Here is a 71,809-nt window from a genome sequence, read left to right as displayed (position 1 = left end):
GACAATTATTGTAATTGAAATCTAATATATCAATTCAATGAATTATATATTAGAATTGATTTATTGCCTTGTTAGAATAATTGATTACTAATTTTGTGCTAGCAAATCAATTATTGTAATTGAGATATAAAATGTTAATTCAGTGAATTATAAGATTTTATTATTTTATTAGAATAATTGATTACTAATTTTGTTCCAGCAAATCAATTATTATAATTGAGATATAAAATGTCAATTCAATGAATTATAAGATTTATTATCTTATTTGACTAATTGATTACTAATTTTATGCCAGTAAATTAATTATCATAATTGAGATCTAAAATGTCAATTCAATGAATTATAAGATTTATTACCTTATTAGAATAATTGATTACTAATTTTGTGGTTGTAAATCAATTATTATAATTGAGATCTAAAATGTCAATTCAATAAATTATATAATTTATTACCTTATTAGAATAATTGATTGAGATCTAATAAGTCAATTCAATGAATTAATTATTATGTATTAACCAATTTCTAAATTTTTCGTTTGAATAGGATCTGAAAATTACTCTTTGAGGAGTCCAAATGGAAGTATGATAAATCTCTTGGAGGTTAAATAAATTATTACCTTTTTAAAATGATTTACTGAATTATATATTACTAACCAAAAAAAAATAAACACTTCTTTGAATTGTTACCAATATATCACTTAAATAAACAGATAAATGAAATAATTGCAATTAATAGAAAATCATAAATGGAATAATATATATATATTATTCGGGATCAAAATAAATCTATTTTATCATTAAAAAAATCTATTCTAGCACAAAATAAATCTATTCATTTAATAAATTCAAATCATAAACTTGCAAATCCTACAGATCTACTAATATTAAATTTAAAACAAAAGTTAGAAAAAATAGCTTGATTGAAAGTAGGTCGAAGTGCGTAGACGCTGTCCCAAAGAAATGTTTGCCCCCATGTATGAGTCTTCCGGCAATCCTCCTTAGAGATACAACGATCCTAAACTTTTTCGGTACGTATCGGAAGAAGCCAAATCAAATCCGATCGAACTTGCAGATCGAGCGAAGAACGAAATAAAAAAAATAAAATAAATTGAATAGAATTGCAAAAATAAAAATCAGAAGTGGCTAAGAGGAAGAACTTTTTTTCAGAATTTTTTGATATTTTTCTCTAATTTTTCGTCTCCCGAAAGAGATGAAATCAAAGGGTATTTATAGAGATGTTTTAGATGGGCTTTTTGGTCTTTTTGCGTATGCGTTCACGCCTTCCGCGGATGTGCCCGCGGTGATTTTGCGAACGCATTTCACGAAATTCAAACGCGCATGCGGTCGAGTCTCAGGCCACGTGCGCATTTAAATTTTTCCAACAGAAGTTGGTGCCGAGTTTTTAACACGAGATTTTTTTTTCCTCTTTTCTCATGCGAGAGAAATCTATTTTTCATTGATGGAAATTGATGTGGTTCAAATTTGGCCCGAGGGTGAACACGCCGGAGGAGCTATCGGTCGAGATGGAGAAAGGACATCACCTCTCGTGCGCTGGCGTATCTGCATAAAGCCTTATCGGTGATTCTGATGAAGGCCCTCCGATGCTTAAGTTAACATGGAGCTTTTGTTGGCTAAAGGTGCTCAGGCGTTATCTGATGGAGCTATTTATAGTCTCCGCAGAGGTGTTCAAGTGGCGGAGGTATGTCCCTGCGCGCGGTATGGCACTAGTGTGTACCGTGGGGTATGGCCCTTATCAGCAGGCGTGGCTAGGGCAGCAAGGCATAGTCCTTTGTTGACGTGTCTTGGCATGGCCGTCAAGCAAAGTATGGTGCGGTGAGATTGCCGCAGGGCATAGCCGCAGCGCGTATTCGGCGAGATTAGCTCGGCCTTTGGTGGGGATCGAGGTCAGCTCGGCCTTCAATGGGGGCCGAGGTCAGCCTTGCCTGTTTGGCAAGGCACTGAGGTCGGGTTGACATGGGGGCCACGATAAATATTCGGTGAGATTGGCTTGGTGGGTTCTGAGGTCTGCTCAGTAGGGTGCCCCGAGCTCAGGTCAGGGCATCATTATCTGCGGTGGACGGAGCCTTTTCGGCTTTTGGTCGACACTACAAGGCGCCCTGACTTCGGGCCAGGACGCATCATTTTCGTAGACTTTAGAGGAGGTTGCTGCAGGTCGTAGTAACGTAGAGATCTGGCCGAGGTCGGCTTAGTCTTTGGTGAAGTCCAAGATGCTAAGGTACTACTGGCTCTCAGCGAGACCGAAATCTGGTCTAATTGGCGGTGAGGTCTAGTTGGCCAAAATGAGGTGTCCCCTGTTCCCATTTTGCCCCTTATCAGAAATCATGCACTAAAAGAGCAACAAGTTTTTAACATATTTGAGGCAAGGAAGACAAAAGGGTAGTCAACGTTGATGCATACCAACGTAATACCGACGCCTGTTTAGGCCGCGAACAGCGGGATCTCTCTCTCTCTCTCTCTCTCTCTCTCGCTCGCTCGCTCGCTCGCTCGCTCGCTCTCGCTCGCTGGGGGAGCAACGACCGTTTCAATCATCCTTCCTCTGTTTCCGCCACTCCTCTCTCTTCCCCTCCTCAACAGCTTCCGTTCTCCACCTTTTTCTCCATTTTTCCTTTCCTTTTATCTCTTTCTCTATTCCGACCTCCTTTGTCTCTCTTCAAAGTTAGTGTGATTTGAGAGGAAAACGAAGCAGAAAAGAAAAAAGTAGAGGAAATGGAGAAGGAACAATCTCCTCTTCCTCAGAAATCCAACAGCTTCTCCTCCTCCAGCAGGGAAGAGAAGCTCCGAGAATCTGACAGGAGCCTCTCCTTAGGTGCCATCAAGTTTGAAGAAAGGCGCGAGAAGCAGGAGACAGATTACAAGGAGGAGGACCGGATAGAGGAAGAGAAGGAGAATGACGACAAGGAGCAGGAGGAAAGGGAGGAAGCAAGCAAGGAGAATGTCAAAGAAGCAGAACCCAGCTTCATTGCCATCTCTGAGGAGATTGATCATTTCCTCGGCATCCTTGCCAGCCTCCAAGATGTTCAGGATCAAATCTCCGAGCCGCCTGAGCTCCCTGAATCGAACATCGAGAAGTTCGTCGCCATGTTGGAGAAGGAGATTGCCACGTATGAGTCCGGCGAGCAAAAATGGTCTCCTGACCATGACGAGATCTGCCTCCTCGATGCCTTCAATCGACTCCACAAGCTGACGTCGGCGCTCACACCATTCTCCTCGGATGCCAGGTACAACCATGCCATGAATCGCACCGGCAGTGTCCTCCACCACGCCATGACCTTCCTTGAAGACGAATTCTTTTCGCTCCTCGATGAGAATTCCCGAGCAAAGCAGCAGGATCCAGGCAGCACCAGTTCGAAGACCAAGCGGCCGCCATCTTTCAGTCGACAGCAGCAGCAACCACACCAACAACATGAACAAGACCGGTGCGATTTGGCCCCAGCCGAATCCAGCACCAATGAAGATTCCCCAACATATCCACCGGATGTCGTGGAGAGATTACGAGGCATCGCCACGGCGATGATCTCTGCCGGGTATGTGACCGAGTGCTGCGAGGTGTTCAGCGTTGCTCGGCACAACGCCTTCCACGCAGGCCTGTCCAGCCTCGGATGTGAGAAGATCAGCATCGATGATGTGCAAAAAATGGCTTGGGATTCTCTGGAGGGAGAGATCGCGACGTGGATCAGGGCCTTCCGGCATTCGATCACTGTCTCATTCCCCAGCGAGCGCGAGCTCTTCGATATAGTCTTCTCCGGCCACCAAGACATAGCCAACACCCTCTTCAGCCACCTCGCCCTCGGTGCCATCTTTCAGCTCCTCAATTTTGCGGAGGCCGTCGCCATGACGAAGCGCTCCCCTGAGAAGCTCTTCAAGATGCTCGACATATATGAGATCTTGAGGGACTTGATGCCCACCATCGACGCCATTTTCTCTATTGAGGCGAGCGAAGAGGAGCCATCCTCCTCACCAGCGATGGATCTCAAGTCAGAGATCTCCGCCATCCAGTCCCGTCTCGGGGAGGCGGCGGTCGCGATCTTCTGCGACCTCGAGAGCTCGATCAAGACCGACACTGGAAAGACACCGGTGCCCGGCGGTGCCGTCCACCCCCTCACACGCTACGTCATGAATTACCTCAAATATGCATGTGAATACAAGAACACATTGGAGCAAATCTTCCAAGATTACCAGAGATCTGAGAAGCCGTCATCCTTTGACGACGACGGCGGCGATGCGCCATCGGGCAGCACTAGCAACCATGAAAACCAGAAAAACAACAGCAACGCAAATGATCCAAAACCATTTACAGCGCAATTGATGGAGGTGATGGAATTGCTGCACGCGAATTTGGAGTCCAAATCCAAGCTCTACAAGGATCAGGCACTGTGCAACATATTCTTGATGAACAACGGGAGGTACATCATGAAGAAAATCAAGGGGGCAGCGGAGATCAATGAGCTTCTCCGCGATGCATGGTGCCGGAAGAGGTCATCAGATCTGAGGCAGTACCATAAGAACTACCAGCGTGAGACGTGGTCGAAGGTGCTCGCATGTTTCAGGGATGGAGAACTAAACGTGAGGGGGAATGTGTCGAAGCCGGTGCTAAAGGAGCGATTCAAGAGCTTCAACGCCATGTTCGACGAAATCCACAAGACGCAGAGCTCATGGGTGGTGAGCGACGAGCAGTTGCAGTCGGAACTGAGGGTGTCCATATCGGCGGTGGTGGTGCCAGCGTACCGCTCATTTCTGGGGCGGTACTCGCAGTACCTCGACCCGGGGCGGCAGACGGAAAAGTACATCAAGTTTGGGGCCGATGACCTCGAGAATTATATCGATGAGCTCTTCGATGGCAATCCTTCTTCCATGGCGAGGAGGAGGACCTGAGATGGGGTGAGAGTTAGGCCAGGAGGGCTTCGTATCATCTTTATTATCTTCCCCCTCTCTTTTTTGGCTGTTTTTATTTGTGTTAAGAGTTGGAATGAAGAGAGAGTCTTATATTCTGTGAAGAGACAGAGATGCATGTAACATCTAAAGGTTTGTATTCGTTCGTATATGTCTTCAAACATTCAAGAAATGTCAAAAATTTGGCATATCTCCGTGCTATATAATTCATGAAACCATACGTGTTCATGCTGACCGGCCCAGTATTTGCGGAGGCTGAATTCTTGGTAAATGGCGTCCTAAATGCAGCTTGTGTTACTTCTATCCACCTCCAGAATTTCTCCGAGGTGCTTTTATTGAGTGCAGAATGCACTCCTTCGGCCAAAACCAGACCAAACCTTCGAAAACTGCTATCTGGTCGAAAGTATTTGTAGTCCAAAGATTTTATTTTGCTAGGCTTGGAACATTGACATAAAACCAAGCAACCAACTATTTGAGGTGGTACTTAAAATTATGCCATAAGTTTGGTGCTTACATATCGATACCATGTCATCTGATTGGCTTGGGTGATTGGTTCTATACAATAAATACGGTGCTTACATTTGATTCCACGACATCTGCTTGGCTCGGGCTTGACTACTGAGCTAACAAAAACTAAGGGTCACATTTGAACCCCTGGCCTCATCCAATCTAGTGATATCCAGGCCCATCCAAACAACTATATCTGCTGGATTGGTTGGGCGATGCCCTGGCCTGATCCACCCAGTTTATGCCATACATAAACTATCAAATTCTATGCCTAGTCTAATAAGGCCCATTTGAGAGGCCAATGTATAGTAGCCTTACACCGGGATATATAACTATAGCTTGTTAATTTTGTTTGGTAAGAAATGTCTTCCAACTACCATGAGGGATCAAGATAAGCCTCCGGCGATGAGCGTCGGCAATAGAAGCAACCAGAATTGGAAGAAAACATGATCAATTTCCGAAAATAGGAGAAGTAGAGCATCTTCTTTTTGCCGAAAATCCGGCGATCACCGGCCGACATCAAGGCTCCAAAGATTCAGAGAGAGAGAGAGAGAGAGAGTGGCTTGAGGGGACCGGGTCTTTACATGATTTTCGGCTATGATTGGCCACGGCAACAACATTGATACGATTGACGGCTGCAGAAAAAATCGAAGAGAAATCCGGCGACAGTTGGGTTCTCTCATAAAGTGGAAGAGGGATTAAGGAGGAGAGCTCTAAATAGAGCTCGGCCGTGACTGAAGTCTGACTCGGGGTTGGATTCCGTCCGACTAACTTGGGGAGGAAGAAGACTCCCATTAGAAGTCTTCTTTTCTCCGGGCACGAATGCGGCACGTGCCAATTTATTTATTTATTTTTTGGGGCTAAAGTGATTGGGTCGGTCAAGTTAACTGGGCCCAATTTGCTGGGTTTTACACCAACGATACATCACAGCGGTTCTTCTGTCGTTGTCATATGAGTGGTTCACATTTACCTTCGTAAAGCACCAGCAAGAGATTCGAAATGGTCGATCTAAAGAAATTTAAGGTGTCAGTGAGTCATATTTAGGAAACATAACATTTGGAGAGAACTTATATGAAGCCTTAGCCTCTTAGCCATACTCCAACAAATATTGACACATCATTCAGAATATTAAAAAAAAGACGTTATAACTAAGAAAAGGGCGTCATTGCTAACAAATATACCAGGCATCCATTACTACGACAGACACTTTCTATATAATCAAAGCCTTCGTTTGAACCCACCGAGAACAAAGGAGAACAGTACTAAAGAATATGGAAACTAGTGCTTCAAGCTTAAGGGATGCCCACTCCGTCTCAACCCAAGCCGCACTCACAACCTTTTCTAACAATTTATTTACAGATCAAAGCAAAAAGTACGTAGCTTCCACTCCCAAACCAAAGCATATACCAGCATTCTTATCTTCTCTCAGGAAATTTCTTGTTGTGCTTATACTGCATGGGACCCTCTAATGCGTGAACCTTTTTAATTACTTTTTTGCTTTTCATAAACTACGTACAGATGTATGGACCTTAAAGTCCCCACGCAACCACCATGCTGCATCAAGCACGATTACTTTGATACAAACGTGAGGGCATATACAGTTAACTAAGATGCAGTTTATCTGACAAAGCCGGTGTCATCTTCTTTTTGGACAAGAACAATCAATTATGCGGGGTCGTCAGTCGTCACCTTCTGAAGCTAATTTGCGCTGTTGGGGTGCCGTCGTCCTTTGGGAGCTTGACAGCAGAGTAGGCACCGGCCCCAGTAAGGGCCCCAAGGATAGGTGCCGTGAAGTACACCCATATGGCTTTGTAGTTGTTTGCCGCTACCGCCGGGCCCAGTGTCCTCGCCGGGTTCATGGATGCCCCGCTAATCCTCCTGAAATTTTTGTGAACACTCCACCATTTAGCACAGCTGAAAGAGAGAGTTTTGAGAGAGTGTGTGTTGGAAAAGATTGTTTCTAAATCTAGTTTTTTGTCTCTATATATTTTTTTTCAAATTCTATAGCAACAATTTTTATTTCACAAAAAGAAAAGAAAAGGTCTATGGTTGCATGGATTTTTTCTTTCTTTGACAGTACTGCATATTTCACCGGGAAAGATTAACATATAAGCATATATGTGGGTCGAATAAGTTTCCAGGACTTGATTTCTTTTTTATTTAATCATGAAACATGAAGCTGACATGGTCATCATACGAACCCGGCGATGAGGCTGTTCATTATGACAGTCGCTCCTACCGCGATCCCCGCAAGCTCCCCCACCTGAAAGAGGATTGCAAGAATTACACTATCCTTTCATGGGCACAGGGAAGAAGAAGAACTACTCACTGCTCTAGTATCAGTGGCAACTGCTGTGGTAACAAACATGAGATTGAATCCTATAATAAACTCCATTACAAACGCTGCACCCACACTACCACTCGGCATCGTCACGCCTTCTCCCAGAATCGGATAAAATATGGCCTTTAGCGTAAATGCTGCACAGAGAGATGCAGACAATTGTGCCGCAATATACACCAACACCTTCCACATAAATAACCAAATATAAGCTTTGTGGCATCTAGAAGATGGTAAAGTTTCTTGCGACAAGATCCTAGAAGCTCATCAATGGATGGTGGTTAATTACCTGCTCCCAAGAGAAGTGTTTGAAGGTGGCAAAGGCAATGGTGACAGATGGATTGAGATGAGCTCCGGAGATGTGGCCGGTTGAGAGTATGACAATCATGGCGGCGAGGCCGGAAGCGGCCGCTATGCCGAAGAGGGTGACGGCGCCGCCTGATTGGTGTTCGATGATTGCGGCGGCCGTGCTGGCGAACACCAGTATGAAAGTGCCGATGAACTCAGCCCCCACCTGCCCACAGACCACAAAGTTTCTGGTTAATGCTCACTTGTGTTTCATTTCATACTATCACAATATAAAAACTCGATCGGAACCTTCAGCACATAAATCTTTAGAACTGCGAGCTTCTGATGAATGTCCAGATTTTAAATATCTTTTCTGATAGCAATTCAACATCTGTATTATCCAAACCATCATCATGGACATAACTTCTTGGTGTGGTTGCTATCATATCATCTCCATATCCAACGAAAGGAAGCAGCTGTAGATAGGATGAAGGAAGCGTTCTCGGTTCTTCCTTGAAAAAAAAAAATATAGTATGAAAAAAAAATCGTGTGCGCACACTGGGTCAACATCCTCGGCATTAATTTCTTGTTACACGTAATCAATTGACTCGATGCAAGTGATTCACTTGATCACTTGGCTGATGGAGAGAATAGAAAACAACTATTGAGAAGTCTTGATTTGATGAAATTTTAGCAAGAACGCAGATATGACTGAGCCGGCCGGCCAAAAGTTTATAAGTAATCTAGTGGAAACGGAGACGGAAACGTCGTCTGATTTTTTTATTTCCCTCCTTGACTGGTAGTTACAAGGAATGGAATTGGACGCAGTACAGAATAGCAAAAGGGAAACTCGATCGGGAAACTCACTTTTCTTACAAGGGAAAGGGTTGGCAGGGTGCTCGGGCCATCGTCATCGATGGTCCAAGGCTTAACTGGGAAGCAACTGCGGTGGCTGAAGAGCGAAGGCCGCCCATCGGTGGCCCGGCCAGCCTTGTGCCCGCCAAAGAGTGGGGATCCGGGGTTGGCCGGCGCGGAGAGTTCGTCGTCGCCGATGTCCGCCATCGGAGAATACAAGGGGTGGGGGGGAAGGACCGAAGGAGGGTGGAGGCTGTCCCTTGAGGAAGTATGCTTTAACCTTCTCTTTTCTTCTTCTCGGTCCCCACTGCTTCTATGTGGGCTCGGTACCACGTTATTGACATAAAGGAGTTTAGGTTGTGTTGCTCTCGGGCATTGGTTTTAGCTAACATGCTCCACGCCAGACAACATTGGTGTTTTAGGATTTTCTTTTTCTTTTTTTTTCTTGAAACGGATGCACCTAATAAAACTAAAAAATAATAAGTCTTAAAGCACTATAAGCAGTTCTCCTCTCTGCTCTATAGGGTACCGCCATCCAATTTATAGCCCTATTAGCCTCTCTGAACACATATTTAGTCTGAAAGGCTACATTATCCCTCGTCATAGCCCAAATATTTCGAAGCAGAGGTGTCCCAATTAAGCATATTTTTAGAATTTTAAATAACGACCAATATTATAATCACTTTGAAGGCTTTCTGTTATGTTACGTTTATATATTCATGATATATTTTAAAAGAATAATACTTATTTTCTAATTATTATTTTGTTATAACAGCAATTATTTACCACTTTCATTATTTCTAACATAAAGATAACTAATCATATTACTCCGCTGGATGAAAAAAATTATTTTTAACAGACTAATAATTGCACTTTCAAATAACATTGCTATTTCACTGATTATCTGTCATTTTTCATTACTAGTTATAGCACATGTGTGTTCATGCATGTGAAATTAATAAATAATAATGTTTTTTTATATGAAGTAGCATGAAAAGAAAATTTCAATGAAGTGAATGCCATTATGGCATTAATCATAGTTTTTAGAATTTTATAGTACATCAAGTATCACAACTTCATTGCAAACTTCAACTCCAGGGGTTATATATACCACCATAGTAACTAATTAACTAATACAATAAAGTGATGCTATTTTGGTGAAATAAAACATAAATAATTATTTAGAAATCCTACAAAAAAATAAAACTTGAATCTAAGCAAATTGGGACATATGGTAATTCTATGGTTTATCTCCCCCTACCAAAGATGTTGTTTGATTCATATGAAGTTATTATAGTCTTATAATGCTTGATAGTAGCGATTGGTAATAAAAGATCTATATTTTATTGGAAATTAGTTTCATGTTAGAGATCTCACATATCATTTACAGACAAAAATACTTCAATCATCTGAAAAAAAAATGTTTATTCTAGAAACAAAGAAAATATTACACCAGGTTTGTTTCCATTATAAATCAATTGATAACAATGAAAACCATACGGATGCCTATTACAACATGAAATAAACCAAGATATTAAATTATGTTGTTCCACTTTGAAAAGGAGGTCTACTTTTAATAGGTTTGCTACCATTCATATGATTCATATGATCGTGCGACCTAAATACTATGACATGGAGACAATGGATGACTTCAAATTTGATATCCTATAAATTAAGCTGGAAATATATTCTCAATTTCTTCAAGCTATCCTTAACAAGTATCCCTAACTCCACCTTCGTAGAATGCTTCTTGCTAGGATATGCAAATGTTTAGATATTGTGTTTTAGTAGCTTATGCTTGGGGCTTCCAACTCTGAAGCTTAAACATTATACAGTTCATGAGAGAGAATTATTCCAATGAAATATCCTATGCTGTCTTCAACCAAGTTCAAAAATTCATTTGCTGAACAAAACACATCAAAATATTCTATCAGCTAAGAGTCTAATAAGTTATAAAAACCACACTTATATTGTGCTTAAAAGGCAATTCATAAGATTTACATTGAATAATTGCGATTATGTATGTCAACGATATAAATTCAACCTATTCAAACCAAGATTTGCCATTCGGTACTATACTCTATACCGGTGCCACATTAGCATAGTATCGATACGGTACAATACTTAATTTTTTGGATGTATTGAATATTGGTACGCCAGCCGTACTTCCAGATATTGGTACTGAACCGATATGATACGGTATGCCTTGTACCATCCGATTTGAACCGGTACAGCATACCATGATTCAAACAAACTCGAGAGTTTTAATTAATATCAAAAACAAAAATTAAAATTTAGAATTGGATAGAAGTATTATGAGAATAATAGAAAAAATTTGCATGGATGTTCACATATTTAAGTAATTTTTAAACTAAAATTTATGGTTTAAAGTCAAATTAAATCAGGAAAATAGCTATTTTTAACCATAATCAAAAATTATGTTTCTCGAGAGGTCCATTATTTGGAGAGATCAGAACAATCTATATTCATGTTCAAATACGCGATGAATTGATGATTGAGATATAGAAGTTCCCAAACTCTAATATAAGGATAATATTGGAGAGAAAGAGAATCAAAAGTGTTCAGAAAAATAAACATATTATAAAAAAAAACTCATCCCAATATTACCGCACGCTCCCCGCTAGCCACCACCACGGGAAGGCGGGAAGCTGACCATGGTATCAATAACTAGCAGACAAAAGAGTCCAACTTTTTACAAAGACAAGCACTTTCATTTTTGATGGAATAAAGACAAGTACTTACTACCGAGTAAATAAACCAAGCTTCCTCTCCCTCCAACATTTGAATCGACCCGAGCAGCTGCCGACCAAACTTTGTCCCATAATATCTCAACGTGCTTTTCCCTTCCCATATTCAAATTCTAATCCAATGCTTGAACAATTTGAAACCATTAAAAAAAATCATTATAGTTCAACGCCTTAAAACAAAAATTATTCTAATTAGAATCTATTATTCAACTATAAATATCATAATATAATTAAAACTTTTTATATTTGAACTCGGTCTATTTAATAAACGGATTAATTCTCTTACAATCCAAACTCATTTATATCAAATCCAAACTTACTTAAAAACAAGTTGTGAATTGATGGGTCCTATCATAAATTGCTACCCCTATTCTTGAGGGCGGCTCTTTGACAGCTATTAGGTGGCTATCTGCTCACCGTTTACAAAGCTCAATCCCTGTGTCTTGATACAAGATTGGTGGCAAATGGGGGCTACTTTACTTTTTTACGAGGTAACACATGCCTGCAGAGAAACTAATATTATTGTAGATTATATGATGATATATGTGGCTAATAATATCAGAACTACATTTAGAACTTTTATATCTTATGCTCCTCAATTTTTTGAATATTTTATTTTTTGATCTTCATGAATGTTTTATACAATATATATATATATATATATATATATTCGACTTACCCAAAAGAAATCTTATTCAAATTTTTGAATAACAATGTTGATCCATTAATAAAAATTCACCAGTCTCAAAATTTAGGCACTGATCATTTAACGTTCAAGATTATTATACTAACATGCACAATAAAAGTAATAAGAGAAAAAATATGAGAAAAACAATAAAAATAATAATTCATACAAAAGCATTACAAGAGTACTATAATTTCTATAGAAAAATAATCACAGGAGCACCAAAAGTATTCCCCACGATTACCACAAACTATCAGCTAACAACCATAGCCTTCTATAAATGGCAAACAGAACAGTCCAACTCTAGTTTAGGAGAGGTACCTACACCAACCTTGTATTTGTTTTTGACAAAACTTTCCCTCCAGTATTTTGAATCCTTTTTTTGGGGGGGGATAAATTCGAATCCCGTTCTCTCTCGGGCTCAAAACACTTCGCTGCCGTGCCGACCAAACTTTGTCTCGTTACAGGATTCATGACAGTTTCTCCTTCTATATGTGCTCAAAATCTAACCCAAGAAATCTAACTAAATTCTAATATAATCAGATGATCTCCAACGTAAGGCTAGCTAGATCTAGAGGTAAAAACGGAATGGATGCATGCATCCAGTTTGTTCCATGTTTGAGCAGTTGAGTGTTAGGCCAGGGTGGAATGGGTTGGCCACGACAAGAAATAAATGTTAGAATGCGACGACTTATATATGAAAGAAAAAACCAGGCAAAGATGTGAAGTTTTACCATAAATAAAGTGGTTATGTCAAGAGCCATCACCAATTGGCCTGGGTTGTATCTTTCATGTGCGTAAGCGTAAGAATGGTTGATCTTCTTTCACAATATTGACAACTGTAACGCATCATGCATCAAATATAAAGTACTCCGAACCCTATTGATCTATCTGTATAGATCTCGAAGCAATCATTGTATGATCCAATGATGGATATTAAAGAAAGCGAATCTATCGGTTTAACATGATCCATGAATTTCGCGATGATGGAGATTTTATCATAAGGGGAAAGTACTTGTCCTACTTTTTTTTGGCTCATTTGGTTCGCGGGAAAAGAAGGAGGAAAAGTATGGTCAACGGAAAAGTAATGAGATGCCTCTTGTTTGGTTGGAGTTTTCAAAGGAGAGAGATGGGAAAGTTGCATTTCAATGGGAATATGATTCTAATATTTCATGGGAAAGTTTTTTCCACGAAAAACATAGGAAAGTTACTTTCCTATAAGACGAGAATCACTCTATTTTTATTTTTTTTTCCAAAAAGGCCCTTCAGCATTAAAGAAGCATTAAAGAGGCATTAAAGACCTAATTTTTATTAAGGGTATAATAGAAATTATACATAACTTTTCCAGGAAAGTGAATAGTCAACCAAACATAAGCACTTTGGAAATTTGTCACTTTTCCATTGTCAGCCAAACATGTCAAAAGTACTTTCCTATGCATTCTCTTCCTAGCAATCTGCTTCTCAGGAATCATATTCCTATGAGGAAAAATACTTCCCACGAACCAAACGAGCCCTTTGTGTGTTTAAGAAGTGGATAGGAATTAAAAAGTAATTGAATGGATTAGCTTTTTACTCTCTCAAGATATATATCTAATCTATCAAAATGGTCGAACAAAATTGTATTTTTGACTGCTCACTGATCTCATTGGATGCTATAAAACTATTTCTCCCTCAGTTTTTGGTTTGCTTGCTAAGATATCCTCCCGCTTTGGAGGATATATCCTTCACTCATTCTATATCCAAAAGGTTCCTTCGTGAGAAAGAAAACATACGTAAAGAGTCCACGTCAGGGGTCCCAAGGAAACATTTTAAAATTGCGTCCAAGTTGTGCAAGGAAACTTGTCTCAGCTGAAAGCACTTCTTATCTCCTGGGTCCATCACTTGCGTCGACGTGCCATTGTCTTGAACCTCGCTTCTAAATCCCTCCGTTCCAAGTTCTCTCGTCTCAGAATAATAAAAACTTATTTGGTTTGTAGGAAAAAAAAGTTTTGTTACATAATAATAATAAATAATAAATTTTTATAAAAATAAAAATTTTATATATTATGAAAAAAAATTATATGGAACATAAAAAATTAATTTTTACCGGCTGAAAATTAGAATTTTTTCCAAACATACTTTTAAGTTTTTAGATAAAATATATTTTTTATTGAGGATATAGCATATATTTTATGTATTTTTTTTTGAAAAAGTAGACGCTCAATCAAATCAAATGCAGGCCATTTTAAAATATGCTATTTTTATATGGTCAACTAAATATATAAAATTATTTTTTCAAACATTATATATTTAGATAACAGATTTTTTAAAAAAAATTATTTTATTTTATTTTTTCTTGGGAATCAAACGAGGCTCCGAGAATGGTCAAGAAGGCAGTAAAGAGTCTCCCTCGTGCCTTAGAGGATGCTTCTCTGATCGCCTGGCTTCTTCAAAACAAGATAAATCCAAAAAGCCTAGCCAATATATTGAGAGGGGACCTTTGGACTGCAAGATTTTTTATTTTTATTTTTATTTTATCGAAAGGGATTGGACTGCAAGAATTCAATAAAAACATGTTGTCACAATTGATCTAACGGGTCGAGGACGTTACTTCAAGCTGACTAAACTGATGGTTTAGCTAGTAGTCACCAATTCCAATGATGGGTAATAACTTCAGCATTTTTTTTTTTTTGATCCCCTGCTTTTTGTGGTTTTAGAGCAGTCTGGTTAGAAATTGTAAAAGATTTCTGAAAAGCCATGGTGATGAGCAGCCCAAATATTCGTTGTTTTCTTTTTCCTTGTTCTTCCTTATTTTTCCCCCCTTCAAACAAACCCTAACCATAAAATCAGTGCAAGAAATTAGGATTTTGGCTTCTCTGGAAAAAAAAAGGCTTCTTGATTATGGCTATAGGCTATGAGTAGCTCTAATCACAAAAATTAAGATGGAGACATTTGGTCGTTTTAGGCCTCCATTTTCTTATACAATTCAAACCAAGAAGAAGTTAACATCAACATACGTATGATCAATATTTCATAGAACCCCTGCTACAGACTCCAGGCTAACTAAAATAATTGTATAGTACTGAATTATCTGCTAAATGGTTTTTGATTTACCTGGTACCATAATTATTAATTTAATGAAATTAAAATTTGATCGAAGACTTATTGGGAAAAAACAGAGAAAAGTAAAACTTAATTAGGCTTCATTAGCCTCCTATTCTGGTATCAATTTAGATGTGGCTGAGTGAAAATTTCAAATATAAACGATTAAACAAATGCGTTCCATTGTCATTCTATATGACTTAACGACGACGTATACCGAAATAATCTATTATTGCAGATAAGAATCCTATGTGAAAGATGGTTGGATGAAACTGCTACCCAAATTGCCATTGGACAAGCTCAAAATAATTGCTCATGTCTTTTTTGCTTGCATCAAACTTCTTTTGTCCATGTTCATTTAATATCTGCATTTAAATCAATCTTGGGTATAAATTAGCTTTTGTGGTTGCTATCATACCATCCACATCCATCGAAAGCAACTATAGATATGACATCTAGAATGCATTCGTTTCTTCCAAAATAATAATAAAAAAAAACTAGTATGCGTTCACCCGGTCAACATCCTCAAACATTAATTTTCATTTCACCTGATAAATTAATTAATCACAAAACATGATTCAGCATTTGATTTTTCTTCATTAATACAAAATGAGTCATCTTCAACAATGAAGTGTGAATCCTATCTACTTGGAAGGATATGTGATGCAAGTGATGACACGAATTCTACGTCTGATGGATAGAAGAGTTGAGAAATCTTGATTTGAGGAAATTTTAACAATATATGATTGGGCTGCCAGTAGAAAATTTTTGGACAATTTAGTGGAAACAGTTAGCTGGACAGTGATATGAGGAGTGATGTCCGATTTTTTTTTCCTCTAGTTTTTATTTTCTTCAAGGTTTAGTAATTACAAGAAAGGAAGGAGGGAGGAGGCAGTGCTTTGGAGGTATGCTTTGTATTTATATACATGTGCTGCTTGGATTGTGGGTTCTCTCTCTCTTTGGAAAGGGTTGGTTAATGATGAGGTCAAGAAAGATCGGCTTCCGGCCGTCTCTTCCCAATGAACGGTTTTGCCCCGCAAAAAATGCCTGTGAAGATAAAGTGGTAGCCCCCCTCTACTTAAGGAACAAACCTCTCCACTATTTAGTCAATATGGGACTAAATCCAGGCCCTTTTATTCCCACAACAGTTAATATATATTTATTTATTTTTTTTTTATTGAAAAGAAAGGGAGAATCCTCTTATATTTTATTAAAATAAAAAGAGTACAAAAAAAGGAAAGAGAAAAAACAGAAAAAAATTTCCTACATCCATCCAACATAGTAAAAGAAATTCAAAGGTTGAAAAATGAATTCTTGTTAATTTTTCAAGGTTGAAAATAACGTCCCCTCCAACAAGCAGCTTTAAACGCCTTTCATTACGTTTAAATGACTAAGGTTGCATCTGGTGGTACAGGTGGAACGGACAAATGATGCTAGCTGTTTTCTTGAACCCGTTGTGGATGTTAAGTCAGTTTTTTTTTTTTTAATATAACGACGCCTCGCACTGACCTTATATGTGTACAGCTAAAGATAGATACAATTCATGTTCAGAATGTGCCTTGCATAAGTGAGACCTTCTTAGATAGCTCTCAACTCTGCTCCAATGATAGTCGTGTCGAAGATGCATTGTCCCTTGGTTGTGACTAGTCTACACAGCCCTTTTCTATCTTTACCATTGGACACACTGTCGTCAAAATTCATTTTAAGATAACCCAAGTCAGATCCAGTTTGTTCTCTATTAGAGTGGCTGATACAAGAATTGCTTGGCAAGAGCAATAAACCACATACCAAGAACTGACCAAAGCCATAAATGTGACGTTTTACTGAAAGTGAAACCCACCAGAACTAAAATCTAGAAAAATATATATGATTCTTTAAATTCTAAGTTGACACATCTTGAGAGCTTGAGATGTAGCATTAGCTACAGGGAGATGGTCACAATTTTTCCCTTGGCCAAAAAACTGTTCTTTTGAATTAATGAAAGTAGTTCTTTTAATTCTAAGCTGTTATTTCTCTTTCTAAGAGAGAGCCAAACTTATTATTTTGACTTCTATTTTCTTTCAAATTGATTTATTTTTTCTTCCAAATTTTTTCTTCTGCTGTTATTTTCTTCTTGTAATTGTCTGCAACTATTTTTATTTGATTCATTTGGTATTTGTTTTAGAACTTGGACCAGCACAGTCGATCAGTGGGTCATCTCAGGCTGTTGTGATACGATCGATGCCAAATCTGTTGAGGTTTTGGGCTCACATTTCTCTAGCATAATGAAACATTTTTATCTGGAACGAGTATAAGTTCCATCATCAAATATCACCTGATGTTCTATCGATCTTCTCAACAAATTTTGCTTGGCCGGGCCTCTTGCTATATAATGTACTTTGTTGCTTGACCTAAGCTAAGCCAGTTGTACAACTATCACATGGTAAGAGTTAGGCTGTGATCATATTAAATGTTTTGAGGAAGGCACACAAGTACTTTTCAAAATAATATACATAAAATCTTAGTGAATTCAAACTAATATTTCTCAAGATATCAACTGATACGATATGAATATGCCAATTGATATTCTTCATTAATTTTTCACTTTTTTATAAAAAAATAAATTAATAAATACTGAAATCGATGTCTTGACAATGTTTCTTTCCAAAATTTCCTCACCTTTCATCCTTTGATTTTATTGAGAGCAATGGGTAGATGAACGCATGCAAGAGGAGGACAGCAGTGATGGATGCGAATTGATAACATAAGAAAGGAGTAGTTACACGTAACCAGGCCAAGTAAACATATAAAATAGTTGAAGTAACTTAATGATGTGGTGATAACTAGTTAAATCTTGGCCATAAAAGTAGCGAACTATATTCAGAAGGAAAGGAGAAGACCGATGATATTTTGGATGGAAGTTCTAAGAAAGCTTTTGAAAAGCCGTGGTGATGAGTAGCTCAAAATCTAATCATAAAATCATAGCAAAAATGGTTGATCCAAGGCTTGTTGATTCTGACTATAGCCATGAGGTTAGATGAGTAACTCTAATTATAAGAAGATGACCGTTGGGCCAAGGTCAATATTGCAGGATATCTCTTCCACAGACTTGAGGCTAAGTAAAACTGTTACAGATTTATTGCTGAATTTATGGTAAATGACTTTGGGTTACCCGTTATTATAATTATTTAACAAAATTAAAATCTTGATTGAAATATAACATGCACAAACCAGAAAAAGAGTTTGGCTACAAGCAAATCAGGTTAAGTGAAATTTCAGTAAATCTATACACAAACCATTAAGCAAATGAATCTGATCGATGTTTATCGTACCTTAGAGAGTGCACAAAAAACAAACTATTGTTACAAATGAGTCCGATTCACCCTTCGTGTCTTCTTTGTTCACATTTATTACAATTTTCACTTTCATTATCATCCAAAACATTTCATTCCATAGAGACGCTGTTTAATTTGGATCAAAGTAAAGTTTAAACTGGCATAACCTTTGGTCGAACCCAGGACCTGCAATCCATTTTCCTTGGAGCATAGTTGCAGATGTGTGTTCTTTGGTACCCTCATCATGCATGCCTCTTCCCAAGCTCAAGTGAGGATGAATCAGAAAATTTTAAAAGAGAAAGGTGTTCAATATATAGAATGTGAGAATGACCTGTCGCAAAATAGAAGTCAGCAGAACTTTTAAACCATCTAACAATTTTTCACATGTAGCAAAACAGACAAAGTCATAATCTACATTGTGGATTAGGATGTCATCTTTTGTATTCATAAAGCATTGTAATCAGAATTCTCGAGTCTACAGAAATACCATTATTTACGACAGCATTAGCTAATGAGTAATAGAGCTTTTATAAAAAGTTGTTTGCTATTTGGTAGCTATATTTCTGAAATGCTATGATACTTTAACATATATTTGGTAAGCAAACTGAGAAAGTACGTTTTGATATAACATAATGATCCTAAAGGACATTGCATAGTATTATACAGAGAATAATAAAATATAATATAAATTAATACATAAATATATAATGTAGTATAATATTACTAATGATGTAATATAATATTATTATAATATAGTAATATAATATTGTATACTATAGCATAATAATTTAATATTATATTAAATTATTTAACATAACATATAAATGTATTATGATATAATGTAATATAATATTATATTTATAGCATAATGCAATAACAAAGGTATAAAATATTATAATTGTTAGCATAAATTAATTTTTCATAATATTAAATTATTTAACATAATATATTAATGTAATATGATATAATGTAATATAATATTATATTTATAGTATAATACAATAATAAAAGTATAAAATATTATAATTATTAGTGCAAATTAATTTTTCACCCTTCTACAAATTTTCAGAATTATAAAGGAACATTTTGTGTAATTGTTATATTTTATCACAGGTATTTTGGTCCAAAAAATAGCTTTCTGACGAGGCGTAAAAGTGCTTTTTCGAAAAGCTTCAAAATGGAGCTTCTCTTAAAAAACTATTTTTAGCTTTCTGGAAAAGCTAAAACAGCTTTCCAAAATTTTTACCAAATGCCCCTATTTCATCTAAAAATACTTTTAGAGGGTCAGAAAGTGTTTTTTGGCCCTCTAAAAACACTTTTAGATGAAATAGGAGTGTTTGATAAAAATTTTGGAAAGTTGTTTTAGCTTTCTCAGAAAGCTAAAAAGAGCTTTTTAAGAGAAGCTCCATTTTGGAGCTTTTCGGAAAAGCACTTTTAATCTCGGTCGGAAAGCTATTTTTTTAACCTGGGGAGCCAAAAATTTCTTTTGTCTATGGCGATTTTGACACGGGTGCTTAAGGAAAATCATTTTCAACCGGGAGAGCCAAAAAGGAATTCTTTCTATGACAATTTATTTTTGGTTTATGCCTAAGCAAAGGCAAATTTTAGAATGCCTAAATATGTCTTTTTCTTTTTTTCTCATGTTTAGGACTCTTATGGAATGCTAATATATGATGTTTTTCTTTCTTATAGGATGCCTGCTTAGGGAATGCCTATTTATGGCATTTTGTCTTTCTTCCTAAGTTTATGATTATTTGTAATTGCTTAAAAAGCATTTCAAATGTGCCTATATAAAGGCATACCCTATATTTTATTTTTTAGAGTGAATTTAATTCGAGTTTGAGTGAATTAAGGAATTTAAGCCTTTGGCTTGCTCTTTTGGGTATTCTATATTTCTAAATTTTTTCTGTGTGGTGAGCGTGTTCTTGCTCTGTATTTCAGAAAGATTTTTTGTGAGTGATGATCACTAGAGCTCTGTATCCCTATGGTAGACTCCTTTGGGTGGTGAGTTTTTTTTCAATCAAACTCTGTATCACTTGGGTAAATTTCTTTGGTGGTGAGTTTTTATCTATCCATTGTTCTTGTTTTTGGAGATTTTGGATTTACCACTATTATCAAATTTCTAGTTGATGTTGGAGTGTCCATTGTTGTCTTCCCCTCTATTTTTTCCGGCATCAAATTTGGTATCAGAGCATCCCAAGTTGTCATGGCTACTCAAGGTCGTGGCCGAAGAGGGCAAGAAGTTGAAGGACCAAACCATGAGCAGGATCTTCATGATGCTGCGAATGAAGAACTGTGGAGAGAAGTGTAGTGGCTCTAACAAAATTTGGCGCATCTTCAGACTTTGAGACATAATATCCCAAATCATGAATCAAAGGAAGAAGATTCACATGATGAGGAAGAGGAGACCAATCCTTTTCATCGTGATCATAGCGCAACATCGAATTGTTTCGAAAAGAGTTGCGAGTTTCAACGAGAGTTTGACATCAAAGTTGATATTTCTGATTTTGAAGGAAGGGCGCATCCTAATGAGTTAATTGATTGGTTACATACGGTGGAGCACATCTTTGAAAACAAAGACGTACCAGAAGATCGCAAGGTAAAAATTGTAGCCATCAAGTTGAAGAAACACGCCTCTATCTGATGGGAGTATCTTAAGAAGCAGAGGGCACGTGAAGGAAAAAGGCGAATTGTGACATGGAAAAAGATGAGAAAGGTGCTGAGACAGAAATTTCTTCCAGATAATTACAAGCAAGATGCTTTTCTCAAATTTTATAATTTTAAGCAAAAGAAATTATCTATGGAAGATTATACTGCTGAGTTTGAGTATCTCATGTTGTGGTGTGATATTGAGGAGCTTGAGGAGCAAACCGTGGCCCATTATTTTGGCAGGTCACGTAGTGAAATTTGTGATGTGGTACAATTACAACCTTATGGAACTTTTAACGATGTGTACAAGCTTCCAGCTAAGGTTGAGACGCAATTAAAAGAGCATCGTAAGGGAGTTTTTCTCTCTACAAGTCGTGACACTCATTTTAATCAGGGGACCGCTGGACCTTCTAAGGCTAATTCCACCCAGGCGTCCTTGTCAAAAATTTCTTCTAAAGCAAAAAATCCAGCAGCTGGTTCTAGTCGTTCCCTACCTCTTATCGGTCGTCGATGCTTCAAATGCCAAGGTATAGGCCATATTGCATCTAAAATTATTTTTCTTATGGAGGAAGATGAAGATGAAGTTAGTCCAGACTCGAGGACGAGTCTTTTGCAACCAGGAGAGCATGACACAGGTGCGCAAGGAGAGTCCTTTTCAACCAGGGGAGGCAAACAAGAATTTTATCTATGGCGATTTTGACACGGGTGCTTAAGGAGAGTTCTTTTAAACCGGAAGAGCCAAAAATGAATTCTCTCTATGACAATTTATTTTTGGTTTATGCCTAAGCAACGACAAATTTTAGAACGCCTAAATATGTTTTTTTCTTTTTCCTCATGTTTAGGACTCTTGTGGAATGCCAATATATGATGTTTTTCTTTCTTATGGGATGTCTACTTAGGTAACGCCTATTTATAGCATTTTGCCTTTCTTCGTAAGTTTAGGATTATTTATAATTGCTTAAAAAGCATTCCAAACGTGGCTATATAAAGACATGCCCTATGTTTTGTTTTTTAAGTGAATTTAATTTGAGTTTGAATGAATTAAGGAATTAAGCCTTTGGCTTTCTCTTTTGGATTTTTTGTATCTCTAATCTTTTCTTTGGGTGGTGAGCGTGCTCCTACTCTGTATCTCAGGAAGATTGTGAGTGGTGATCACTAGAACTTTGTATCTCTAGAGTGAATTCTTTTGAGTGGTGAATTTTCTCTTTCCATCAAACTCTGTATCCTTTAGGTGGATTTCTTTGGATGGTGTGTTTTTATCTATCCATTGTTCTTGCTATTGAGAATTTTGGGTTTACCACTATTATCAAATTTCTAGTTGGTGTTGGAGTGTTCGTTATTGTCTTTCTCCTCTATTTTTTTCGGCATCACAAAATGTTCCATTAATAATTGTTTAATCAATTTTATCACCTAGCTTGAAAATTTGTTATATTATGAAAAATTAATTTACGCTAATAATTATAATATTTTATATCTTTATTATTGTATTATACTATAAATATAATATTATTTTACATTATATCATAATACATTGATATATTATATTATATAATTTAATATTATATTAAATTATTATATTATAGTATATATAATATTATATTATTATATTATAATAATATTATATTACATTACAGTAATATTATATTATATCATATATTTATATATTAATATATATTATATTTTATTATGCTCTGTTGTATAATACCATGTAATATCCTTTATGGTCATTTTGTCATACCTAAATTACTTTCTCAGTTTGTTTACCAAACACATATTAAAGTGGCACAATACTTTAGAAATGTAGTTACTAAAGAATAAACAATTTTTTATAAAAGCTCTATTTCAAAAAGCTCTACTTTCAAAAGCTATACTGCCAACAGCTTTTTCAAATGGAGCTCCATTCGGCAGAACTTTTGGAGGGCCAGCAAGTACTTTCTGTCCATTCAAAAGCACTTTTAGATAGAATAGAAGTGTTTGGTAAAAAAATCGAAAAATTATTTTCGCTTTGTAAGAAAGCAAAAACAACTTTTTAGAAGAAACTCTATATTAGAGCTTCTCCGAAAAAGCACTTTTAGGCTCCATCAGGAAGCTGTTTTGAGTTATATTTTTGTTTTCTTTTTTGGATCAAAATACCCATGATAAAATATAATAATTATAGAAAATAATAATATTAATATATAATGATAATAATTATAATATTTTGTCTTTATTATTGTATTATACTATAAATAGAATATTATATTACATTATATTATAATACATTGATATATTATGTTATATAATATCAAAATATGTTATATTATTATGCTATAGTATACAATATTATATACTATATTATAATAATATTATATTACTTGCAGTAATATTTACTATATTATATATTTATGTATTAATACATATATTTTATTATACTCTGTTGTATAATACCATGCAATGTCTTTTATAATCATTTTGTCATACTATTAGTACTTTTTTAGTTTGTTTACCAAACATATATTAAAGTCTCACAGCACTTTAGAAATGTAATTATCAAATAGTAAATAGCTTTTTATAAAAGTTTTACTTCAAAAAACTCTACTTCCGAAAGCTCTACTGCCAACAAATCTGCCAAATGGGGTCTAGGGCCAGAAAGCACTATTTGACCCTCCAAAAAGTACTTTTGGATAAAATAGGGGTGTTTAGTAAAAAAAATTTCGAAAAACTGTTTTAGCTTTGCCAACAATCTAAAATAGCTTCTTGAGAGAAGCTCCAAAATGGAGGTTCTTCGAAAAAGCACTTTTAGCATGCGGTGGAAAGTTGTTTTAATTTATAAATTTTTTTTTGGTCCAAAATACCCATGATAAAATATTATAATTATAAAAAATATCCCTTTATATTTATTAATATATAATAATTATTATTATTATAATAGTTTATACCTTTATTATGGTATTATACTATAAATATAATATAATATTATATTATATCATAATATATTGATATGTTATGTTATATAATATCAAATTATATTATATTATTATGTTATAGTATACAATATTATATTACTAAATTATAATAATATTATATTACAATACAGTAATATTATACTATATTTATGTATTAATATATATTATATTTTATTATGCTCTGTTGTATAATACTATGCAATGTCCTTTATGGTCATTTTGTCATATCAAAAGTATTTTCTCAGTTTGTTTTAACAAATACATATTAAAATTCTACAACACTTTAGAAATGTAGCCATCAAACAGCAAATAGATTTTCATAAAAGCTCTATTTCAGAAAGCTCTACTTCAAAAGGCTCTACTTTCGAAAGCTTTACTGCCAACAGCTCTGCCCTATTTGGCAGAGCTTTTGGTAGATCAGAAAGTACTTTCTGACTCTCCCAAAGTACTTTTAGATAGAATTAAAGTATTTGATAAAAAAATCAGAAAGTTGTTTTAGCTTTGTCACAAAGCTAAAATAGCTTCTTGAAAGAAGCTCCAAAATGGAGCTTCTTCGGAAAAGCACTTTTAGGCTTTAGCATGCGTCAGAAAATTATTTTAATTTATAATTTTTTTGGGACCAAAATACCTATAATAAAATATTATAATTACAAATAATAATAATATATAATTATAATATTTATAATATTTTATCCATTTATTATTGTATTATACTATAAATATTATATTATATTATACTACATTGATATATTATGTTATATAATATCAAATTATGTTATATTATTATACTATAGTATACAATATTATATTATTATATTATAATAATATTATATTACATTACAAGAATATTATACTCTATTATATATTTATGTATTAATATATATTATATTTTATTATGCTCTATTGTATAATACTATGCAATATTCTTCAGGATTATTTTGTCATACCAAAAATACTTTCTCGGTTTGTTTATCAAACAAATATTAAAGTTTTACGACACTTTAGAAATGTAGTTACCAAATAGCAAATAACTTTTTATAAAAGTTCTACTTCAAAAAACTCTACTTTCGAAAGCTCTACTGCCAATAGCTCTGTCCAACAGGGCCTAAAATCAAGAAGTAATCACAATAATATAATAGGAGTAGGACAGACATTGATTCCAACGATTGAAAAAGACCACCATCACACAAGTGCAGATTTCAATCATTGTTGCACAATAATATTTCTTATTTAAAAAAGAATAGCCGTCACACATGAAGAATTGAAAACATTAGGTCATTGTCTGTCCTTTGCGCTCCAATTGTATGACCAGCAATCTACCTAAAATCAACCTCTTTGAAATTGTGCCAACTGTAGCTATAAATACGTCGACATAATTCTCTGCGAGTGTCTATTCTTCATGCTAACAAACACTAAAGCAGTCCAAGGAATTAGAGAATAAATGTTTAAAAATGAATAAATCAGTTTTCATGAGCTGCACCATGTTTGTATGCCGACATCCTAAAAGATTTGGTTTTCTTTCTTTTTCCTCCTACAGTCTGGATTTTCTTGTGGATTATGAGCAAAACTTCAAAGAACCTCCTCGTTTTATTCTACCAGAAAAACAGTCAGTTCATTGAGTGGTTGCAATAGTTTGAATAATTCCAACTCTACTTTATGGTATAATGACACAGAACTGGTGGCAAAACCCAATCATTTTCACAAAAAGTCTTGTGGTAGCTTTCCATGACTATGAGCATGTTTTCTAGGTTACGAGTCAGACATCTGTCCCGCCATAGTTGCTGCGGCCAAAACATCTCATCTAGAAAATTAATCAGGTTAAAAAAGCCAGCCATAAGTCAAATTAGTGAATTTGATTGAATCTACCTCCATCCAAGTAGTGGACCCACATAGATGGGAGGCATCTGGTCGGTTGGTGGGTCTCTCAAAAGAAGATATTTTTTCCAACGGAATTTTCTCGTGAAAAGATCATTAGACATAAGGCATTGAGATCCAACAAAAGAGCCATCTTTGGTTGGTAAAGAAGAGTGCCATGGTAACAGAGCTAAGGAAACACAGAGACGACCCTATTAAATAGCTCAGATTGCAAAATGATTTTCACAATGTCTGCAGCTGGCCATATCATTACAATAATATTGCTCGACATGAGAAGAAACTTGAAGCTTGATGATAAGCACAATGATTCCTCTTGTAACATGAGAGATGCAGTACATGTTTCAGTTATATGTGCACTAACAAATTCCGTAGGTAGAAATTTACAATAGCTCCCAAAAGCTCTTAGTATGAAACAAGGAATGGGTTCCATGATGGACAGTAAACCAACATATACATGGTATCTTGTGTGCATAATACAGAAATATGGAACCTGACATGGTTCATTCTGTACATATACTAATACAAGTCTGCATCTAATACAGATGGCCATATGAACTGCATGAATGTGTCTGAAAAGCATTAGATGCCACAACTATTGATGCATCCAAGACTTTATATGATTAGCTTAGAACAGACACAGACATGCCGATTCTCATTGGAGAAGCTATAAAGAAGAATAAGAAGAAGAAATTGGTATAGGGATCATTTTGTCTTTAGTCTATCTGTCGCTATGGTTTCCAACTCACAGCCAACAACATCAAATCAAAAAGGTAAAGATTTAGAAGCACGCTTCTTATTTTCACACTGATCCATCAGTCACAAGTATCCCAAACAAAGATGACATTTGACATTTTGCTATTGCACAAACAAATAAATCAAAAGAAATGATGACACTAAAGTTAACCTTCTATTTATTCTTCACTAACAAACAGCCTCACATTATCTATCTGCATAATAGCTTTTTGAGAGCACAACATCTCTGGAATCTGATTAAGCCTTAAATAAATGCTGAGAATATCATTGCTTCATGATTTTTTTTTACCTGAGCATCCTGGACTCGCAGAGGTCTCTTTTAAACCTAAATATCAAATATATAGCTTGAATATGATCACATCTTATGGTTACACACCTAAAAGAGATGAAAAGAGATAACTAGATTCCCAAGAAAGCAGATGAGGTTGGGTTGTAATTGGCATCAATGCACATAGATGCAGGAAGAAAAAGACTAGCAAGAGATTAAGAGAATACATGATATGATAGTAGTTTCCCATAAAAATTCTGAACCTTCAATTCTTCATTCCTATTTCAAGGAAACCAAGTGATAGAAAAAAACCTAATTGCACTTTGCTGTTTTTTTAAGGAAAAGTAAAAAAGAAATGTTGCAAATTAAAATTGGTAACAAAATCATAAGACAGTTATAGCAAAGGTTTGTAGCATGAGACAACATGGATAAGAAAAAAGTATAATGTGTTTGTCATAGTTGAAGGTATTTTCATCAATTATTTAGTCACTTTCACTGTTTTTTTATATATCAAAGGTGAAGGTGTTTCAACGAACAAGTAGATTCTCATGCAGAAATATGGGCAGTGAACCAATGGTTTAAAATATTGAGAATGTGCCACATTTTATCAATGTTCCATACCATGCCAGTGCATCATGCGCACATGGCACCTTGCTTGCTGGCATGCCTTACTAAATAGGATGTACTGGTTCATGCCAACCTGTATCAAACCATGTTAGATTGATATGGTAGGCACCTCTCTCTCTGATGGGTAAGGGGAGATGTTTGTTTTGATGGAATCCTTGGGAGCCCAGCAGGTTTGACATAATAAATAAATAATAAAGTAATTAAATAAATAATTACTTTATGCTCTGAGGCTACCAAGCACATGGTTAAAGTAATTAAATAAATAAGTCAAATCCAAACAGATATGGACTATGCAACTAATTTTTAGTGAGATTCATGTAATTAATTAAAGTTGCACTGAATGATTTTGGAAAGGAACGGGTTCGATACTCTAGCAATATCCATACAACCACAATGTGAACATGATAGCCAAGTAGGATGCCTAGGAGCAGAGTAGACATTCTATATGGGGTTAAGGGCTTGCAAACTTGTGTTTACTTCCTCATATAATAAGACATTATTGGTGTTGTACAATGATAGCCAAGTATTTTATAATATAATACATTAATACTTGAGCATAACTTTTCTAGTTTTCATACGACTCCGAATATTGCATTTTAGCAGTGACTACATTCTAATCATCCTAATTCATGTTTTTAGCACTAAAGCATTGCCATGGAGTAATATGATGTCATATTACCTTAAGCATTAACTCCAAAATAGTCAGCAAGAATACGTCACTGACTTTGATAACATACTATTTTCTGTTAATATCTTTTTTTTTTTCTTTTGGCAAAAAAAAATTCAAGAGTTAGGACCGTCAAAATAAGTTTAATGTGGTTTAAATTAAATTTAAAAGGAAAAAACTAGATACGCATACTATGTGCTTATAAAAAGGCTATGTTTGCTAGTTCATTCCATAGCACAAGCATGGTATGGTGCACGGCACGTATCATGACAGTGTGTGACCAGCAGATAGCACCTAAAACCTTGGGGTACATTGCATTCACATAATAAACGACAACCTTTCTGTAGGTAGCTTGCTCAAGGGGGCATGCTTTCATGATTACTAGCTTTTACCAACAAACATGATCGTCAAATGTGGCAACAAGAATGGGTGTATATGGACCGGGGGGGAATAGAGCATTGCTTAAATGAAGAAAGAAGGGTAACAAGGAACTAAAAATCTTTTGGTTTGTGGCCGTAGTTAAAAAGTATCATATTATTCTTGTGATAATAAGAATGAGGGGGAAAAAGTGATGAAACTATATTGAACTCTTGAGTTTTACGTGCTCCAAATAAAGTTATGGTAGAAATAAGTAGTCAAAGTTAAAAAAATATGTAAAGTGTCCAACAGTTGAATATCAAGTCATGTCAGCTTTGACAAAGGGAGCACAGTGTTCAATGTGGTCTCAACTAAAACATGGAGTAAGCAAAGATCAGCGAACCAGTTTATACCATGCGGCATTTTGTGCGCCAATGAAAGATAGGCACAAAACATAGCCATATTGTGTATTGCAGAATGCAGGGAATCATTGTGGTCTGCCACATCATGAGCTGATATGTTATAGCACAATACATTTTATGCTTAACATGTTTTCTAAAATTCATTCAATTGCAGTATTTATGCAGCTTGGTATCATTAAGTGAATAAATATTCTTACAGTTAATGCCTTCAGATTCAAGCATTTTTTCACTCAGTTGAATTAATATAAAGCTAGTTTATGCTATTTTCTGTGAGAAATCTTATATTCAGTGATGCAAATGTTTAGGATATGTTTTATCAGCAACAAGAACACCCATTAGCATCAGTTGATATTCTTAATCTCTACTATTTTAGTGACAAAAGCCTACATGGCTGGACTTTAGTTTGTGGTTGAGTTGCCTTATGACTCGTTTGGTTCACAAAAAAAATTTTCTCACTGGAATGTTTTTTCAGAAAAGCTGATGCCTGAGTATATGATACATGAGAAAATAGTTTTTTGCATGTTTGGTTGACCATAGGAAATGGCATAGGATACACACTTTATAGAGTGACTTATATTTGGTTAATCATCTACTTTCTTGAAAAAGTTGTGTAAAATATATGTTATACCCTTAATAAAGGGATTATAAGGAAAAAAATATCACATGCGTAATTTTTAGAATCAGATACTTAGAACACCACGATCTAGAGGTTTTGAAGATTCAACCCTAAAAAGATCAGAATATGTTTTTAATAGCTATTGTTAAATATTTTTAACGATTAAAATTACCATAATTCATAATATATTTTTAATAACTATATTTAATTACTTAAATCTAAAAATATTTTTAAATATTTTTAAATATTTAAAAATAGCTATTAAAAATATTTATAGGGTTGAATTTTTAGTTAATAGTTAGTCAACTTCCTTATATTATGATAATTTTAAATAGTTATTAATATACTTTTATATTAAAATTACCAGATTTTTTTTATATTACAATAATTTTTAGTAGTATATTTTTAATAGTTTAATATTAACTATAAAAAATAGCTATTAAGAAGATCATAATAGCTTAAGGGCATTTTTAAAAAAAAAAATTACCACAATTTCCATCCTGTGGGAAAGTGGCTTTTCTATATCCCATATGGTTTTTTCTTTCCCATAAAATGTGGAAAACTTATTCCCATGAAAAAACTACTTTCCCATTTCTCTTCTTTGAAAACTCCAATCAAATATAAGGCATTTTTTCATTTTTTCATTGACCACACTTTTCCCCTTCCTCTTTCCTTGAACCAAACGAGTCCTCAATGTAGCCAGACTATTAGATCCCAATTCCACAAGTCTTCATATGCTTTGAATTTCAAAGGACCCCATCTCTAGGCTCCACATACAGCAATTTAGATTTTCTAAAAACTTTGAAAAAAGAAAACCATGCCTAGCTCCTACACCTTCTCTTTTATTTTCTTACTTGGGTCCAATACATGTTTCTGGTTCTAGTTTTTATTTAAAGGCCAAAAGTCATGTTCTAAGAATTTAAACATGTTTATTTTCTAGTAAAAGCAATTAGAGTAGACAAGAATTGAAAAAAAAGATTTTCCTGTTATACCTTAGATTATCAACTGTATGCCTTTTAATTTTCCGTTACAATATATGCACTATGCTGGCTGCTGAACAGCATGGAATGGTTACAACTCTTGAATCGCTGGAAGTAGGAATTCATTAAGACAAAGGCATGAAACACATTGTACTTTGGGGGCATAAAAGGACACTTGAGTTGTTAATTGGAGTGACCATATATACTCATGTCAAAGAATCCTTAAACTTACTATGTTGGAGCAAGCTAGCTCAAACATTACTTTAATTCTGAACATGTTTTGGTTTTGGCAATCTTCTGCATTATGAAAGTCATCGACTAATCAATGTCATACAGTATATTCTTTCAAGACGTGTCAATCCATACCATACAACATGTTCCATGCCGACAAGATACAGGCATAAAATGGTGCTAAATACAAGCACACACCTACAAGGACCAATGCAGACCCATGTTGTTTGCCACCCTAGGCATGAGGCCAGATGACTCAGCATGACATGCATGGTGCCATCCCATAATGGCATGAGCATGACAAACAATATTTTAATCCTTGGTGTATGTACTTATGGATCTAGAACTATTGAAAGTTAGAAGGGTTCTAATTCTTGTAAACTAATAACATAAGTAGTTGTGAGGATCTAACCAGACTATAATAGAGAAATTCTCATTAAGAGCAGCCCAACTCAATCAAATTTTCCTTTATGATGTACTCAAAAATTATACAAATTGTCTTGTAATATAGGTCCAAAAGTGGAATCCTTGGTGCCGAGAGTGATACAGGTCCTCTTTATACCTGAATATAGTGGTACAAGTTAATTAATAAATGAAAGTGACCATAAGCAAGACCTTCTAGAAGGCTTGTATGGCTTCTAAAGTAGAAGCTTTTTGGGTATCTCTACTATATACAATGCAAAGACCTGAGGATGGGACTCACATGTCTCCACCCTGATTTTTTCAACCCGACCTCCTTAATCATATTTCCATGAGATATTATGAAGCAGACTCTTTCTTTGAATCAGGTTCTTTCTTTCCTACTCTAGATATATGCCCTTTTAATGACACATGTACTCCTCTTTTCACCATAAATAATTAAGCTGAAGAATGAGAGTACATAAAAATAAATGGGAATAAACATATCAACATGATTCTTTTGTTATCGTACACAATCATTCATTGAATACTCCTTTTTTTTTTCTGAACAGAACAGACCACATGCATTGCACTTGCAAACTACTAGTAACAATAGTCCTTAAGGTGACACACATTCACAAACCATAGGTAATACCAACATAGCAATTGCATAATGTGGAAAGTATAAATGAATTCATATATAAAAATAGATAAAGGATATGATGTCGCTAGAAAAATTAAGGAAAACGGGCAAGAAGAGACAAAATCTTACAGCTAGTTATTGTGTAAAACAATGGTGGATGTAGGGGGGCGAGAGGAGGCCAACCCCCTCCCGAGGTTTCGAAATGCATCTTAATAGCCATAATTAATCTCTGATATTGCCCCCCTATCCATATCCAGTACTTCAAATTCAATGGAATTGCTCGGTCGCCTCACATGAATTTCAAGTTATTTTTGCAAACCTCTCAATTTGAATTACCCTGCATACTCTGCCTCAAATCTAAATTCCTAATCTACTATCAAATTTTACCTAGTTATTACAGATTCACTTATATCCACTTTCTATGATAAGCCATAACAGGTACCCATATCTTTCAAAATTTAAATAAAGCATTACTCCTCTAAAAGATATCTTTAAAAGAAAGTAAGAGCCCACTTACTATTCAAACCTCACCATAACCTTCAAACTCTTCCCAACTAATCATAAAACTTCCTGTAGTTTCATAGTCAACTTCTTGCTCCTCGTTTTCAAGGGTTGCATCTCTTGTGACTTGCCTCAAGTAATTTTCTCATGCCTAGTGGCTTTGCTCACTTGAAAAAAGTGCTTCTCCCAATCTTCCTATGTTATAGTTTTATGAAAATTATAGAAAAGGTAGATGCCATATTCACAATGTTTATACAAGGTCATTTGCAGTTGTGTTACTTTAGCAACACTTTTAACAGATACATTATCTTTTGTTATATATGACTTAAATTTTTCTAAAAAAAGAAAACTAAAGACATAGTTCTTTCATGGAAAAAGAAAAGAAAAAAAATATTGCAAGTCTTTTTATTTTTATCATTATATATTATAAAAAATATTCTTCTAAAAGAGTCCTTGCTATGTAGTTCTTAAAGTTTTTATAATTTTATCTCGATATTGTCATAGGCGCTGTATTGCTTAGGACATGAACATTTTTTATAAGAAAAATACTCATGTACAAATGATATTTTTGATTGAAAAATTTAAATGGTTTTAACATGTGTTTTGGCCTCCCAAAGTATAAATCCTGGCTCCATCCCTGCTGCTGAAAAATACTTAATATCCTTGCAGAAATAAGAAGCACAAAAGCTATGATTTTCATTGAGTTTTAGGTGGTCCAAATCGGTGAATTTGTTAAAGAAAGCATGCATCATCCAAGTGACAGAATAGATCTTGTGGTGCGAGCTCTGGCAATGGGAGCAAAGTATTACAATGTGGTTTCCTCAGTCAAAAGAATGAAACTCTCTCAGGACATATTTTGTGCCAAAACAAGCTTCTTCAACTATAACTTGATCTTGACTTAATTCAATACTTCTCTGGGTAGTTGTTTATGTTACATAAGTAACCAATCATACCCATGACCTGGGTCTAAAACTCTAAAATTATTAACCATTAAGACTCAGAAGGGTTCTAAACTAATGACTTGTATAGACCTAGCCGATGTATGCTAAAAACAAGATACCTCGTTATAAGATACCCAACCCAATCTAGTTTTTCTTTAAGCTGTACTGAAGCAGATGCGTACCAGGAGTTTCAAATTACATCAAAGTCACAAAGAAGTCATCTAATTCTACAATATTATAGAGAAACACGTTCTTTAAACTAAAATCCCATCTACGTAAACTCCCATAAAATGAGATCCAGTGTCCACACGCACTGTTAAGTATCTCTAAGAGGAGATTACTTGATTAATTAGCGTGCGGAGCAGAGTCCAGAGGCGAACCCCTCTCCAGCTAAGCGACGACTGGATAGTAGTACTCGTCCCTCCGATGGCGGTCGCGATCGACAGCGACGATAACGTAGACGGCGTAGATGATCCCAGGGACGTAGCCGAAGAGGGTGAGCAGCAAGCAGATGCAGAACTCCAGCTGAAACACCACACGTCGAGATCAGCGTCAGACGAAGGAGAAGAAGGAGGAGGGAGGGAGGGAGAGGAGAAAAAAATCGATCGGGTCGGACGGAGGGTGGTGCATACGCTGCAGCAACCGTGGTGGAGGAAGACGCCGAGCGGGGGGAGGACGATGGCGACGAGGATCTCGAGGAAGAGGCAGCATCTCTCCGAAGCCATCCCTGTTCTCGTTGTGGGCGCCCTTGATGTGCCCTTTGGTTTGGTTCGCTGTGAGATTTCAGCGAACAGTTGGATCGCGTCCTGTTCGAGTTTGCCGTGCAAATTGACTTGCCCACCGCCTATGACCTTCAACGGGTCCCACCAAGCAGCGTGAGGGAAATGGAATCCAATTCGAGTGGGTTTTTTATGGTGAGCAACCCGATCCGCGTCGTAGTTTTGAAGGAGGGTTGCCGCTCGAATACGGGGATCGGGAGACTGACCGGACATGACTTCCTTGAATTTAATTTGAGCCGCTTTTATTTTTAAGGAAAAAGGGTTGTTTTTGTAATCTATGGATGCTTTCAATATTAAAATATCTTATGATTATACTTAATATTGAAGTGATCGTTAACTATTTAGAAAAAAAAGAGAAACGGCTTAAATTTATGGTTGAAATGCAGTAATAGCGTCTAAAAAATTTTAACATGAGAAAAATATAGTTTTTACCATAAAATTTAGAACTACAAGCAATCGAGCCATCCTATTTTTGATTGCATCAATTTGGTTAATAAAATAAAAAAAATGAACGAAATAAAAAATTTAAACATATACGCACGGAATTTGTAAGTAATCTGACGTGGCAACTTAAACATTGGCAAAATTCAATTAGTTAAATCTCCTTCTTCAATTAAACTTAAAATATAAAAGGGATCCAACTAACTTTGTCTTGGTCCTTCGTCCGTCCCAACCCGATAATTCAAGGTCGTCTTCTCCATTGCCAACCTTGTTTTGATCCGCCAAGCTTGTGATTTGCTCGACAAAATCCACTGCCTATCTGTCCCCTATTAGAACGCTACCATTATGGTGAAGAAAGGGAATGCTGCAACATTCCCTATTGAGGGTTTTTCCAAATCGAAGATATAATGGCAACATGAAATATATGACATTAAGAAAATAGGATTATAATTAGAGACATTAGGGTTGCTGCATGTGAGGATTTGTATTTTGTTTATGGCACATTTGATGTCGTTATTTTTCCATTAGAGTTTCGACATTTTATAAGTTTGGTGGTCTCCTAATTCTTTGCTTTGAAATCCTAAAATGCTAAAAATATCTACCATTGTATCTTGAGATGCTAAAAAACATGTTGTGTAATGCTTTAGTGGATCCCTAATGTCTGCTTCTGTCTGTTGTGGGACCTCTTATGTTTGATTTAGGAAGCTAAAAAGCTTATTATATAATGCTTCGATGGACCCCTAATGTCTGCATTAGGGTCCTGCATTGAAAGTTGATATGCTATATAGGTTAATGATTTCTAATAGGTTATTATCTAATGATTTAGTGGACCGATTATGCCTTATTTAGGTATTCTATAGTATCTTTATATAAACTGATTTGGCATTTACATGAATTTTTTAATTCTTAGTAGCATGGATATAGTTGTTACAATTGTTATTCATCATGATGGCTCATTTGCTAACCATCCTGCATTCGATTATGTTGGTGGATCAGTGATAGAGGTAGAGAATATCGATGTAGACAAAGTATCATATCTTGGCATCTTTGATAAGTCAAATGAGTTGGGTGACATTAATATGGAAGAAATGCATTATGGGGTACCAAGAAGGGACTTCAAGCATAGCTTGAGAGTTTTATATGATGACCAATAAATTTTTTTGACATCTAGTCAAGTCAACCATGGGACTACAGTGCATTCTTATGTTGAACATCACATGGATAGACCTAAAATTATAGACATGACTCAATTTGCTGGTCTATTTAGAAAGGGAGAGAATGTGGGTGCTAGGGATAAGGTTGATATAAATATTGATGAAAATGCTGGTAATAATGTTGATAACACAGATAATGATGCTCATACTAGTGTTGGCAATGATACTTAAAACGATTCTGACACAAATACTAATAATGATGCTAATACTGATGCTGATAATATTGAGTCTAACAGTGATTTTGTGGATGTGAAGGTGAAAGATGTTGGTGATAGTAGTGATTTTGAGTTAGAGAAGCACATGTACAAAGACTTAGGTCCTTCAAATCAGTTCTTGAAAGACATGGCAGAAGAAAATGTGCCTCAATCTGATTATTTTGATTTTGATGGTGCTTGTAGTGGTGTGAATAGAAGTAATGGAAACTTCAAAGAGTTTAATATTAGAATATATTTGAAGGACCCAAAATTCTCAAATGGAATGAAGTTTGATAATTATAAGGAGTTTAAAGATGTTGTAAGGATATATATAGGATATTGAAATGAATATATTGCAGTTGTATGGGATGATGGTTGCTCATGGAGACTGCTTTATGGATGAGTACAAAAAAGTAATTCCAAGTTAAGTACTATTACCCTAAACACAAATGCGGTAGAAGTTATGAAAACTGCTAGATAAAGTCACCATGGCTTGCTAGGCACGATTTAGATAAGTTTAGGCCCAATCCTATTTTTTAAGGCTAAGAAGTTACAAGATGATGTTAACAAGAACCTGATTAAGAATGTCTCAATATATCAGTGCTATAGGGCAAAAAGGAGGGCACTTGAGAAGATTCAAGGATCTTATAAGGTGTAGTATGCAAGACTGCATGACTATGCTCAATAATTAAAAAGGTTAAACTCTAACAGTACAGTTGTTATACATATATGGAGGCCAAAAATTGAGGTAAAAACTATTTTTCAAAGGTTCTATGAATGCTTCGATGGATGCAAGAAGGAATTTCTTACTATTGTAGGTCCACAATATGCTTAGATAATTGTTTCCTTATGTCAGTTTGCTAAGAACATCTATTGGCAGCAGTTGGGAGACATGCCAACAAAAGAATGTTTCCTATTGCTTGGGCAGTAGTAGAGATAGAAACAAGGGAGTCATGGAAGTGGTTTTTAGATTTGCTCCAGGAGGACATAGGCTTTGTGTAGAAAAGAGCTGGATTTCATGTGAGACCAATAAAAGATAATGTTGAGCAATTAATTTCTTATTTTCTTTGTCTTTCTAAAGTTTTTCTTATTTTAACTACACTATCTTGTTCTGCCTTTTTTGTCTTACAATGCAATGTTTGATTCCTACTTTCAGCAAGTTTTAGGAGGGGTTGAGCATAGGTTTTATATGAGGTACATAGAAAGTAATTTTCAGAAAAGGTATAAAAGCAGGGATCTTAAAAATGCATTATGAGAGGTAGCACTTGCCTATGCAATATAGGACAATGAGGCTGCACTAGAATACTTGTAGAGGCTAAGTGAAGAGGCTTACAAGGATGTTGTAAACAATAAGGATGCTCCCCATCAAACATTAGCTTAGCTAGAGCTTTCTTCACAGAGAGAGCATGTAGTGATGTTGTACAAAAGAACATGGCAGAATGTCTTAGCTTATACCTCTTGAAAAGTATAGATAGGCCCATTATCATAATACTGGAAGAGTTTATAATCCTTGTGATGATTAGGTTAAGATAAAAAAGAAAAGAGTTGAAGAATTACAGTGGTTCTATATGTCTTGAAACTCAAGCAAAGCTAGAGAAATCTAAGGTAGCAGTATACGAGAAAGAGTGGCCATGAAGTGAGGCATGAGGTTGATAGTTAGATTGTAAATCCAAAAAAGGAACCTATAGCCGTAGGGGATGGCATCTAAGTGGAATTCTTATCTTAAAACTTTTATGTAACTATAAGAGTTTGGTAGCCTTTTCTTTTGAAACCTATCAAGCTCAATCTTTACCTTTTCTCTCAGTCCTTATCCTTTCTGACATGCCATCATACGACACCATTGAACGAACGGGTGATCAGAAGTTCCCCTTAAATTTTAGTAGGAGATAATAAAGAAATGCGTTTATTTTTTATTCTTTTGGTTAAGATTCAAGGTTCCTGCTCCGTTATAGGTGTTACATCACACACATCCAATCAAAGGCGCATAATTGTTCTATAATAATCTAAATCACATGCATCAAGATTCATACGCATCACCTATATAAAACTCTAATATAAAATAATTGAAGAAGGACAACGATGAGGTGACATACGTACCTTGGTTGGGTCCGTGCCATCTACGTGGTGAAACATCTTGATTGCCGTACTTTGTTATGTTTATGTTGCTTGTGAATTGACCACTTTGTACCGTCTACATTTCACCGATTGCCGGTAGGATTTTGGCTATTTCTTTTGGTAGAATCTCTTGGTATGAGAATGCGGTGCACTAAGATTATTTTGGATTATTTATAGCTTATACAAACTAGGCAACGTAGTTCAGTTCTTGGCCAATTTTGCGTGGCCCTTCTTGTACCTTGCCAAGATTTCGTCCAATAAATAATTGGACTCGTAGCACCCAGGATCACGCTTGTCTACTGGGAGCCTCCATTCTCTGATTTTCTTAAGGTAAATTTCGACGGCAGTATCACGACGGATGGGTGTAGCGGTGCCGGGTTTGTTATCAAAGATCAGCAAACCAAACTAGTGGCAGCCGGGGGGCGACGCATTTTTGACCAGACTACTGCCAGGGCCAAGGTCAGAGCTGCTTGGGTGTTTCCTATGCGAAAAGAGTACTGGATGCGGTTTACATCATCCTTGAGGGAGATGCTGCCACGGTGATCGAGGAGATTCTGAGCTCTAGGCAGTCTAATAGGAGCATGCAGTTGATCATGATACTCGCCGGGACGAATATATTGCATTCTGGGCTATTTATATATATAGGGAGGTCAACTATGCTGCGGACTGGATGGCCTCCTATGCGATCCATCATTCCAAAGATGTCATTTGGGACAGACACGACTCGGTCCCGTCCACTTTGCAATTGCTACTTTTTTCTGACTTTTTGGACTACACTCACATCCATTGTGTGCGAGTCGATGATGTACCCAAAAAAAAAGAAAAAAAAAAGAAAACAACTGGACTTGAACAATGGCAATCAAAAAGATCAAAAGCCTAACTCAATTGTGGCTCAACCACTTGCCGCATTTTATTTAATTATATAATCTCTTTAGGACGGTCCGAGATTGAAATTGGGCCGATGGATATATCAATTATAGATTTGGAAATCATGCAACTAATTATTATGGGTGGGAGTAGGTGCAAGTTTTAAGTTTTAAACTGGCTAAAAGTAATATCATATTTTTTTTTCTCAACATAGTTTAGTTTCTCTCTTCTTGAGAAATCAATATAAGCGTCGATTGCTTAGCCAAAAGTAGAGACACCTTAAACGAGCAGGAATGAAAGACTTCAACGACCAGCAATTTTTGATGGCATAGCTACATAAGGGGTGGTCTCTCAATCACCACAAGGATTCTTTATGTATATTTGACCAATAGAAAAAAATAATTATGTTCCTATTTAGAGCCAGCTTAGGAGCCTGCATTTCTAGATACCTACATTTCTAAATGCGGCTGCAAGTACAAATATTGTATTTATAAAGTATTGTTGGCTTACTTGCTATTGATAATTGCAACTATAATTCACATATTTGATTGTCCAATACGAGAAGGATGCGATCACCTGCAATCGACATCATCAAATTACCTCCTTTAATATTATTGTAGCACATTATTATTTTATATATTTATAAAATTATATTATAATATAATTATACTATCAATATAATTACAATATAATATAAAATAATATATCATAACATACAAAAATAATACAATGCAATATCATATAATAAATATATTATAATACAATAGATAGCATAACAAAGATGATACAGCATGAGACGTAATAAAATATACAATACTATAATATATTATATAGTATAATTCATTTTATAATATAACATCAATTCATATAATTATGACATTTCTTTATTTTAGTATTTAATTAATAATAATTATATTGTAATCATTATTATCGCACTATTGTGGTAAGAATATTATATTTGTATAACTTCTTGCTATGATTGTATTATTATATTGTATTATAGTTATATATGATATTATTATATTACTATATGATATTGTGATGATTCTTATTTTACTATATAAGAACTATTACAGTAAAAATTATGATAATTTCAGGATGATTTATTATTATTATAATTACAGTATTGTTATTATTATCATGTGATTACTGGAGAGAAAAGAAGATGATGGTGGCCCTTTATCTAGGACTTTGTATCTTGGAATGCAGCCATTTTTGGCTACATCTTTAAATGTAGAAAAGGACCATACGGTGCAACTCAGTCATGTAGACAGGCAAACACTTCCATCTATTCTGCTGCTATTGCGATACAATATATGAGACCTAAATACAGGCAACCAAACCATCTTTTAAATGCAAACTAAGGTTACACAATCATTGGTCAATAAAAAAATTGTTACATATATTAATCCACAATTTGTTCTTAACTTGTTACTAAAAATTTAGATATGACAGAACAATTCAATTAATAGAGGCAACACTCTTCCATTATATTGGCCTATCTAATATAACATTATTCTATAAGAGGGACATATTGGCATATAAGGATATGTTTGAATGATTGAACCAAAAAATTTTATTATATTCGTGGATTAGGCTAGTGCAACCAGTAAAATCATAAGATTACATGCTAGGCTAGATCTATATCCACAAATGTCCAGAAATAGCTTTGGAATGGGCCGACCCAAATTCTGTAAAGAGAAAGAAAAAAACTTTAGCAAGTACCTATAGATATAGGCCCTATAAGATTCAGGCTGACCCACTTAAAAACTATATATGGATATCCATAAATATAGGCCTAGTTCAGTCTGTAATTATATAATTTTGCTAGTTGTACGGGCTTAATCCACATATCTACTAAAATTTCTAGCTCAGTCATCCAAACAGATCCTAAGAGTCAATATATCTAATCATGCTAGCCGAGGAATAATGATGTAGAGATTTTCTTCTTCTTCTTCTTCTCCGTGTCGGCTCTTTGCGCATGCTGATTTCAATCAGCAAATGTTCTTGTAATATCGATTGCATGATGTTAGAAAATGGCCATTTTTTACTGTATACCTGCCATAATAAGAGAGTATCATAATTTGGTCCGGGAGTTTCCTTCAATCATTGTAGTTGGTAAGGTACCAAATAATTTTTATCACATGATATGCCGTGCTATCATTAACATTAACAATAGCAAACACCTCACCAACTGCACGCACCCGGGAGGAAATGGAACATGGAATTACGCCAATTTTGTAACATTTCGGAGCTCAACATCTGGTCCGCGTCAGGTCTGGCCCAGCCAAAAGCGGACGCATCCACGCCAAACGAAAAGCCAGTCTTGTAGAATAGCAGTGAAGATAAAGGAAATAAAAATAAAGATTAATTAATAAAACAAGAAAAATAGATGCATATTATCGATCCCGAAATATAATAAAAAAATAGGGATTAAATCTTGCGGAATCGCAAAGGACGCCGGGCCGGCTCCCTCCGAATCTGAGCTCTCTTTTCCTCTCTCGAATCCCTTCCCTTCATCTCGATCGGAAGAGCCGGCCTCGTCTCGCGTCCAAACGCCCCTCTCGCGTGAGTTCATCCGAATCCCTTGGTTTTCCTCTATATTTTGATGTTTGTTTTGCCTTGATCCGTGATATCTGTTGGAATTTGGAAATTTTGGCATGGTTTCTTGATTTTTTTTTTGGAGCAGATCGATGGTCTGGATCTCTTATTTCTTGTTTTCTTGATATTTGCTTCCTCCTTTTTCGCCGTTGTTTTCTTGATCTCGTAGTAGTTGATGTTCGTTTCTTGATTTGGAGAGAGACTGGTCTTCTTGTCTTCTTGAAAGGGTTTTTTTCTCTGTATGAAATTTGATCCTGCTACTCTGGTTTAAAAGATTTGAGTAGGTATCGGCGGCAAGTACTCCCGAGTTGCAACTTTATCCAGATTTTGGTTATTGAGATGGCCTTGGTCAATAATTAGTAGATTTCAGCTCTTCAAGTGTGAAAGTGCAATAAAATTGAAATGCACAGCTCTTAAGTGAGAGAAAGAAGAAACTTTTAGTGGCCGAGTTGGATATAATGCTGGATATAGTGCCTTAGATAACGCTCCATTGTGGGTGTGGCAGGTGCCCACAGATTGACCACCTTGAACGGCCCCTGGATACATGCTTTTATTTTTAATGTGGTTGCTAACTTGAGATGCCTCCTATCTGATGGTTGGTTTGGAAATTATTGGAGGTGCTCTAAGGACTGATATCCAGTCAATATTTGTTGGCGGTGGCATTTATTATGGACGAAGCAGTGATCAACTCCAACCTAGCAACTCGTCAGTGGCTTAGATTGATAGCTTCTGGATCAAGGACTAAACCTTTGTCACACCATGACCAAGTGGGGATAGCATCTCTTCTGCATGTCTACAGAGTTTTGAGAAATCCATAGACAAGATATGCCCTATTTGCAAGATGGAACACCTGTTGATATGGTCTTCAATCCATTAGGAATTCCCTCATGAGAGAACAATTACCAATTACTAAGATTTTGTTTTGATATAAAGGATCCAAGCTTGTTTATTTTCTGTTTCAATTTCTGCCGTTTCTTCTCCCTCTGAATCAAACTTTTTTCTTGCCATAATGTTCAATTCCTAGAGAAAGACCCAATTCGGTATCTGTGTAATGATTTCTGTTATGGGGTTTGCATATAGATATATTTTGTTTGTAATTGAAATTGAAAAGGATTGATTTTCTTTTTGCATCTTCCTCAATGCCCTGGCTATTTACGATCGAATCTTTGATAGTTTTACCATACATGATTGTGTTGCAAAAACTTGTGGATAGGTATCCTACATCTTTTCCATATTTCAGTTATGTATGGAAAGATAGAATAAAATGGCCACAATTTTGGGTATCTATCTTTGTGTAATTATTTAGAATAAAATGGCCACAATTTTGGGTATCTATCTTTGTGTAATTATTTATACACAATTTGTCTTTTCTTATGTTCTAGTAATTAGTATATGGTAACATGTTATTATCACCCCAGATATTTTTTCTGATTTGGAATAAGAGGGCTTTGATGATACACGGTCTTTAATTTTGTAAAGATCTTCCTAGATAATCTGATATGAACAAGGATGGGGTGTAGTTCTCAGTCTGACAGCTGTCAAGTGCTGCCTTCAGGGTTGGGGTCACCAAACCTGGCAGCCACTGCATCCATATCAAGACATCATTTGTGAATTCAATTTGATGGTTGCATGTTAAACAACTGCATAATTGAAATAGTTCTGTTTTGATAGTTCATTTCTCACATTTTCGTATTAGATGTCACTTTCGTATGAGATGTCTTACTGCACAGTCACTTGGATCTGCAGCTATGGACAGATTCATGCTGATGACATATGTTAGTCCAGCTTTTGTGTCCCGTGATGACATCTTATAGAAGTCTGGTGAACAATCAGGCATAAATATGGTGAAATAATCTTTCACATGAACATGCATCTAGTTGGTTCAGGGTCTGCTGAGTAAATGCAATATTGTTTATGGCATCTGATAGGTGTTGCTTGTGCAAGGCCAAAGTCTGTTAGAGTAATGATATATATTATTTGTACGCTCTTCGATTTTTGATTTGCACATAAATGCAATTTTGCTCAATGATGGCTTTTTTTTTTTGCTAAATCAATGATGGCTTAGTCACTGTCGAATATCCATTGATGATTGTATTTATGTGGTGTAGGCTGAGTATACGTGGTTTATGCACCTGAAGAAATTGAAGATAATGGTATGCACTTGCTTAAATTTCTGGTAGTTACTTTTCTGAGCTAAATCCCAGGTGTACAAGTTCTTTGTGTTACACTTTGTTTCACTCTTCCTGCTTAATTTTCGTTATTGTCGAAAAAAAGAGAGATGCAAATCAAGGTTCATAACCTTCAGATAATTTTATGAAGATAATTAGATCCGTTCTTACACTTTATATACCTTTTTGTTGTTGTTGATAGCTGTGTCAGTTGTGACATGAAGCATATATTATGTAGTTGTTTTACATGGTATCTATGGCTAGACCAATATAGTGTCATTCTACAGAGTCAATGAAAATTTCCTTATTTCTGGAAGTTTGTTCTAAGTGTTGGACATGGAAGAACATTATCTAAGATGGTCGATTATCATAAAACTCTGATATTATCATATGGATATTTTGTTTATTGGATAAAGTATAAGTATTATTGCTTGCCATCTTCTTGTTATGTTAATGTGTAATAATGAAGTCAACACAAAGCACACTGATCAAATTTTGAAAGATTATAAGTGAAGTTTTATTGCTTGCCATCTTGTTGTTATGTTAATGTGTAATCATGAAGTCAACACAAAGCATACCAATCAAAATTTGATATATACATTGTATAATATAGTGTTGAAGAGTATAAAGTATGCCATTTCTTCTTATTCCTAGTTTCAGATCTCTTTCTTTGGTTCCCTTCTCTTTCCTTTTTATGTTTGGAAAAATTGGTTACATGTGTACTGATGCTCGTTTTCTCCAAAAAATGAAATGAATAAATCCTCTCTATTTCTTTCTTTGCTTTGTTTTTATAAATTTTATTTCTATGTGCTACTTGCATATTGGATATGCTTATCTATTTATATGCTTAACTCAAACAAGGCCTTTTTTTTCCATTCTGTATGATTGATTCTGTTGTTGCATTTCTTAATAGGCCGTAGGTTAAAATGGATAGTCCCAAGCTGTTTAAGTGATTTGTCTTAAAGTTTTCAAGTGCTGCTTATGAGATGGAGACTGTAGCCTTTTACTGCAAGGTTGGCCTGATACATGATTAATTTTCTGGTCCAACGTTATTTTTGTTTCATGATGCTTGCTTTCTTATCCCTTCTATCTTTGACATGTTTTCACGGAATAAACATCTCCTTTATGCTAGTAAAAAAAAAAAGCACAATTTTTGTTGTTGCTGGAAGATGTTGCACCTTTCCGTGACAGAACAAAACTGCATATATTCTAAATATCACACTTTTATGGCAGGCTCTGCCTTTACTTTTCTAGAATTTTTATTTTTGAAAAAGGGTAATTATCTCTTAGATTCATGCTAACATGAAGGATGAAGAGTAAGATTTGACATGAAAAGTCCTAAAACTTTTTCATTGACCTCTATATTGCTGCCAGCCTGTTATTGATTTGCTATACTTTGCATAGTTCACATTGATATTTTCTAGTGATTGTGATGTTCATTGCCTCATTAACTTAAGCCTGTCTCTGTAACAGCATCTGCTGACTTAAGAAAATCGAATTGAGAGAGTTTGCATTGACCGTTGAGCAAAATTACAAGGTGTGTTGCCTTCATGCTGTATTTTTTTCCTCTAATTTTTCTTATCCTTTTTTTTTGTTTGTTGTATTTTTTGTCAAACATCTTCACTTGAGCCTGTCTCAGATATGGGCATATATCTTAGCACTCCAAAAACTGAGAAGCTTTCTGAAGATGGTGAGAATGACGGGCTAAAATTTGGTCTTTCATCCATGCAAGGATGGCGTGCAACTATGGAAGATGCAGTGAGTTTTTATCTTTGAAACCTCGTCTGCTCATATTAATGTTTATTGATTCCGGCACTCTATCACATGCTACCAAAACTCAGTGATATTAGTGAACTTAACTTTGGGGCAGTGACTGACGTTGCACACCAGAAAACAAACTTTTGTTTTTCTTGGGTACTGGTTGCCAAGTCACAAACCAATGGATTAGAGGGCCATGGCTTAATAGTCAGAAGAAATTAAAATTCTTTTCATAGTTAATTCTTGGCCTGAAATGCGGAGAATCAACTCCAATTCAGAATATTAGATAGCTATTCTTACCTTGCCTCATTTAGATAGCTATTCTCACATTTATATTAAATCAAACCCTGTAGCACATGTATGTTTAGATGCTTCATGATCAAGGGCCCGTATTAATACAGATATGTATGTTTAGTAATCAGTTTCACATTTTACACCAGTAAATTTTACAACATAAGCTCTATTTCCATGCCTAGCACCATGCTTGCAATTGCATGCTTCTGATAGGATTGTACTACAAACTGTCTGCATTCCATATGCCATATTTATTTTTGCAGTTTCATCTTCCTCAAATCATATATCCTGATACATGGTATTCTTTAGCATGCTGCATTGCTGGATCTTGACGATTGCACATCCTTTTTTGGGGTTTACGATGGCCATGGTGGTAAGTTTGAGCTTCAGTTTTGTTTATTGTATTTATCGACCTTACACATGATACCTAAAATATTTGTTTGAAACTCCTATAATGAATCATTTTTCTCTACTTTGAGATTGATTCCCTTTGAAAATCATCATGAGATTGTTGCTTCATTATGCGAATTGTGCACTTCACTGGATTCACCAAGGTCGGAGGAGTCGGTACCGGGCACTGTACTGGTTCTCCGATGGTAAGAGTCAGTATGGGTTGTACCGGGCCTGTACCAACGAAGTTACGGTACCGTGAGAGGAAAAGAGAGAGAGAGAGAGAAGGAGGAGAGAGGGAGGGAGGCTGGCAGACGCTGGTGGCGGTCGCGAGGGGCCAGTGAAGGCTGTGGAAAGTGAGGTTGCGGCAGGCGAGGTCGCTGCCGATTCTCCTGTTTCGAACGAAACAGGTGTTCGGCCACGGCTTAAAAATTTTTGCTTGCCGACTTCACTTAAAAATTTCAAAATTTTTTAAGCCATGATCGGACCTCTATTTCGTTCGAAACAGGAAAATTGGTTGTGGCCTCACCTGCCGCGGCCTCTGTCGGCTCTCTGCTGGCGTCCCGACCTCTTCCTCCCTCACTCGCTCTCTTTCCTTCTTCTTCTCCGGCTCTAGCAACGGGTCTCGTTTCTGTTGCTGGAGCCGTATCGGTGATCTATCGGTACGGCTTAGAATGGCCGGAACAGCCCAGTTCAGAATGCTTCCGCCGACCTTGGAATTAACATTTTTTTAATTCTCTTTATCATTATTCTTTCGGTGTTTAGTGCATTCTTTTATATGTCAAACCTTATTCTATCTCTAGATAAATGTCTGCTAATTGTCTACGAGATGTGGAACTAGTTGTGTTTTTATTGGATAGGTTCTTGGTCTTTGAATTCTGGTCGTGTCTCACATGATTGAAGCGCTGATTGAAGATAATAATGGTTAAAATAGCTAATTTCCATAAATTTATTGGCAGCAGAAATGGTCTGTTGCACAGAATTATGCTTATATTACAAATCAGAAAATGTGTTCATGCATAAACCAATTGTACTTGGTGCTCCCTTTTTGATGGTTTGGGCTGTATATGCTTACCTCTTGTCTGAGTAACACTTTCTAAATGCAGATCAGAAGTTCGGAACAATAAATTATTAAAGAGTGGAACTCTGAATTGATTTGCTCATGAATTTTTTCACAAACTTATAAAAATAGGAGTATGGGAACTAGCTTGGATGTCATTATCTGGAGCTGTTCAGTTGGTATGGTTTATAATGAAGCACAACAGGTCCATCCAAACATTGCATTGGATAGCGTTGAGATTGGGTTAGGCTCGTTGTAGGTTTTGGTTAATTTTTTAGGAAAATCAACTGGATTGATTGTGAGCACGAGGAAAACAATCGGTGTAGGTTTTGGTTGATTGCCTTGGAAAATCAGCATTTTCCTGAGCGGTTGATTTAGTTGCCAAGTGGTGCATTGCTTGTGTCCGGACTCTGGAGTTTTCATGCTAGACTAAGCAGATGATGTACATCTTAGTAAATTGTAGACGGTTTTTTTCCCTGTTATTATTCAACCATAAGATTCAGATTCTCACATGCAAAAAGAGAATTCAACAGGAGTAATGGGTTATGATTGAAGGACTTAGTTGAAGAGCAAAAGGAAAAAGAGCATCTCTGCAGCGCCTTGCTGCATGAACAAGCGTGCGGTGGGCAACTATCTTCAAACATCTGGTGTGCGGCCATGGTGGCCCCTGGCATGGTGGTGCCAGGTGACCGGGGTAGGTCCCGGCCCTCACACACTGCTCCTGGGAAGGCCAAGACCACGCCGTTGTGGTCGGAGGTGGCGGGAGGGATGGTGCGTCGGCCGGAGGAACCCACTCATCGCCTCACTGCGGCCGAACTGGAGGAACTGCAACGGAGGTTTCCTCGGGTGGCGGTGGTCCCGGAGGAGCGGGTAACGACAGCCAAGAACCTATGGATGGAAACGGCTGTGATTGCAAAGAGCCTGGGGCGGCGGGTCTCCCCGGAGCTGGTGGCACGGGATCTCAGAAGCAGGGGAAAGTTAAAAAATGAGGTTGAGGTTCTGCCTATGATGGAGGGCTTCGTCACTGTCCGGTTTGCCTCTAGCGACGACCGGGCGGCGGTGCTCGCTGCTGGGCCGTGGGTGGTGGCGGGGCAATTGTTGGCAATGGAAAAATGGATACCCGATTTCATTCCGGGTACCCACTCGGTGAATCGAGCGGTTGTTTGGGTTCGGCTGCCTGGGCTCCCAGTTGAATACTGGGATATGGAGGCTATCCGGATGATTGTGGCGGAGGTGGGAAATCCCCTGGAGCTCGACCGATTCTCCAATTAGAGGCGGCGCATCGGGTATGCTAGGGAGAAGGTCGAAATCAACTCACGGCAACCACTACTCCCGGGAACCATCGTCCAGGGAGCGCAGGCGAGGTTCTGGCAGACCTTCGCCTATGAAGATCTGCTGGGGCTGTGCTATCGGTGCGCCCGCTTGGGCCACCAATCCGGCGAGTGCTGTTTCCAGGCCCCGGGACTGCAAATGGGGGCGGAGCCGGGGGTCAAAGAGACGAAGAGGCATGGCGAGCCTGCTAGTGGGTCGGAAACATCCCCGCAAGTGGCGGAGGATCGGCTGACCTTTGGCCCGTGGATGACGGTACCGGCAGAGGTTCTGGAGGAACAGTGGCGCTCCGGCTGGTGTGAAGAAGACGACGGAGGAGGCCGAGGCGGCTCGGCGAGCAAGCGCGGTGAAACCGACTCCGGAGTCGGCTGAGGCAGATCTGGCTGACTCATCGCCGGACGCTGAGGGGTGGCGGAAGCCAAAGAAGTTCGCCCGGCGAGGGTCGCCGGGGAAGGGTTCGGGGCAACCGGTCACCGGCGGGGCGGCGGCATCCCAGACGGTCGAGTTGACTTAGCACCAGGTGCAGCGGGAGGCGAATCAGACCCAGACCCACGACTCGGGCACTGGGCCAGGCCCCGTAACAGGCCGAGTGCTGAAATCGCCAACCGGACCCCAAGACCCAGGCCCAAGCCAGAATCATGGGCCGAACAAATACGTGGGCCCGCTGGACCTGGATCGTGCCAAAGCCCATCATCGGGCCGAGGCGGGGCCCGTTTTGCTGAAACGGGCTCGTAGCCCATCCAAGAGACCGGCTGGCACGGCCCGGCTGGCACGGTTCCCTTCCGTGCCAAGTGTGCCGAGGGCGGTGTCGGTAGGCCAGGGAGCAGACCGGCGGAGGTTCCGCAGCCGGAGTTTGTCGCCGGCGGTCGTGGGAGGAGTCCGGCCAGCTGGTGCGGAGCCCGTCGTTGCCCTGAGTCCTGGTGGTGCGGTGAAGGGGGGGCACGGCAACAAGGTGTTAATTGTTGGATCGGCCGGGGAACTCGATTTCGGCCTCTACATCGGCGGCCGGCGGCGGGGTCCCGGCGGGGGCTCCAATGGGCAGCTTGTCATGTCCGGGAGAAGGGGAGAACATGGACACGGGAGACCCTAGGTGCTTGCCGGCTGATGGAGTGCAGGAGGAATCGGCCAATCGGGATGTTGGGGGAGGAGGTACCACTGGCGGCCCGGTTCATGTCGAGATTGCCAAGCAGATGAAGGAGGTGCTGCTAGCTCATGGACAGAAGGAGGCAGGGTCTTCCATAGAGGCGAATGGATCACGGGTGGTGGATGGGTCACAGGTTTCTGAGACTCAACCAAGCACTGTTCAGCCTTTGTAATGAAGGTTTTATTGTGGAACTGTAGGGGGGGCGGCGAAGCCGTCCTTCAAACCGGCTTTCTAGAGATTGGTAAGCCTTCATGATCCTGAGATTTGCATTCTGTTTGAGACAAGATTGTTGGGAGGTAGCTTGGAGCGGGTCAGGCATGTTATCCCGAGGTCTTGGGGGACTTATGCAGTGGAGGCACAGGGGTTATCCGGAGGGATTATTGTGTTGTGGAGGGTGGGGTCGTGTAACATTGACGTTTTCCACCAGTGTAGGCAGCAGGTGAATTTAGTGATATCAGAGGGTAATGCTCCCCCATGGGTTTTACTGGTAGTATATGCAAGTACTGACTATAGGGAGAGAAGAGTGCTGTGGGAGGAGGCCACAAGCCTTATCGTGAGGAAATGCTTGGAGGCGGGATATTCAGACGGAAAGACTCAGAAAAGTTGCCGATGACCGCCTTTCAGATTTGCATTTTTTTTTAATCTGGTTTTTTTTCTTGTTAATTTCGAACATATACAAGCGAAAACTACAGCCAACAGGGTGGAATTATCGATGTCAACCGTACACCGAAGCAATGAAGGCAAATGTTATGGCTCTATAGCTTCTTTTATTTCTATAGAGTTAACAACTTAAACCATGTATGGATGAGACATGGTAAGAGAGATCTTGTTATGCATACAGGAGGACAACTCCTTCGAACCTCGATGCATCCTTTTCATTAATCTTATTCCTCTCTTCCTACTATCCACGTAGGAATTTTAGACTATTTTTTTGGACCCGTCCCGCTATTCCTGAAAGTAGGAAATATACGACCTTTCTTTCTCCTGCGTATTTTCACCCCATCTACTGCTATTATTACTTATTATTCGTATTCAATATGGGAAGGCATAGTCTTCCTTTTTTCAAATAATCAAACTCATTGGCGCCAAGCGTGAGGCTACAGCTGTTATAAGCTACAGCCGCTAAACAGCTACAGGATTTTGGGAGCGACTAGCTACTAGAGCGGATCGTTACCCCCCTTATGTCCCCCTCGGTGTTGGTAGCAGGGGACTTTAATTGCATTGATGGTCCGGTGGAGAAGAGGGGGGCGGGAAGGCATTCACCAACAAAATTGAGGTTCGGGAATTTCAGGACTTTTTGATGTTTAATGGGCTAGCTGACCTTGGCTTCACAGGCCCAAGATTTACATGGTGCAACAACCAGCAGGGTCAGGCCAGAGTTTAGGAGCGGCTTGATCGAGTATTTGCCTCGACCGGATGGATCCAGAGATTCTCAGATTATTGGGTGCGCCACTTGCCTAGGATTGCCTCTGACCATAGCCCCATATTGGTAAGTAATTCACACTTTGTTCAGTCTTGTTGCTGGTGGTCCAAACCGAGAACGATTGACACAGCGGTGTGAACGGGGTTCCGTCTGAGTTGTCTTGGTTGGTGTTGGTTACGCTCCACCTTCCACCGGGAAACCTGCGAGCAAGCCTCGCACCACCACTGGGGTAGCGGGGGCCCTCCGACGATCAAGTCAGAGGAGATTGGAGGAGGAGAGATGATAATAGCAAGCAAGAGAGTGCTCTGGAAGATTTTGCTTACCCCCTTCTCTCCCCAGCCGCATATATACCTGGCTGGGGGGTCTCTCAGGGGGGTTTGTCATCGTGGGGCGCGATGGAGTGGCCACTGACATGGCCGTTACAGGGCGTCGTGGAGCAGCGCTGGGTACGGCCATGACAGGACGTAGTGGAGTTCCGCTTTGTACGGCTGATACAGGAGATCGTGGAACAGCATCGGATACAGCCGTTGCAGGGAGTAGTGGAGCAGGAGGCCTCGGCGTGCCTCTGGGAAGCAGCCTGTCGTTATCAAGAGATCTCCGACTCGGGGTCGGAGTGCTGGATCAGGGGGCAGCCGACTCGGGGTCGGGCTGCGGTGCTGAGGATATCCGACTTGGGGTCGGATTGCTAGATTAAGGGGCAGCCGACTCGGGGTCGGGCTGCGAAGCCGAAGATGTTCGACTCGGGGCCGGACTGCTGGATCGAAGGGCAGCCGACTCGAGGTCGGGCTGTGGAGCCGAAGATGTCCGACTCGGGGCCGGACTGCTGGATCGAAGGGCAGCCGACTCGAGGTCGGGCTGTGGAGCCGAAGATGTCCGACTCGGGGTCGGATTGCTGGATCAAAGGACAGCCGTAGTCTTCATGGGCGCGCGTGCCGGTCACGTGGAGCATGGCGGCTTAGTTCCCCCGTAACAGTAGCCCCCCACTTCCGAGCCTGGAACCAGAAGGGGAACGGGTGAAGGGAGTGATGCTTCAAGATTGCCGCCATCCCTCGGAGAGGCGCGCGCGCTTCGAGCTTCCCGCCTTCTTTATGGCGTATGGCGGTTGTTGCTGACCTGGCAGTCTGAGAATTTCGGCGGACATCCTTCCTTAATGGTGTCGATTCGCCTTTGGGGCGCGAGCGACCCTTCGGCGGCCAGACGTCCTCTGGCGTCATCGAGGCATCACCCGCCTTTCCGCCTATTTAACCGGGGGGCCCTCCCCCGTCCGTCTTCCTCTTCACAGACATTTTCGAGTTTTCCCTTTGCGCTGCCGTTGCTGCCGTCGGACTGTTCGCTTGCTTCTCCTTTGACGCTCTCGGAGTCGTTCTTCCTTCTCCTCCGGTGAGTTACCCCATTCTTCTACTTAGGGCTCTCCATACTTTCTCCTTTTGTACTAGTGTACCCCAGTCGTCCCGGCCTTTCCCCCCTTCTTGTCCCCGTCCTGACCGTAGGTTTATTGGCCATTAGGAATGGGCGAAGTGAGAGCAGACCACATTAAGTCGGAGCTGGTCGCCGAAGACTTAGACAAACTCGTGGCTCGGTACCACCTTCCCGAGGCCTGCAACGTTACGCTCCCGGGGCCTGAGGAGAGGATGTCCCATCCTCCTCCAGGGAAGATCGCCATCAATGAGGGCATTCTCCAGGCCGGGTTCCGCTTTCCCCCTTCGGACTTAGTCGTGCAGGTACTCCGGGGTTTAAGAGTTGCGCCGACGCAGCTGGTGCCGAACTCGTGGCGTGCCCTGACGGTCTTCCAGGTTCTCTGCCGCATGCACGAGATTCCCGCTACTCTGAATGTTTTTTGGGAGTTCTACAGCCTGAGTGGCCACCCCCAGGACAAAGGGTGGTGGTGCTTTGCGGCGCGGCGAGGGTGCGGCCTCGTCAAAGAGGCTCCTTCCTCCATTCACGGCTGGAAGGAGCGTTTCTTCTTCATCGATGTAGATCCCTCTTGGAAAATCAGGGCGACCTGGGAGACGCCGATGAAGTCCCCGATCGGCCTATCGAGACTGTCGAGGGAGGAATCCGATGGCTTGGCCGCCTTGAAGGGGTTGGTTGCCGAGGGCCAGCTCCCCCCGGTGGCCCGCCTTATTTCCGAGGATACCTTGGTGAATGTCGGTCTGAGCTCGGTCCCCACCGACCGTGAGCCCGCTACCATTTCTTTTTTGACTCTTTTCTCCTCTTTCGTCTCGTTCTTTCCTTCGGTTTCTCAGCCCTCGACCATCTCGTTCTTGTTGCAGAGATTGACGACGTCATGCGGTCGGACAAGGGACCGGCTGTTGGTAGGTCGTCCCTACTGGAAGCGGTCCGGAGGAGGAAACGAGCTCCTCCGAGCGGGGCCCCGCCGGCGAAGAAGTCCCGCAAGGAGGTGCCTCCGACGCCGACCGACGAGTCCGGGCCCACCGATCAGGGAGACGCCGTGGGCACGGACCGGCAGCTGACGCTGTATCAGCCCTCCGGTGGTGAGACTGCCGCTATTCCGGAGGTATCATCCGAGCCCGCTCAAGACGGACGGGTCGGACGTGATCGGTCCCCGGCCCGGCCTTCGACTCAGCCGGCTCCTGATGATTCAAGGAGGGACGCGCCGAGGCCCCGGCCGAGCGGGGCCCTATCAATTCCTAGAGTGACCCCCGCCCCGAGCACAATCAGCAGGACTCTTCCCCAGGCGATGGATAAGGGTAAGGCTGCAGAACCACCATCCGGCTCCGGGGAGAAATCGGGGTCGGCCTTCACTACCGATGGCGCCCGAAGCCTCATCGAAACAGTGCTGCTGGAGAAGGACCGTCGGCGGGTCCGGGAGTTGGGGGTCTCTGACGTCGGGGCTGCCAGCTGCGTCTGTCTCATGTCGGTGAGTGTTCTTCTGGCCGCTTTTCACCATTTATTAGCTCTGTTGTTCTCCGCCTGACGCCCTCACTTTTCCTATCTCTTAGCTCGCCCAGTACATGATCCGTCTAGAGGAGTGCTACAAGGAACAGGCGGGGCTTCTGGCGAAGGCCGAGGACCGACTGAAAGCAGTGGAAGAGGGAGGCCAGGCTGTGGCGGGCAGGACGACCGGGGACCTCGAGGCGAGGCTCCGGGAGGCCGAAGAGCGGGCACTCGGCTTCGCCGCCCTCGAGAAGCAACTGTTGGAAGCTCGGGAGCAACTCAAAGTCGCCTCGGGCCTCGAAAGCAGGGTTAAGAAGGCGGAGGAACGAGCTGAAAAGCAGTCCCGGAAGGTCGCGGACTATCGAGAGAGGTGGGAGAAGGCTCAGTGGTCTGCCGACAGCGCCCGCAACCGAACCCGGTCTCTTGAAGCCAAACTGGGCGAATTGGAGTCAGCCTTGGAGAGGTCCCGCGCGAACGACCAAGAGCTCCGTTCGCGCCTGGAGGAAGCTGAAGCCGCTCGCACTGCTGCCGAGGCGAAGCATAAGGAGGCTCAGGCTAATCTGCTGAGGGTCTCCTCCGAGGCTGAAGACCGGATTGTGGCGAAGGTCTTGGAGGCTAAGGCTCAGATTACGGAGCGAGCAGAGGCGGCGCTGGCCGAGAAGAGTGCGGAGATCGGGCGCCAGGCGGTACAGGCTTATCGTCAGTCCGCCGAGTTCACCCGTGATATGTCGAAGGCGGTACGGGCCTATCGTCAGTCTGACGAGTTCATCCGTGACGCGTCGGACGCGGGGTCCGAATCCTTCATCTTAGGCTTCGAGGAGGGCCTGGCAAGGGTGTCGGCTAAGTACCCCGAAGTTGACCTGAGTGGGATTTCCCTTCTCGACTCCTCTCCGGCGCCATCGCCTGCTGATTCTCCTACCGCCTCCCTACCCCCTGCGGACGAGCCCGACGCTCCCGACCCGGGGGTTCCTCCAAGCTGACCTCTTGTACCTTTCGTTGTCCTCTTTTTTTTGTATGTCGGCGTTTTGCCAAATTGTATGGGCCTTGGCCCTGAAACAATGAAAATTAATACAAGTCGAATGTTTCTTCATCTCGCTTTCGTCCTCCTCTTTTTTTTCTTTTTAACTCTTGGCAGCGTCTTGCCGACTCCTAACTCTCGAAGTTCTTCCGGCGCTAAGCCAGGCATCCGAGGGTTAGGCCTCAGGAAATTCTTCCGGCGCTAAGCCAGGCATCCGAGGGTTAGGCCTCAGGAAATTCTTCCGGCGCTAAGCCAGGCATCCGAGGGTTAGGCCTCAGAAAATTCTTCCGGCGCTAAGCCAGGCATCCGAGGGTTAGGCCTCAGGAAATTCTTCCGGCACTAAGCCAGGCATCCGAGGGTTAGGCCTCAGGAAATTCTTCCGGCACCAAGCCAGGCATCCGAGGGTTAGGCCTCAGGAAATTCTTCCGGCACCAAGCCAGGCATCCGAGGGTTAGGCCTCAGGAAATTCTTCCGGCGCTAAGCCAGGCATCCGAGGGTTAGGCCTCAGGAAATTCTTCCGGCATTAAGCCAGGCATCCGAGGGTTAGGCCTCAGAAAATTCTTCCGGCACTAAGCCAGGCATCCGAGGGTTAGGCCTCAGGAAATTCTTCCGGCGCTAAGCCAGGCATCCGAGGGTTAGGCCTCAGGAAATTCTTCCGGCGCTAAGCCAGGCATCCGAGGGTTAGGCCTCAGGAAATTCCGCTCGTCGGTCGGCCAAGGCTGGCGCAAGCCGAGGCGACCGGTCGGGGCTTCAGGCTAGTCTGGTCCCGGGATGGTCATCGGGTTAGCCTGGCATCCGAGGGCCGAGCCTCGGGAGATTCCGCTCGTTGGTCGGCCAAGGCTGGCGCAAGCCAAGGTGACCGGTCGGGGCTTCAGGCTAGTCTGCTCCCGGGATGATCATCGGGTTAGCCTGGCATCCGAGGGCCGGGCCTCGGGAAATTCCGCTCGTTGGTCGGCCAAGGCTGGCGCAAGCCGAGGCGACCGGTCGGGGCTTCAGGCTAGTCTGCTCCCGGGATGATCATCGGGTTAGCCTGGCATCCGAGGGCCGAGCCTCGGGAGATTCCGCTCGTTGGTCGGCCAAGGCTGGCGCAAGCCGAGGCGACCGGTCAGGGCTTCAGGCTAGTCTGCTCCCGGGATGATCATCGGGTTAGCCTGGCATCTGAGGGTTGTCAGGCCTCAGAAAATTCCGCTCGTTGGTCGGCCAAGGCTGGCGCAAGCCGAGGCGACCGGTCGGGGCTTCAGGCTAGTCTGCTCCCGGGATGATCATCGGGTTAGCCTGGCATCTGAGGGTTGTCAGGCCTCAGGAAATTCCGCTCGTTGGTCGGCCAAGGCTGGCGCAAGCCGAGGCGACCGGTCGGGGCTTCAGGCTAGTCTGCTCCCAGGATGATCATCGGGTTAGCCTGGCATCTGAGGGTTGTCGGGCCTCAGGAAATTCCGCTCGTTGGTCGGCCAAGGCTGGCGCAAGCCGAGGCGACCGGTCGGGGCTTCAGGCTAGTCTGCTCCCGGGATGATCATCGGGTTAGCCTGGCATCCGAGGGCCGTGCCTCGGAAGATTCCGCTCGTTGGTCGGCCAAGGCTGGCGCAAGCCGAGGCGACCGGTCGGGGCTTCAGGCTAGTCTACTCCCGGGATGATCATCGGGTTAGCCTGGCATCCGAGGGCCGTGCCTCGGGAGATTCCGCTCGTTGGTCGGCCAAGGCTGGCGCAAGCCGAGGCGACCGGTCGGGGCTTCAGGCTAGTCTGCTCCCGGGATGATCATCGGGTTAGCCTGGCATCCGAGGGCCGAGCCTCGGGAAATTCCGCTCGCTGGTCGTTCTACTGGTAATACATCCGCTGGTTAGCGGAATTCCAGCTCCTTAGAATTTCTCGACCATCTAGGGCCTCCAGCTGGTAGGAGCCAGGTCGGTTTACCCAGCGAACCTTATATGGGCCTTCCCAATTTGGCGCTAGCTTCCCACCTTCCGCAGGTCGAGATGCTTTAGCTCGCCTTAGCACCAGATCTCCGATTCTGAAAAGCTTCGGTCGGACCTTGGAGTTGTAATATCGGGCCACCCTCCGCTGATACATCGCCATCCGAACCTGCGCCATTTCCCTCGCTTCTTCCAAGAGATCCAGGTTCCCTCGGAGTTGTTCCGAATTGGCCTCGGGTCGGTGCGCGGCCACCCGAGGTGAGGGGAGTCCGAGCTCCAAGGGGACAGCGGCTTCCGTGCCATAGGTTAGGCTGAAAGGCGTCTCCCCGGTAGGGGTCCGATGCGTGGTCCGATACGCCCAAAGGACATTCTCGAGTTCTTCGACCCAAGCTTGCCCCGTCCGACCGATTCGCGCTTTGATTCCTTGGAGGATTGTCCGATTTGTGACCTCGGCCTCGCCGTTGGTTTGGGGATGCGACACAGATGTGAACCGATGCTCGATCCCGAACTCCTCGCAGAAGTCACGGAAATGCTTGTTGTCGAACTGTCGCCCATTATCCGAGATGAGGACCCGAGGTACCCCAAATCGGACAATGATGTTCTTCTTCACGAACTTCCGGACTTGCACCTCCGTGATAGTGGCCAGCGGCTCTGCCTCCACCCACTTGGTGAAGTAGTCGATTGCAACAATCAAAAATTTCCGCTGAGCTGAAGCGACGGGGAATGGTCCGAGGATGTCCATTCCCCACTGGGCGAAGGGCCAGGGTGCAGTGATTGGTGCCAAGGGGACAGAAGGGACTCTCTGGACGTTGGCGTGGCGCTGGCAGGCGTCGCATTTCCGCACATGATCCTTTGAGTCCTCCAACAAGGTAGGCCAATAATAGCCTTGCCTCATGATCTTATGCGCCAAGGACCTAGCCCCCAGGTGCGATCCGCAGATGCCTTCGTGGATTTCGCTGAGGGCGTAGGCCGCTTCCGAGGGGCGGAGGCACCTTAAGAGGGGGGCGGTGAACGAGGTCCGATACAGCCTCCCTTCATAGAGTACGTAGTGGGCGGACTTCATGACGAGTCGCCGAGCTTGATCTTCGTCCTCTGGGAGGATCCCTTCGGCGAGGTAGGCGACGAGCGGGTCCATCCAAGATGGCTCCGGATCAATCGCCATCACCGCTCCGGCCTCGCCGATGCTCGGGGCATCCAGGGTCTCCAGGTAGATCGCCCTCGACAAGTTGTGCGCGTCTGCGCCCACCAAGCGGGACAGCCTGTCGGCCCTGGCATTTTCGCTTCTCGGGACCTGCTGAATGTCAACACTGCCGAGGTCGGGAATGAGTGCTTGCACCTTCCAGACATAGCTCTGCATGGTCGGGCTCCGAGCCTCGAACTCCCCTCGGACCTGCCCGACCACCAGCTGGGAGTCGGTGAAGACCTTCAAACGCCGGATGCCGAGCTCCTTGGTGAGTTTGAGTCCTGTGACTAGGGCCTCGTATTCCGCCTCGTTGTTGGTCACTGGAAATCCGAACCTCAAGGCATACTCGGCTATCACTCCATCGGGACTGGTAAGGACCAGCCCGGCCCCTCCACCTTCGGGGTTCGACGACCCATCAATGTGAAGCGTCCAGATTGGGAGGTCGAGGCTGGGTGTTTCCGGCGGCCTAGGTTCCGCCTCCTGCACAGTGCACTCAGCGAGGAAGTCCGCGAGCACCTGGGCCTTGATGGCGGGTCGGGGCTGGTAGCGGATGTCGAACTCACCAAGTTCTACTGCCCACTTCACCAGCCGTCCCGCATTCTCAGGATTGCTGAGGATCTGCCGCAGTGGTTGATCGGTCAAGAGGGTGACGGGATGAGCCTGGAAATAGGGGCGAAGCCTCCTGGCCGCGGTGAGCAGCGCGAAGGCGATCTTTTCCGCCTTCGTATACCGCGTCTCGGCATCCCGTAGGACCCGGCTGATGTAGTACACAGGCTTCTGGAGCTTTGCCTCTTCCCGAACCAGTACTGCGCTGACTGCGGTTGGGGAGACCGCCAGATAGAGGTAGAGCATCTCCCCCTCTTGCGGCTTGGACAGCAGGGGAGGAGACGCCAAGTACTCCTTGAGTTGGTCGAATGCCACTTGACATTCGGCCGTCCAAAGGAAGTCTTTCGGGCGCTTCAACACCTTGAAGAACGGTTGGCAGCGTTCGGCCGATTTTGCCACAAATCGTCCGAGCGCGGCGACCCTTCCAGCGAGCTCCTGAACCTCCTTCACTTTGGTCGGAGGGGACATATCTTGGATGGCCTTGATTTTGTCAGGGTTGGCTTCGATCCCCCGCTGGTTGACAATGAAACCGAGGAACCTCCCGGCCGAAGCGCCAAAGGCGCACTTCGCTGGGTTCAGCTTCATGCGAAACTTCCGCAGGGTGGCAAAAGTCTCCTCCAGATCCGCGATGTGCTGGTCGGCATGGCGGCTCTTCACCAGCATATCGTCCACGTACACCTCCATGTTCCGGCCGATTTGCCCTTTGAAGATTTTGTTGACGAGGCGCTGGTAAGTGGCGCCAGCATTCTTCAGACCAAAGGGCATTACCTTGTAACAGTACAGCCCCCGGTCTGTTATAAAGGCAGTTTTCTCCTCGTCCTGCGGAGCCATCATTATTTGGTTGTAGCCGGAGAAGGCGTCCATGAAAGACAGCAGCTGATATCCGGAAGTTGCGTCGACCAGTTGGTCTATCCGTGGAAGCGGAAAGCTATCCTTGGGGCACGCCTTGTTCAGGTCGGTGTAGTCGACGCACATCCTCCACTTCCCGCTCGCCTTCCGGACAAGTACGACGTTTGCCAGCCACTCGGGGTAGCTCACCTCCCTTATGAAGCCTGCATCCAAGAGTTTGTCTACCTCCTGGTCGACCACCCGGATCCGATCCGGGGCACAGTGTCTCTTCTTCTGCTTTACTGGTCGGTGGGTCGGGTCGACGTTGAGGGCGTGAGAAATGACCTCCGGGTCGATCCCGGGTACATCGGCCGCCGACCAGGCAAATACATCAGCATTGGCTCGGAGGAATTTCACTAACCTGAGCCGAGCTTCCGAGTCGAGGTTGGCACCGACCCGGACCGTACGGTCCGGGCGACCCTCTTCAAGGGGAACTTCGATCACACCCTCGGCCGGCTCCCCGTGCCGCAAAGCCACCTCGTCTCTGGCGTCAAGGGACTCGACGCTTAGGGCCTCCACGGGCTTCTTCCCTTTGAGAGTTGCTAGGAAACATTGCCGTGCGGTCGGTTGGTCACCTCGGACCTCTCCAATCCCGGCCGCCGTGGGGAACCGCATTAGCAAATGGTATGTAGAGACTACCGCGCGAAGGGCGTTCAGTCCGGGTCGTCCGAGGATAGCGTTGTAGGCCGAGGGAACACGGACGACCAAGAACCCGAGCCGCACCGTGGCTTCTGCGGGTGCAACGCCCGCAGTCACAGGCAGCTCAATGACACCTTCGGCCGAGATAGCGTCTCCAGTGAATCCTATGAGGGGGGTGGATGTTTTGTGCAACACTTGTCGGGACAAGCTCATCTTTTGGAAGGCCTCGTAAAACAAAATATCAGCTGAGCTTCCACTATCCACAAGAACACGCCTTACATCATAGTTCGCCATAGTGAGGGAGATCACCATGGCATCATCATGGGGGGTCTGAACCCCCTTTACATCCTCATCACAAAAGGTGATTACATTTCCGACCCGCTGCCTCTTCGCGACGGCCACCCCTGATGCTTCCACCGAGCCCCCTGCGTTTCTCACGGGCCGAGAGCAGCCCCCAGTGATGGTGTGGATTACGCCCGCGACGGGTCGATTCTGCTCCCGAGGCTCCTGAGGGGCCGGGTCGGCCGGACGCGGGTCTGCGGGGGGACGTCGGTCATTTACATATCGACCGAGACGCCCTCGGCGGATGAGAGCCTCGATCTCGTCCCGAAGCTGGAAGCAGTCTTCGGTATCGTGGCCGTGGTCTCGGTGGTACTCACAGTACGCCCGAGAGGGCCTCCTCCCAGGGATTTTCTTCATCTGCCTCGGGACCGAGAGGTTCTCCCGCCCCTTGACCTCCATAAGGATCTGGGCCCGGGGGGCCAGGAGTGGGGTGTACCGGTTGAAGCGTCGGTGCGGAGAACGAGGGCGTGGGGCGCCGTGGTTCCTCGCCGGTGACGGGCTTCTGCGCCGATGTTGAGGCGTCGGGCTCCTCCTCTGGGGTGCCTCTTTTCGCCTTTTCTTCCCGAGCTTTAGAGGGGCCTCGGCGGCCTCCTTGTTCCGGTGGGCGGCTGCCTCCTCGGCGTCTGCATACTGGTTCGCCCGAGACAACAGCTCCTGGAAGCTCCGCGGCAGGCGTTTGTCCAGGGAGAAGGTGAGTCTGCCCTTCCGGAAGCCACGCTTCAGGGCTGAGAGAGCCACCTCCTGGCTCAGGTTCCGGACCTCCAATGTAGCCTTGTTGAAGCGGGTAAGGTAATCCCGCAGGCTTTCTCCCTCGTTTTGCCGGACATCAAAGAGGGAGTCGGAAACCAATCGCCGCCGGCTACTGACGGCGAAATGGCTGATGAAGAGGCGAGTGAACGGGTCAAAGGACTGGATAGAGTCAGCCTCCAGGCCGGCGAACCACGCCCTGGCTGGGCCACGGAGGGTCGCCGGGAAGGCCTTGCAGAGGAGGGGATCTGATGCTCCATGGAGGAGCATAAGAGTCCTGAAACTCTCCACGTGATCCCGCGGGTCCGCCGCCCCGTCATAGGGCTCGATCGCCGGCATTTTGAATCCCGGCGGATTTGGGGTCCGCAGGATCCTCGAGGCAAGCGCCGGTTGGGAGGAGATCTCCAAGTCGGCGAAGAGATCTTTGGAGTGGCCCTTCAGGACCTGGAGTTGTCTGTGGAGATCGTCCACCCGCCGGTCCAGGGAGCGCGACCGGTGGGTGGGAGACAAGGAGCGGCGCGAGGGGGACCGACTGGAGTGCGGGCCCCTCGAGGACTGGGGGGTCGGAGAACGCGCCCGGGTCCGCCTCTCGTACCCCGCGCAGCTTCGATGAGAAGGTCCTGGCAGAATGGACCGTGCTCGAGAACCTTCCTCGCGCCGGCGCTCCTCCCCATGGGAGAGGAAGGAGCGCGGGTTGAGGAAGACAGGTGAGCGCTCGGGGGGCAGCGGCTCTTGGGCCCGCTGTGGCGCTCGAGACATCACACCCTGCAGGTTCTGCACTACCTCCGCGAGGGTGCGAACCTGCTGGGCTAACTGGTCGAACTGAGCGGCTTCGACCATCTGAATGGGGGGTGGAATGGTGGAGTGTTGCTGAGAATGTGTTGGAGACGCAGCGGCCTCCCGGCCGGAGGCGCGAGAGGCCCCGCGACCGGAGGCATTGGAAGCTCCACGACCACCTCGCCGTGCCATTACGATCGCTCTGAGATCAGTCCCTTCCTCTAGCGCCAACTGTTGCTGGTGGTCCAAACCGAGAACGATTGACACAGCGGTGTGAACGGGGTTCCGTCTGAGTTGTCTTGGTTGGTGTTGGTTACGCTCCACCTTCCACCGGGAAACCTGCGAGCAAGCCTCGCACCACCACTGGGGTAGCGGGGGCCCTCCGACGAGATCATGATGCCAGGCTAGTGGCGCTGGGGGGTCAGCGGATCTTCGATGCGTCGGTGGTATGTGCTGAGCTCCGAGCCGCCTGGGAGGGCATATCTTATGCGAGACGGACACTGGGTGCTGATCAGATCATTCTTGAGGGCGAAACGGCCACTGTGATTGGTTGGGTTAGGGGCCGAGGTCGTGCAAGTGAGGGTGACCGCTGCTTCTGGACATTCGCAGACTTCTGCAGGCGTGTGAAACCTATCAGGCTACACACGTCTACAGGGAAGCGAATTGTGCAGCCGATTGGGTCGCTTCCTATGCGACTCACCATTCTGGAGGTTTTATTTTGCGGGAGCCCGACACTGTGCCGGAGTCTCTTTTAGATTTATTTGTTTCAGATTTTGTTGGCCGTATCCACACCCGCAGGGTGTGAGCCGCCGTTGCACCAAAAAATAAAAAAAAGGACTTAGTTGATGACATAAAATTATTAAACAACTAAATAAAGTTAAATTTCAATGGATAAGTAGATTAAATAATTTTCTTTGCCATTTTCTAGGCTCATATATATCATTATATATTCTGCTTAGGATCTTTAGCTGATACATCACCTCAACTATCTATATAACCACAACTTAATGATATAATTAGTTAAAATATTAGTTTACAATGGTTTGATAAGCTGGCAATCGATATTTAGTTGTGCTCTTCATATGAAACTTAATAGCTCGATGTATTTAAACTTTATTTTGGAAAGAATTCCTTAGCAGAGATGAAATTGTACCATATGGTCCATGTCTTTTTATAGTTCTGGCTAGAAATTTCTGTTTCCCGTAAGGTGACTATTTGAGCATATCTGAAGCTTTGACAAGTCTAACTTAATATCCAACCACAAATAATTATCCTGAGTGAACTTGTGTACTTTGGACTACTCATACTGGACTTGTTTGAAAGGTAAGGTACCCTTTCAGAATGAGCACTTAGTTGTGGCATGTGTACTCATCGCTATAGGAAATATTTCAAGGGTTACAAGGTTAGCTGGCTATATATTTTTCCTGACACTTATTACTTTGCATGTTGTGAGTGGCTAAGAGTATGAAGTTCTGTAACCACAACCATGAAGACTTGTGCCAATTATCTGGGGTCAGATAGCTTTATGAATTCATTCCACCAACCATTATCACCAAAAGTTTGAATCTGTAAAATAATAAAAAGTTCTCTAGTCAACATGCCTCACATTTGAAATGAAATGGGTAAAATGGTATAGATATATCACAGGCAACATCAAATGCTTTAATATCTTAAAATGTTACTATAAATACACTAGATCTTCAAATTTTTGACTCTGTATGAAAGCATACTTCACTCTATCTCATCCAAGTACCTGGAGCTGCATTTTTAAACTCAGATGAGATAATGCGATCATATCTTTTGCTCGAACCTTTGAGATTTTAAAACAAGGGTGTCTCATTAGAATCTTGATCGAGTGTATTTGCATCAGGAAAAAGTTAATATTTTCTTTAGGGTGTTCTCATCCTACTCTATGGCATAAATAAAGTTATGAAACGTCAGCAATATGATGCTTTAGAACCTATCTTACAACTTTCTTTTGATTAAATCACAATATAAAATTGTATCATCAGATTTGGAGTAATACTTTGTTGTTTCAGGAAAAGTTGTTGCTAAGTTCTGTGCAAAATTCCTTCACGCTCAAGTTCTCAAGAATGAAGCCTATGCGGCTGGAGATATAGGTACTTCTGTTCAGAAAGCTTTCTTAAGGTATTTTATTTCTTTATCCTTTCATAATTTAATTTTTTTTCTTATGCCTGATATAAATGGTCTCTTCCTTTTTACATTTGCATGCGGTGCTTGGTCATTAGTTTGAAACTAAATACGCATCAAATTTCATAACTTGTTTCAGAATGGATGAAATGATGAGAGGACAGAGAGGGTGGAGAGAACTTGCTGTACTGGGAGACAAGATAAACAAGTTCACTGGAATGATAGAAGGCTTAATTTGGTCTTCAAAGGGTGGTGATGTAAATGATCGAGAAGATGACTGGGCTTTTGAGGAGGTAATTTCTCACTGTACGGTACTTCAGCAGTTCATGGATCTTTAAGCCTATCCGAAAAGTGTTTTTTTTTATATATATTGAATGAAATAAGGATTGCGAATGTAACACATACAAACTTGCATGCTCAGAAGAATGAATGGACATACTGATTTACTCATTTAGGATTTAAGCAGGTTGGATGAAGTGAAGATACACCTTTGAAGGTTCCACAATCACCTAATACTGTGTAGTGGAAAGGGAAGATTCACATGATAACTGTTATCTTTTTTTCCCTAAAAGGGAATGTATTAAGTTCAACTTAGTTCTGTGCAATGCTAGGTACTGGCTGGGCACAATGAATATGGCAATTTTTAATGTGGATGCGGGACAAATCTTTGAGGATAGCTCAGACACCGATACATTAGGGGAACAGTAGGAGTACTATTAATGGAGGATAGTGACTCGAAGTTGTTTGAAATAGTTGGAAGATATGTAGCTGAGTCCACAGCCTGCCAAATTAAGAGGGGCCTCCTATTCGAAGCAGAAAGGTCAGGAAGAAGAATAAGAGCAGTGGGAACTCAGAGGGAAGGATCAAGAATGGATCTGATGCTTCCTTGTTTTGAGGACTTTGCCTTTGGCAGGGAAAAGTTAATGTAACAGGATTACAAATGCAGCCTCAGATGTATAGGTCAAGACTTGGAACACATGTTCATGTCTTGCGACACCTAGTCCTCTCTTTATCATGCAGTAGCTTGCCAAATTGTGGCAAAAATTGCTGAATAACTGATATCTAGTTTGATCAGGTCTCTATTCTCAATTAAAGTATTTATGGTGGATTGATTTTTTGAGGATGCTCAATGCTTCCTTTTTGAATTTTGAGCTTGTGATTACTGTTTTTGCCATAAGCGAGAGAAAATTACAATTTGTGAAAAACATTTTAAGCAATAGATTAAACCAGGTTACATCTTATTTGTTCTATTTAGTTTCACTAACAATTGCACATATTTGCACAAGATATGTCAATGAATGCTTTTTTCTTCTTCAAGAGACCGCTAGTAGGGGTATATTGAGAAGTGGCATCCATAGGTCACAGTCATATATATGCAAATTATTGGTTCGATCATTTGCACAAAAAGATGTAGCTTATGAATGTGCACGAGATATGTAACCTGCTCATGTTCCACTCCTTGGTAGCCCATCTAATGTCTATTAGTGGTGTGAAATGAACTTGCTAGAAGTGCCTCTAGAGTGCAGTTAAAAAACATTATAGAAGCTTGTTGAGTATATGCGCATAAATAATATCATATTCACTGCTGGTGGTATGATTTCATTACTGACATGAGCAGGAATCCCTGAACATGGCAGGATGGGGGCTGTTGGGTCATTATAATGAGTCTATCTTGTGGGTGAATATAGCTGACGGATATTTTTAAGTTATGGAAACTCTTTTATGTCAATATTTTTACTATGTCTATCAATATTGAGTCATCTGCCATTACAATTTTCTTTTTTTAATGAAATCTGATACAACATATAATGATTGGCCTTTAAATATGACTAAATGGATCATAATGACACAACCTTAGCATAAAAGGTAAAGGGGCCATAGATAGAGGTGACAATTTATGACTTGACTTGTAAATAACTTGCTTTAAGTAGGTTTAGGTTTGACATAAATGGGTTTGGCTCATAAATAGGTCAACCCGTCTGGATCCGTTTATTAAACGGGTCAGGTTCAGTTTTAGATTTTTGACCTATTTTAACCCCTATCGACCCATTTAATAATTCAGTTGGGTCATGAGCTAACTTGTTTAAGACCTGTTTAACTTGGTTAGCCCGTTTTATCATGTTTAACCTGACCTGTTTACCCTATTTAACCTATTTAAGTCCATTTAATTAAAAAAACCTACTTAATTTGTTTAACCGATTTAACCTGACTCAACCTGCCTAGTAAACAAGTTATGCAGGTCGAGTTGGGTTACTTGTTTAATACAAGTTAGGTTTGTATCTGAATTTTTGACATGTTTAAATAAACAGGTCGGGTTCGGGTTGGTACATTTTTGACTTGACATGCATCCAACCTAACCCGCGTCCGACCCGACCTGATTGCCACCCCTAGTCAGTGAATGGATAGATAGATTTGCTTTCTTTCTTTCGTAAACTCAAATCTAACCATCCCACTAAGCACTCAAATATAACTATTAACTAGACTTTTTGTAGATTTTAGGTATTCTGTTTAAAAGAGAACAAAGGTTTTGTCAACAATTCATATATGGAGAATTTTAAATGGTCACAGCGCATTTCTACAGTCATACTGTACAAAAGCCAGCCTCCAACATTTGCTGTTGCCACTTTTTTGTTTTGAGAATTAATCATTTTGATATAAGTGTACTTTTTTCCATTACATTTTGTTTGCATTTTAATTGTTAGAATCATTCCTGATACTTTTGGGAGATGCGATGACGTGAAATTTTATAACCAGGGACCCCACTCTGATTTCTCTGGACCAACATCTGGAAGCACAGCTTGCGTGGCAATCATAAGAAATAACCAACTTGTTGTAGCAAATGCTGGTGATTCACGGTGTGTTATCTCAAGGAAGGGTCAGGTATGTAGTCAGGTTAATATTTCTGAAGATGTTTCAAGCTCATGGTGCTTAGCTCTACTAGCCACCCAATCTAGATGGGAATTAGGGTGTAGTTTCTTTTGTTTTTTTGGTTGCAGGCATACAACTTGTCAAGGGATCACAAGCCAGAACTTGAGGCTGAGAGAGAAAGGATACTAAAAGCAGGGGGATTTATCCATGCAGGACGAGTCAATGGAAGTTTGAACCTCGCAAGAGCAATTGGTACTTTATAATGCTGCACAAAGAATATGTAAGGATCTCTTTGTTTCAATTATTTGCACATCTTTTAAGATGCTCTGCATGCAGGAGATATGGAATTTAAGCAGAACAAGTATTTGCCTGTTGAAAGGCAAATTGTGACTGCCCATCCTGACATAAACATTGTAAGTGATAATTGGATGCTTTATCATCATCTGTGATTGTAAATAGTTAGAGGGCAGGCCTTGGCGTGGCGGTAAGGTTACTCCATCGAGACCTAGGTGTCATGCGTTCAAAACATAAAAACAGCCTCTATGCATACAGGCATAAGGCTGATTGTATGCATAGAGGCTGATTCTCCCCAGATTCTACAGTGGCGGGAGCTTCATGGATTGGGATGTCCCTTTTTTGTGGGATCATCAATAATTATGTTAATTTAAGACCTGCTTCTCCTGTCATGCCATTTTCTGTTTGTGTATTCTTGAACTTATATGATTTTGGCTGTGTAATAGGTGGAGCTTTGTGATGATGACGACTTCATCGTTCTAGCATGCGATGGCATTTGGTATGTCTGTGATTTCTATTTAGTCCCTACTTTAAGTGTGACTGGACTGTGGATTTTTGCAATGCTGTATAGTGCATGTTCCAGACATTTAAGTCGCCTACAAATACTGTACTGCCTCTGTTGGAAAAGGTCAATGAAACTGTAGGAATCATACGACACACAATTTTCTTTTCTGGACTTGATAATGCAGTAGCTTTTTTCTAACCACTTGCCTATAACTTGGAGTTAGAGGGGTGCACTTTTCCACAGCCATCTCAAAGATTCATCCTATGACATGATTGCGTCTGCAAAAATTTTTATTTCTCAACACTCTCAACCATGTAATGTAGCTTATCTTTTTTTTCTTTATGAATTTTTCTCAAGTTGTCAAGGCATGCATCAATCAAGTGAGACCCGTAATCATATGTTCTCTTCATCTACCAAGTTCTGATTCGATTAAATATGCCTTCTATCTCTCAATTATCTTATATAACAGGTACAAGTTAAAAATAAAGTTAGCATTATGAAATGTCTCAAAGCCATCAGTTGTGATGTGAGCCTCATTTCCAAATAAATGATGGATGCAAATTAAACAGGTAAGCACAAAACTAGAGCGTTTGCCCAGATAAATGCTACTTCCCTACAAGGCATAATCCACCATTCAATTTTTGTGGCACCGTATGCAGAATGGCATATGTTATGACATAACTAATAACATAGAAACCGTAGATGTGTGGCTTCTCTTCATCTACCAAGTTCTGATTCGATTAAATATGCCTTCTATCTCTCAATTATCTTATATAACAGGTACAAGTTAAAAATAAAGTTAGCATTATGAAATGTCTCAAAGCCATCAGTTGTGATGTGAGCCTCATTTCCAAATAAATGATGGATGCAAATTAAACAGGTAAGCACAAAACTAGAGCGTTTGCCCAGATAAATGCTACTTCCCTACAAGGCATAATCCACCATTCAATTTTTGTGGCACCGTATGCAGAATGGCATATGTTATGACATAACTAATAACATAGAAACCGTAGATGTGTGGCTAAGAATATACCATGCATGTTGATGCAATAATTCAACGGAAGGAAGAGAAGAGATTGTTTTTGCTAAAGTTAAATCTAAATCACCTGATACAGTTGCAACATCTTTGCAATACTTACTATATATTTGTTACACTATTTCCTACCATAGAAGGATGATAAAGAATAACATGAAAAATAAATAACTATAAACCCAAAAAATTTGAACTACGATGTATTTCACACCCATGATGAAATGAGATTGCTAAAATATCAACCAATCAATGACTGGAACCTTTGACTTCGTGTTTTGGTCATTTAGAAAGCATCCTTAACTGTTTCAATGCTTGATAAATATGCAAATTGCAGAATATTTAGAGGATTGGGAGTAGATAATTTCATGTTAGATAGCAAAAGCGGCTGCAGTGATGGTGCCATTATTTGGTGTCTGAGAAGATTCTTGACTAAAGACATGCTGAGATGCATAAATAAAAATTTGAGATTATTACAAAGTGGATGCTAAAATATTTAATAAACCAGAGGAAGGTGCTCTACTGTAACCTGGGTGTTATGGGTTCAAAACGCGGAATAGCCTTTCAGCATGTGGGGATAAGGCTGCATGCATCTGACTCTTCCTAGATCCTGCAATGGTGGGGCCTGATGCACTAGGACGAGTTTTTAGGAAGGTGTATCATGCGGCAACCAAGGATTTCTTTCATCACCCTAACATCTTGAAGTGGCAGTTATGGCCCTTTTTTGAGTATTGTTGATTGATTTTTACATACAATAAATAATAATTCTTATTTGCTATTTTTTCTGCTTCAAAGAGAAGATGACCAATGTTGATATTGGTTGGGCTGTGGCAAGCTGAAACACAAGAATCTTGCATCTTCCACAATTCAGAGTTTTCTAGACCGCTTGTTTGAAATACATGATTCATCTTAAAGTAGCATATTCTGAATTGGACAAACAACTCTTATATTTGTTCTAATTATCTTTAGCCTTCACGCCTTGATAATAGAAGTTGGAGATATAAACTATGATATAAATAATTTTATGTATTCTGAGTGGATTCTGATCTTTTAACATGAAAGTTGTAGTATATATATGCAAATTGTGAATTCACTGTAATATTAAAAATGTATAAAGCATTTGCGGTTAACTGTAACATTTGAAAAAAAGAGAGTACCTTCTATTACCTGTGACAGGTGATAGGAACTCCAGATTTGACAATGGGCTTCTAAGATTTTGCTCAATATTTCCCCCCTTTTTAAATTTGTAGTCCATTTTCTGTTTAAATTTGTTTTGGTGACATAGCCCTTGTTGTTATTGTTACTAGGGATTGCATGTCAAGCCAGCAACTTGTGGATTTCATCCGTGAACATATTAACACGGTAAGTAAAAAATTTCTTTTCTGACACTGAAGCAGCCTTGTGCATAGGCTACAGATTTAGGAGGCAGGAAATGACAATATTTCTCCTACTATGAATCTATAATCTCTATGCGCTGCCACATAAGCCATGAGATCCAAGCCTTGTGGCATGCTTCCTGATTTTCCTTGATAGCAGTCGTATCTGTCAGGTTTAAGGTCTTTGTTGCAAATTCTTGCACTAATTTTTGGCTGTTGATTCATCATAGAGAATGCCAGCTAAATGGGCTCCATATTCGTAGTTTGGCTTTTGCAGCAGCATGCACCAAGTGCATATGTTGTGTCCTCCAATCAGATCTTTTGACTTAACAAAAAATTTAACTGCAGGAGAGCCGTCTCTCTGGAGTGTGCGAGAAAGTACTTGACAGGTGCTTGGCACCATCAACGGCTGGGGGAGAGGGATGCGATAACATGACCATGATTTTGGTGCAGTTCAAAAAGCCAATCAACTCCAATGGTGCCAGCTCCGAGCAATCAACACAGACTGAGCCAGAGACTGAGGCCAACTAAAGTCATCTGCCCACCCACATTGAAAATTTTCTTGCTATTACCACTATCAGAGAATCAGCTTCTAGTTTCATATCAAAAGGACTCTGTATATGATTAGGCATCAATAGAAATAGAATGCCAGTGATCATCATGATTTGGTAAAATGGTTTTGAAGGGGCGCCCTCGTGCAGAATAGAAGTGCTTGAGCAATGGGTGATTTTAATAAAAAATGTATATATATATATATATATATCTGATCATTAACTCGCTTCTTCCTGGATGCCATGTTGAGGTTTGTTTTTGTTGTGATGTGTTGTCTTTCAGAAGAGATTCGCTGAATCGTCCAATCCATGATAACTGAAATTTATTACTGTGAATTTAAATGCATTGATACATCATTTTGTGTTGGCGTTCAGCATTTGTCATACTCTGGTAGCAGGTGAAGAATGCATTCCTTGAGGAGAAAAAGGTCTTTGCCATCCCTTAAATGGCCCATACCCGCGTCTCAAGCAAAGGCGACTACTGTGCTCCATCGCATCTACACTATCCTTCGCCCCCTTTACTTTCTTTCCATTATCATATAATGCTACATTATAATAATATAATATTACTATACGATGTAATATTATATTATAATAGCATATCATTACTATTTTGTAACCGAGCAGTCTCG

The 71,809-nt window shown here is 40.9% G+C and overlaps 4 protein-coding genes across 8 annotated transcripts; 2 read left to right on the top strand and 2 right to left on the bottom strand.

Moving 5' to 3' along the window:
• Positions 1-2,556: 2,556 nt before the first annotated feature.
• Positions 2,557-5,141, top strand: LOC103722830 (exocyst complex component EXO70B1-like). The gene has a single exon (XM_008813525.4). The coding sequence runs from the start codon at positions 2,727-2,729 to the stop codon at positions 4,890-4,892; it is 2,166 nt and encodes a 721-aa protein (XP_008811747.4). The 5' UTR covers positions 2,557-2,726; the 3' UTR covers positions 4,893-5,141.
• Positions 5,142-6,547: 1,406 nt separating this feature from the next.
• Positions 6,548-9,212, bottom strand: LOC103722820 (aquaporin NIP6-1-like). 2 transcript variants are annotated; one of them, XM_026799860.2, is made up of 5 exons: positions 8,911-9,212; positions 8,045-8,269; positions 7,831-7,941; positions 7,619-7,680; positions 6,548-7,295 (listed from the first exon to the last, which is right to left on the bottom strand). In XM_026799860.2, the coding sequence occupies exons 1-5, from the start codon at positions 9,103-9,105 to the stop codon at positions 7,103-7,105; spliced, it is 786 nt and encodes a 261-aa protein (XP_026655661.1). In that variant the 5' UTR covers positions 9,106-9,212; the 3' UTR covers positions 6,548-7,102. The 2 variants fall into 2 exon arrangements, with proteins under 2 accessions (XP_026655661.1, XP_008811734.1); XM_008813512.3 differs by having other exon boundaries at positions 6,601-7,295; positions 7,747-7,941.
• A 24,534-nt stretch (positions 9,213-33,746) lies between these two features.
• Positions 33,747-34,507, bottom strand: LOC103711022 (hydrophobic protein OSR8-like). The gene is made up of 2 exons (XM_008796992.4): positions 34,253-34,507; positions 33,747-34,145 (listed from the first exon to the last, which is right to left on the bottom strand). Exons 1-2 carry the CDS (start codon positions 34,343-34,345, stop codon positions 34,011-34,013), a joined length of 228 nt encoding a protein of 75 aa, XP_008795214.1. The 5' UTR covers positions 34,346-34,507; the 3' UTR covers positions 33,747-34,010.
• A 7,113-nt stretch (positions 34,508-41,620) lies between these two features.
• On the top strand, positions 41,621-71,509 carry LOC103711021 (probable protein phosphatase 2C 11). 4 transcript variants are annotated; one of them, XM_008796991.4, is made up of 14 exons: positions 41,621-41,798; positions 43,940-43,984; positions 44,913-45,012; positions 45,473-45,536; positions 45,639-45,757; positions 46,361-46,424; positions 64,442-64,550; positions 64,693-64,846; positions 67,308-67,433; positions 67,550-67,673; positions 67,758-67,834; positions 68,162-68,214; positions 70,558-70,612; positions 70,975-71,509. In XM_008796991.4, the coding sequence occupies exons 5-14, from the start codon at positions 45,641-45,643 to the stop codon at positions 71,155-71,157; spliced, it is 1,062 nt and encodes a 353-aa protein (XP_008795213.1). In that variant the 5' UTR covers positions 41,621-41,798; positions 43,940-43,984; positions 44,913-45,012; positions 45,473-45,536; positions 45,639-45,640; the 3' UTR covers positions 71,158-71,509. The 4 variants fall into 4 exon arrangements, with proteins under 4 accessions (XP_008795213.1, XP_008795212.1, XP_026662018.1 ...); XM_008796990.4 differs by lacking the exon at positions 44,913-45,012 and having other exon boundaries at positions 41,649-41,798; XM_026806217.2 differs by lacking the exon at positions 44,913-45,012 and having other exon boundaries at positions 41,656-41,798; positions 43,940-44,007.
• Positions 71,510-71,809: the final 300 nt, after the last annotated feature.

The sequence above is a fragment of the Phoenix dactylifera genome, chromosome 7, assembly GCF_009389715.1.
Source record: "Phoenix dactylifera cultivar Barhee BC4 chromosome 7, palm_55x_up_171113_PBpolish2nd_filt_p, whole genome shotgun sequence".
Taxonomy (NCBI): Eukaryota; Viridiplantae; Streptophyta; class Magnoliopsida; order Arecales; family Arecaceae; genus Phoenix; species Phoenix dactylifera.
Note: the sequence above shows the minus strand (reverse complement) of the source record. Positions and strands in the feature narration are given on the sequence as shown.

Coding starts and splice junctions, on each gene's coding strand:
- LOC103711022 (XM_008796992.4), bottom strand. CDS start 34,345: ATGGCTTCGGAGAGATGCTGCCTCTTCCTCGAGATCCTCGTCGCCATC. Junction 34,146..34,252: donor TCCACCACGGTTGCTGCAGC/GTATGCACCACC, acceptor GTGGTGTTTCAG/CTGGAGTTCTGCATCTGCTT.
- LOC103722820 (XM_008813512.3), bottom strand. CDS start 9,105: ATGGCGGACATCGGCGACGACGAACTCTCCGCGCCGGCCAACCCCGGA. Junction 8,270..8,910: donor CCCTTTCCCTTGTAAGAAAA/GTGAGTTTCCCG, acceptor GTCTGTGGGCAG/GTGGGGGCTGAGTTCATCGG. Junction 7,681..7,746: donor TTGCCACTGATACTAGAGCA/GTGAGTAGTTCT, acceptor ATCCTCTTTCAG/GTGGGGGAGCTTGCGGGGAT.
- LOC103711021 (XM_008796991.4), top strand. CDS start 45,641: ATGGGCATATATCTTAGCACTCCAAAAACTGAGAAGCTTTCTGAAGAT. Junction 64,847..67,307: donor ATGACTGGGCTTTTGAGGAG/GTAATTTCTCAC, acceptor TTTTATAACCAG/GGACCCCACTCTGATTTCTC. Junction 68,215..70,557: donor CTAGCATGCGATGGCATTTG/GTATGTCTGTGA, acceptor TATTGTTACTAG/GGATTGCATGTCAAGCCAGC.
- LOC103722830 (XM_008813525.4), top strand. CDS start 2,727: ATGGAGAAGGAACAATCTCCTCTTCCTCAGAAATCCAACAGCTTCTCC.